Source organism: Triticum aestivum, chromosome 7A (genome assembly GCF_018294505.1).
Source record: "Triticum aestivum cultivar Chinese Spring chromosome 7A, IWGSC CS RefSeq v2.1, whole genome shotgun sequence".
Lineage (NCBI taxonomy): Eukaryota > Viridiplantae > Streptophyta > Magnoliopsida > Poales > Poaceae > Triticum > Triticum aestivum.
The window spans coordinates 743,825,013-743,897,101 of NC_057812.1; the positions used below are offsets into that span (position 1 = coordinate 743,825,013).

Sequence of the window (72,089 nt, forward strand, 5' to 3'; positions counted from 1 at the left end):
CAACGCTTCTTTTGTTGCTTCGTCTAGGGCGGTGTCCATAGTTTCTACAAATATTTACAACATGGCAGTTATTATTCAAACATGACAGATGGATATATTAGTGCCAAACGTAGAACTAGCTACCTAATCATAGTAAGCTATTGGGAGGGGGTATATATCGACAACGACAAAACTACATCTATGTCCCGCGACGACCCTCGTTCCCGATAAAAAAAAGAGGAAGAAGAAGAAAAATAAGAGGAGAAGAAAGAATAGAGGAGAAGATCTCCTCTATTCTTTCTTCTCCTCTTTTTTTCTTCTTCCTCTTCTTTTTTTATCCTCTTCTTCCTCTCATGTTCGATAGGATCGCCGAGGGGTCGGGAGGTTGCCTAGTGTCAAGGGATTCAACAAAACCATGTCTTCATCATTAGGCGAAAGTAACATGTGCATGATGGTACGAAGCTCTTCAAAGTTGTTCTGGAACGGAGTGCTAGATAGGATAATTCGCTTTTTGGTACAAAGTTCAGCAAGAGCCTTCCGAATATCACTATTTGGAAGGCCTTTGCTGAATTCGTACCAAAAGGCGGATTATTCTATCCGGGACTCCATTCCAGAACAACTTTGCAGAACTTCGTACCAACATGCCCTGGTTACTTCTGGCTAATGATGAAGGCATGGATTTCTTCAATACTTTGACACTAGGAAACCTCTCTCGACCCCTCGGCGATCCTCGACCCCTCGAACCCTCGACGACCCTGGAACCCTCGACCCCTAGACGACCCTCTTCTTCCTCTCATGTTCGAGAGGATCGCCGAGGGGTCGGGAAGTTGCCTAGTGTCAAAGGATTCAACAAAACCATGTCTTCATCATTAGGCGAAAGTAACATGTGCATGATGGTACAAAGCTCTTCAAAGTTGTTTTGGAACGGAGTCCCAGATAGGATAATTCGCTTTTTGGTACAAAGTTCAGAAAGAGCCTTTCGAATATCGCTATTTGGAAGGCCTTTGCTGAATTCGTACCAAAAGGCGGATTATTCTATCCGGGACTCCATTCCAAAACAACTTTGCAGAACTTCGTACCAACATCCCCTGGTTTCTTCCGGCTAATGATGAAGGCATGGATTTCTTCAATACTTTGACACTAGGAAACCTCTCTCGACCCCTCGGCGATCCTTGACCCCTCGAACCCTCGACGACCCTGGAACCCTCGACCCCTAGACGACCCTCTTCTTCATCTCATGTTCGAGAGGATCGCCGAGGGGTCGGGAGGTTGCCTAGTGTCAAAGGATTCAACAAAACCATGTCTTCATCATTAGGCGAAAGTAACATGTGCATGATGGTACGAAGCTCTTCAAAGTTGTTCTGGAACGGAGTCCCAGATAGGATAATTCGCTTTTTGGTACAAAGTTCAGAAAGAGCCTTCCGAATATCGCTATTTGGAAGGCCTTTGCTGAATTCGTACCAAAAGGCGGATTATTCTATCCGAGACTCCATTCCAAAACAACTTTGCAGAACTTCGTACCAACATGCCCTGGTTACTTCCGGCTAATGATGAAGGCATGGATTTCTTCAATACTTTGACACTAGGAAACCTCTCTCTACTTCCGGCTAAGAAGAAGAAGAAGAAGAAGAAGAAGAAGAAGAAGAAGAAGAAGAAGAAGAAGAAGAAGAAGAAGAAGAAGAAGAAGAAGAAGAAGAAGAAGAAGAAGAAGAAGAAGAAGAAGAAGAAGAAGAAGAAGAAGAAGAAGAAGAAAAGAAGAAAAAAAAGAGGAGGAGAAGAAAGGAATAGTGGAGAAGAGAAGCCCGCGCCACTTGTGGTATGCGGGTGTAGTGTTCGACACCGACGGTACATGTATCTCACACCGGCGATACTTTCTATTTAGGGTTTCTCCTCTACCGCTCCTAGACCTCTCGACAACCCTCGTTCCCGATAAAATAAAGAGCAAGAAGAAGAAGAAGAAAGAAGAAAAGAAAGAATAGAGGAGAAGACTTCCTCTTCTTCCTCTCCTCTTCTTCTCCCTCTTCTTCCCCTTCTTCCTCGCCTCTCTCATGAATGTCCGACGTTCTCGACCCCCCCCCATGTGTCGAAGAAAAAAAAGAAGAAAAAAAAGAAGAGAAGAAGAAAGGAATAGAGGAGAAAAGAGAAAATAGAATATATATTCTAATTTTCTCTTCTTCTCCTCTATTCCTTTCTTCTTCTCCTCTTCCTTTTCTTCCTCTCCTCGTTTTCTCCTTCTTCTTCTCCTTCTTTCTCTACTTATTTTCCTTTTCCTTATTTTACTTTTTCCTCTCCACTAACATCATCATATATATGAAAAAATGCATATATGAAAAAAAACATCATCATATATATCATCATTATATATATCATCTATCATCTATGAACAAAAATATTCCTAGATACATAAAAAATTTCTACAAATGAAAATAACCTAAAAAATCATATGATCATCTATGAACAAAAAAAACATCATTTGATCATCTATCATCTATGAACAAAAAAATCATCATTTGATCATCTATCATCTATGAACAAAAATATTCATCATTTGATCATCTATTATCTATAAACAAAAATATTCCTAGATACATAAAAAATTCTACAAATGAAAATAACCTAAAAAATCATATGATCATCTATGAACAAAAAAAACATCATTTGATCATCTATCATGCATCTATGAACAAAAAAATCATCATTTGATCTCTATCATCTATGAACAAAAATTTGCAAAGGGATGGCGCCGGCGGTCGGACCAAGCTAAGGAGAGGTCGGCGGCGAGGATGGCGTCGGGGCTTGGCGCGGGCGACGGCGAGGGCGGGCCGAGGCGACGCGCGGGCGACGGCGATGGGGGCGGGCCGGGGCGGCCGCGTCGGGGCAGGGGTTGGCCGGGGCAGGGGCCCGGGCGACGGCGAGGGCGCGGGCGACGACGGGCACGGGCGAGGCGACGGCGACGGCGGGGCAGCGTGACGGCGTCGTCGGGGCGAGCTCGGGCAGCCTGGCGGCGTCGTCGGGGCGGGGAACTGGCGATGAAATCTGAAAAAATGCTAAGTCTTTGCTTATATAGAAAAGGCTTTGGTCCCGGTTCGTGGCACAAACCGGGACCAATGCCCCCCTTTAGTCCCGGTTGGTGCCACCAACCGGGACCAAAGGCCAATTTTCCCGCCGCTTCCCGCCCTTTGGGCTGCTGAAAATTGGCCTTTGGTCCCGGTTGGTGGCACCAACCGGGACTAAAGGGGGGTAATGGTCACGGTTGGTGCCACCAACCGGGACCAATGCCCTTGTGCTGCCCGCGCCCAAAAGTTTAGTCCCACATCGCTAGCTGAAGGGCGCCGGCACTGGTTTATAAGCGCTGTTGTGCCTCTCCATTCGAGCTCCTCTCTAATGCAGGCTTTCGGACCTAAACTTGCTACTGCCTGTGGGTCTATTGGGCCTCTGCGGGCCTGAATCCTGGCCCATGTAGGGTTTCTAGTCGTATTCAGGCCGTGGAGGCCCAGTAGGTGGCATTTGCCTGAATCCTGGCCCATGTAGGGTTTCTAGTCGTATTCAGGCCGTGGAGGCCCAGTAGGTGGCATTTTTTTTGGTTTTTTCTTTTTTATTTCTACATTTTTTTGGTTTTTTATTTTTTTTATTTCTACTTAAAACTAAATACTTACAGTTTTTTAGTGCTTTCCTTTTGCTTTTAGGTCACAAAAATTATAAACTTTCTGTTAGTGCCATTAGTTTTAAATTTTGAATAGTTTAAATTTGAATTTTTAAATATTTGTGTGAATCACTAGTTTATGAATAACTTTACTATAAAAATAGAATTTTTTTTCTATTTATTTTTTATTTATACTTACAACTAAATACTTATAGTTTTTTAGTGATTTCTTTTTGATTTTAGGTCACAAAAATTATAAACTTTCTGTTAGTGCCATTAGTTTTAAAATTTTGAATAGTTTAAATTTGAATTTTATAAAATTTGTGTGAATCACTAGTTTATGAATAACTTTACTATAAAAATAGAAAAAAAATTCTATTTATTTTTTATTTGTACTTACAACTAAATACTTATAGTTTTTTAGTGATTTCTTCTTGATTTTAGGTCACAAAAATTATAAACTTTCTGTTAGTGCCATTAGTTTTAAAATTTTGAATAATTTAAATTGGAATTTTATAAAATTTGTGTGAATCACTAGTTTATGAATAACTTTACTATAAAAATAGAATTTTTTTTCTTCTTTGCTATTTATTTTTTATTTATACTTACAATTAAATACTTATAGTTTGATTTTAGGTCACAAAAATTATATTCTTTTTTCTATTGAAGAATATTATAGTTTTATTTTAGTTGATCATAACATAATATTTTAATTGATTGTTTTTATTTTCATAAAAGTTTTGTAGTTCATTCTGTTTGCTATTAATTCGCTCTTTGAGCTAAATGACTCTGAAATTGCAAAGCATTTCAAAATGAACTCTGAAAAGGTTGAAAGTTGGCATGGTATCATCATTTCACCCACATAGCATGTTCCAAAAAGTAGAGAGGGTTACGACAAAAACTTGATGCACTTCGTGTACAAAATGGACAATCACTTTCGAAGTATCAAAGTTTCGAACCATAAGACATGAAAGCATTTCAAATGAACTCTGAAAAAGTTGAAAGTCGGGATGGTATCATAATTTCACCCACATAGCATTTGCTTATTGCGGGAGAAAGTCTTCACTTTTTCTTCGGTTGTGTCATTTGCTTATTGCGCGGTAACCATGGATAATCTTCATTGTTTATCAGGATGCTTGGGTCAGCCTTGACATTGAAGGGAGGAATTTCATGAAACTTTTCATAATCTTCAGACATGTCTGTCTTGCCGTCCACTCCCAGGATGTCCCTTTTTCCTGAAAGAACTATGTGGCGCTTTGGCTCATCATATGATGTATTCGCTTCCTTATCTTTTCTTTTTCTCGGTTTGGTAGACATGTCCTTCACATAGATAACCTGTGCCACATCATTGGCTAGGATGAACGGTTCGTCAGTGTACCCAAGATTTTTCAGATCCACTGTTGTCATTCCGTACTGTGGGTCTACCTGTACCCCGCCGCCTAACAGATTGACCCATTTGCACTTAAACAAAGGGACCTTAAAATCAGGTCCGTAGTCAAGTTCCCATATGTCCACTATGTAACCATAATATGTGTCCTTTCCGCTCTCGGTTGCTGCATCAAAGCGGACACCGCTGTTTTGGTTGGTGCTCTTTTGATCTTGGGCGATCGTGTAAAATGTATTCCCATTTATCTCGTATCCTTTGTAAGTCAATACAGTCAAAGATGGTCCCCTGGAGAACAAGTACAACTCATCACAAACAGTGTTGTCACCTCTGAGACGTGTTTCCAACCAACTGCTGAAAGTCCTAATGTGTTCACATGTAATCCAGTCGTCGCACTGCTCTGGGTGTTTGGAGCGCAGACTGTTCTTGTGTTCATCGACATACGGGGTCACCAAGGTAGAGTTCTGTAGAACTGTGTAGTGTGCTTGAGACCAAGAATATCCGTCCCTGCATATTATTGAGTCTCTTCCAAGAGTGCCTTTTCCAGTCAGTGTCCCCTCATACCGCGATTTAGGGAGACCTATCTTGTTAAGGCCAGGAATGAAGTCAACACAAAACCCGATAACATCCTCTGTTTGATGGCCCATGGAGATGCTTCCTTCTGGCCTAGCGCGGTTACGGACATATTTCTTTAGGACTCCCATGAACCTCTCAAAGGGGAACATATTGTGTAGAAATACGGGCCCCAGGATGACAATCTCGTCGACTAGATGAACTAGGACGTGCGTCATGATATTGAAGAAGGATGGTGGGAACACCAGCTCGAAACTAACAAGACATTGCGCCACATCACTCCTTAGCCTTGGTACGATTTCTGGATCGATCACCTTCTGAGAGATTGCATTGAGGAATGCACATAGCTTCACAATGGCTAATCGGACGTTTTCCGGTAGAAGCCTCCTCAATGCAACCGGAAGCAGTTGCATCATAATCACGTGGCAGTCATGAGACTTTAGGTTCTGAAACTTTTTCTCTGGCATATTTATTATTCCCTTTATATTTGACGAGAAGCCAGTCGTGACCTTCATACTGAGCAGGCATTCAAAGAAGATTTCTTTCTCTTCTTTCGTAAGAGCGTAGCTGGCAGGACCTTTATACTGCTTCGGAGGCATGCCGTCTTTTTCGTGCAAACGTTGCAGGTCCTCTCGTGCCTTAGGTGTATCTTTTGTCTTCCCATACACGCTCAAGAAGCCTAGCAGGTTCACGCAAAGGTTCTTCGTCACCTGCATCACGTCGATTGAGGAGCGGACCTCTAGGTCTTTCCAGTAGGGTAGGTCCCAAAATATAGATTTCTTCTTCCACATGGGTGCGTGTCCCTCAGCGTCATTCGGAACAGCTAGTCCACCGGGACCCTTTCCAAAGATTACGTAGTGTAAATCATTGACCATAGCAAGCACGTGATCACCGGTGCGCATGGCGGGCTTCTTCCGGTGATCTGCCTCGCCTTTGAAATGCTTGCCTTTCTTTCGACATTGATGGTTGGTCGGAAGAAATCGACGATGGCCCAGGTACACATTCTTCCTGCATTTGTCCACGTATATACTTTCAGTGTCATCTAAACAGTGCGTGCATGCGTGGTATCCTTTGTTTGTCTGTCCTGAAAGGTTACTGAGAGCGGGCCAATCGTTGATGGTCACGAACAGCAACGCCTTAAGGTTAAATTCCTCCTGTATGTGCTCATCCCACGTACGTACACCGTTTCCATTCCACAGCTGTAAAAGTTCTTCAACTAATGGCCTTAGGTGCACATCAATTTCGTTGCCGGGTTGCTTAGGGCCTTGGATGAGAATTGGCATCATAATGAACTTCCGCTTCATGCACATCCAAGGAGGAAGGTTATACATACATAGAGTCACGGGCCAGGTGTTGTGATTGCTGCTCTGCTCCCCGAAAGGATTAATGCCATCCGCGCTTAAAGCAAACCATACATTCCTTGGGTCCTTTGCAAACTCATCCCAGTACTTTCTCTCGATTTTTCTCCACTGCGACCCGTCAGCGGGTGCTCTCAACTTCCCATATTTCTTTCGGTTCTCACTGTGCCATCGCATCAACTTGGCATGCTCTTCGTTTCTAAACAGACGTTTCAACCGTGGTATTATAGGAGCATACCACATCACCTTCGCAGGAACCCTCTTCCTGAGGGGCTCGCCGTCAACATCACCAGGGTCATCTCCTCTGATCTTATACCGCAACGCACCACATACGGGGCATGCGTTCAGATCCTTGTATGCACCGCGGTAGAGGATGCAGTCATTAGGGCATGCATGTATCTTCTCCACCTCCAATCCTAGAGGGCATACGACCTTCTTTGCTGCGTATGTACTGTCGGGCAATTCGTTATCCTTTGGAAGCTTCTTCTTCAATATTTTCAGTAGCTTCTCAAATCCTTTGTCAGCCACAGCATTCTCTGCCTTCCACTGCAGCAATTCCAGTACGGTACCGAGCTTTGTGTTGCCATCTTCGCAATTGGGGTATAACCCTTTTTTGTGATCCTCTAACATGCGATCGAACTTCAGCTTCTCCTTTTGACTAATGCATTGCGTCCTTGCATCGACAATGACCCGGCGGAGATCATCATCATCGGGCACATTGTCTGGTTCCTCTTGATCTTCAGCAGCTTCACCCGTGGCAGCATCATTGGGCACATCGTCTGGTTCCTCTTGATCTTCACCAGCTCCCCCCGTTGCAGCATCACCGTATTCAAGGGGCACATAGTTGTCATCGTACTCTTCTACTTCGCCGTCTTCTATCATAACCCCTATTTCTCCGTGCCTCGTCCAAACATTATAGTGTGGCATGAAACCCTTGTAAAGAAGGTGGGAGTGAAGGATTTTCCGGTTAGAGTAAGACCTCGTATTCCCACATTCAGTGCATGGACAACACATAAAACCATTCTGCTTGTTTGCCTCAGCCGCATCGAGAAACTCATGCACGCCCTTAATGTACTCGCGGTTGTGTCTGTCACCATACATCCATTGCCGGTTCATCTGCGTGCATTATATATAATTAAGTGTCCAAATTAATAGAAGTTCATCATCACATTAAAACCAAAGTGCATACATAGTTCTCATCTAACAACATATAGCTCTCCAGAGCATCTAATTAATTAAATCATACATTGAAACTATATAAAACATTTCAATGCGAAAACAAATGCGATCATAATCGCAACCAAGGTAACAATTGATCCAACGGCATAATGATACCAAGCCTCGGTATGAATGGCATATTTTCTAATCTTTCTAATCTTCAAGCGCATTGCATCCATCTTGCTCTTGTGATCATCGACGACATCCGCAACATGCAACTCCAATATCATCTTCTACTCCTCAATTTTTTTTATTTTTTCCTTCAACAAATTGTTTTCTTCTTCAACTAAATTTAACCTCTCGACAATAGGGTCGGTTGGCATTTCCGATTCACATACATCCTAGATAAATAAAATCTATGTCACGTTGGTCGGCATAATTTTCATAAACAATAAATGAACCAATAGTTATAAAGATAATATACATACCACATCCGAATCATAGATAGGACGAGGGCCGACGGGGGCGGATACCAAAACCATCGCACTATATAAGATGCGATAATAAATGTAAGAAAATGATACAAGTATCTATCTAAACATAAAAGTAAGAATATTTTTCCTTTCAGAAAGAAGATAAGAACAAGAGGCTCACCACGGTGGTGTCGGTGATGAGATCGGCGCGGGTGATCGACGACGGTGAAGACGGGGACGGGGCGTGACGGAACGCTAAATTTAGACAAATCTCGAGGAAAATGGAGCTTGGAGAGGAGAAAGCTTAAGTAGTGTGGCTCGGGCATTCCATCGAACACCTCATGTGCATAGGAGGTGAGCTAGAGCACCACAAAGCCCTCTCCCCCTCGGCCAGAAAAAACAGAGCACTGTGCTCTGCTCTTGCGTGAGGGGGTATATATAGGCACCTCATTGGTCCCGGTTGGTGGCATGAACCGGGACTAAAGGGGAGCCTTTGGTCCCGGTTCAAGCCACCAACCGGGACCTATGGTGGTGGGCCAGGAGCGAGGCCCATTGGTCCCGGTTCATCCCACCAACCAGGACCAAAAGGTCCAGATGAACCGGGACCAATGGCCCACGTGGCCCGGCCGGCCCCCTGGGCTCACGAACCGGGACCAATGCCCACATTGGTCCTGGTTCTACACTGAACCGGGACTAATGGGCTGAGCCGGCCTGGACCATAGCCCTATTTTCTACTAGTGACCGAAGGTTGTTCGGAGTCCCGGATGTGATCATGGACATAACGAGGAGTCTCGAAATGGTCGAGACATAAAGATCGATATATTGGAAGCCTATATTTGGACATCAAAATCGTTCCAGGTGAAATCGGCATTTTACCGGAGTACCGGGGGGTTACCGGAACCCCCCCGGGGGTTATTGGACCTTCATGGGCCATAAGGGAGAAGAGGAGGGCTGGCCAGGGCAGGCCGCGCGCCCCCTCCCCGCTAGTCCGAATAGGACAAGGAGGGGGGGCGGCGCCCCCCTTTCCTCTTCCCCTTCCCCCTTTCCTTCTCCAACAAGGCAAGAGGGGGGAGTCCTACTCCCGGTGGGAGTAGGACTCCTCCAGGCGCACCCCAAAGGGGCCGGCCGCACCTCCCCCTCCCTCCTTTATATACGGGGGCAGGGGGGCACCCTAGAACACACAAGTTGATCTTCGTGATCGTTCCTTAGCCGTGTGCGGTGCCCCCCTCCACGATATTACAGCTCGGTCATATTGTAGCAGTGCTTAGGCGAAGCCCTGCGACAGTTGAACATCAAGATCGTCACCACGCCGTCGTGCTGACGGAACTCCTCCCCGAAGCTTTGCTGGATCGGAGCCCGGGGTGCGTCATCGAGTTGTACGTGTGTCAAGAACTCGGAGGTGCCGGAGTAACGGTGCTTGGATCGGTTGGACCGGGAAGACGTACGACTACTTCCTCTACGTTGCGTCAACGCTTCCGCTTCGGTCTACGAGGGTCCGTAGACAACACTCTCCCCTCTCGTTGCTATGCATCACCATGATCCTGCGTGTGCGTAGGAATTTTTTTTGAAATTACTACGTTCCCCAACACTGTACACGCGCGCTCCTCCTCCTCCGCCGCCCGCCTCGCCTCGCCTCGTCACAACGCGCGCCGCGGGTTGCGGGAATGAGCCGAGCCGAAGCTTATTTTTGCCGCTCAGGAATGGTTAATTAATCTCGTATTAATTAACGAGTCGCTTGCGGAAGCCACTATCCGAGACGTTGGACCGTGGGCTGTTCGCGGACTCGGTCGCGGGCCAGGCCTAGGCCCATCTACCTGACGGCCTATATAAGAAGGCGCTGGCCAGTGGAAGTGAACCCTAACTCAGTTCACTCACTCCCTCTTGTACAACCCTAGTCGTCATCTACTGTTCCTCTCTCTGTGTTGCTTCCGGCGATCCCATCCCGATGACCGCGTGCACGGTTGGTCGGGAGAGCAGGTGCCTCCGGAACCCTGTCGTTCGAGATCCTGCCCGGGAGAACGGCAATAAGGTTTTTGGGGAGCATCTCGACGCGACTGCTCCCGATCCGTCCGCAACTCCGTTCGCCTCTGCTTCCACTACTTCCTCTGCATCGACACCATGGCCGACGACACTGCCGCTAAGAAGAAGGCCACGGACGACGCCGAGGCTGCTGCTGCCGCCGCCGCGTTGGCCTGGCCAACCGGAGGGTATGATATGTTCATCCGTCGTTTACTCGTACTTATGCTAGCCGTATATGTGCTGCTCATAGAAGGTTCGATTATATGTTCTGTACGTGCTAGTATGCTTAGGTATTGCTATGAGATGCATACCTTTTATGCCATGCTTACTGTTTACTCATGGATTAGATTAGTCGGAAAAGTGCTAATATTTCCAACATAAAGATGATGGTATCATGCCTCCAATCTGATTATTTGCAAGCAACAACTCTTCTAGAAATGGAGCTTTCAGGTCTGAAGACAATGCCCCTGAGAAAGAGTTTGATGATAGGTTCCAGCGGACTATATTTATTGGGAGCAAAGGGACTTGACCTGTAAGGTTGTTCGACCCGAGATATATATGGTCAGCTGCCATGTGTTGTAAATTTTCCGGTAATGAGCCATGCAACTTGTTTCCCGATGCATGCAAGAATGAAGCTCGGGAAAATGTCAACCAGAACCAATCAGGAATAACATCATCCAGGTTTGAATTTCCAAGAACAAGAACATCAATGCCAGTCTGCCATTTGAGCCACTCTGGAAAATGAGGTCCAAGATGGCATGAACGAAAACCTGCGACCTTCAATCTAAATGGAGGAACCCATTTTTGGTTGATAGCTAATTTCAAAGAGTTGTATGACAAGTCTAGATACTCTAAATTCAATAGTCCTGCAAAATTTCTAAATGCTTCAAATTACCCAAACTTCATCACTGGTAGACATTTGGAGTCCATTGAGCTCTTTCAAGGAAACATTACTATTCATTCGAGAAAGCATAGTTTCATACACCGCAGAATGTTCCGGATTTTTTTTACGTGTAGATAGAGATGTACAGTGAACGAATTTTCATCAATATAGGTAGTTACTTGTGTTTTATAAAAGGATAAATACATAAACCAAAATGGGCATGTATTTTTGTTTCACGTACATAAATGCAGTGGGTCCCTCCAGAATACAAAAAGTCATTTGTTTCAGGTACAAAAATACAGAATACAGTGGGTTATGAAGCATGTTATGGAGTATGAATGTACTGTTGCTCATTCAACAGAGCCAAACAGGGTAGTATATAAAGGGAAAACTAAACATACTCTGCTACAGAAGGACCATGAGCATAATTAAGGGGTAAAGGAGAACACCCGCCAACACTTCATTTGGGTTTAATACCAAGTTCCAAATCATGCACCCTGTTGAGAACAGATTGAGTGTCCAAATCATGCATGCTAGCTAGTGGAAGCAATGCAAATATTTAACCATGCTGCTGTCCTGAAGGCTTGGTTCTGTTCTGATATTGGACTCAAGGGCTAAAGGGAGTGATAGGCACCAACAAAATTCAGCCAACTTCAGACAAATTAAGAGACGATAACACGTTGAGTGCCATAGCATGAACCGATGGCAAGTTGCAGTCTGAGCCATTAGAAATGTCGATTTCTTTGGAAGTTTCAGCTCCTGACCCTGTGCACCTCCGCAATCACTACTCTGCAGTTGGCAAGGTACAAAACGGAACCCTGGCTTCTCTTCCACAGATGAGTGCCATCTGTCTGTGGCACCATTACACAGTTGAGGCTTGAGGGACGAGCATTCTTTTCTTCTGAATCTACTAGTTCCATTGATGTAACCTGAACATACATTCAGTGCACATCCGTATGATGCAACCATCATGTATATACAACCGTTAAAACTTGCAAACAAGAAAGCAACATGCAAACCCAACACAAATAGTCTTTAGCCTCTGTGCACCTACATTATTAATTGTTCTCTCAACACATCGAAGCTTATTGCCAATGATACACAATACACGATACTTGTCTTGCCAAAGAATGTGACGAATCCTACACGACACTTGTCTTTTTCGCGATCCACCTTTTCATTCATGTGGCAGCACCAATTTGGCTGCATAGTCAGGGCCTGCGCAGAAAGGGAATACATGAGAGCCGGTCCTAATACGTAATGTTCTGCTTAGCAAATTGCTAGTATTTTCGAAATAAAAGAAAATTGCTAATGAAATAGGTTCAAGTATAGATCAGATTAGTTTCTTTCCATGTCAATTCAACATATATCGCCAAGGGATATAATAATTGTTCCAACCGACATTAATTAATTAGTGTGATGTGTAGTTTATTTGCCACTAGTGGAAGATGAATACCAGGTTAATCAGTTTAATATAGTATAGTTTATTTGCAGGGGAAGTACTACTCAACATTTGTTAAACTCGAGCCTCGGGGTAAAACTAGCAAAACAAGTAAAAAGACAAATACTTAGCAACATATGTGAGGAAGTGCAACCAAATCAGAAAGTAGCCATTAAACAACCCACAGGTACAGCTAGTGTTGTGGCTAATACTTAAGTTGCATCTCTAGAACAACTGAGCAACCATTGTTTATGCTTACTCATGTGAAACAAGAAAACATACGAAATATATTCAGTCATCATGCAGTATATGTGGACAAATGTCAGGAGATAAAATCAAATAAATTTATAAACTGGAAGAGTGAGAGGAGAGTGCTCAAATTAAGACAAAAGCTCCTATGTTTGATTTTCTTTACCTTCAAATATGGTAGAGTCACTAATATTTGAATCCAACTTGTAGTTTTCTCCTCTTGTGTACAACATGTACCATTTTCTTTGGTTGCCTCCATCAGGTGCATATGCCTTGACATGCTCCACATGGCTGAACTTATGCCACTCAGGACCACACTGTCCCGTGGCTAATGAAGATAGCAACCATCTCCTGCAGAGTAGCTGTAGATGCCTTGGCTTTATATCTCGCATGTATTTTGGGAGTTCTTCCATGACGTAATCCTCCAGTACCAACCTATCGAGTGCAGGGATACTCTCCAGCACCTTCAAATTTGGGCAATTGGTGATGGTAAGCTTCTGCAGATTGGGGAGATTGGTGACCCTCTCTAGGTCGGGGATTCCATCCACTGTAAGCTCAACAACTGAAGGAAAGCTCCCAATGTAGCTGAGATGCTGGACATGTTCTAGAGTTAATTGCTTCAAAGCCCTTGTGTTAGAGGCAAGGCCTGGTGGAACATCCCTCAGTCTGCAATTTATAAGCCGAAGCTTCTCCAAACGGGGCATGGCTTGTACTTTTTCCTCCCATTCCCATTCCTCCCATCCCACCATTCCTGCCAAGTTCATCTCTTTTAAATTCGGAAATGGAGCTGATGCAGCCTTCAAGAATCCAGTCCCAATCCGCCTGATGCATGGAGCACGATTAACCTGAAGTAATTGCAGGTAGGGGAGCTGACACAACCCATTAGGAAGTTGTGTGCAACATGCTAGGTCAGAAAAAAATAGAGTCGTCAAGGTGTTGAGGTGCACGTTTGATGTAGACATCATCCAACTCGGGAGTTGCTGGCCAAAATACCCTTTGATATTAATAATCTCTACACTGGATGGAGGGCACAACTCATCAAACACATTCTCGATTCGTCGCTGCTCTTCCTCAGAGACACCTTCGTTCTCTTTAATCAGCCCATCATCTCCTAGTCTGCTGGTGCACCATAAGAATAGTTCGATAAGATTCATCTTCTCACCAAGCCTAGCATTAGCAGCAAATGAGGCAGCAGAAACATTTTCTAGTTCATTTAAGAAAAGATTTTTGAGATGGTAAAGAGGCCCCAATTCGTCCAAACTGCAGCAATCACCATCCATGTGGGCTGGAAACCCAATTAGTTTCCTTATTCCTTTCAGAACACGGAACCCTCTAGGTATGATATGTATGTTGGGAATGTAAAGAAATTGCAGCTGGCTGAGCATCACGATGCTATCGGGGAGATTCACCAATTTTGTACATCCACGAAGGTCAAGGAATTGCAATAGTTTCATCTTGCCAATGCTCCCAGGAAGTACAGAAATATTAGTATCTAATAGTGCCAGATACCTCAGGTGCTTGAGTTGATGCAACGATTCAACCAATGCAGCCACATCCGCAGCTTGTATATATAAGACTCGCAGACTTGAAAAGGTAACCAATGAATTACCAGGCTTCATCTTGATCTGAATAGTTGAGATTAATGTTCTCACTGATTGTTGCGCCTGCAGACATGTCCAATCAAGATCATCTGATTGTGATCGGTTAGTTTCTATGGATAACCGAAGAAACTTTTGTGAACTAAGTTTTGTAAGAATATCATTGTCTCCGTCTTGAGCTATGAGTGCTTCATCTTTAGTCATATATTGAGCAAATGCGCGAACAACATCATGCATGCTGCAAACCCATATATGAGGATATGATTTATCTAGCTCTATAAGGTTCCTAGATATCAACTCCTTGTAGTAGTTCTTTCCCAATTCTTCTAAATCAATAGAGTTTCCATGAATAAATCCTTCGCTCATCCACATTGCAACGACTTCATCCATATGAAAAACTTTACTCTTAGGAAGCAGTGAGTAGTATAGAAAGCACTGCTTCAAATAAGGCGGCATATAGTCATAGCCTATATATACTGTGTGGTTGATCTCTTGGGGCATTTTAGTTATTGACCAATTAGAATCATCCAAAACCTGCTCCCAGTCACGACGGAGCCCCCCTCTTTCACGCAAGAGTCCTCCCATTACTTTAACGGCAAGAGGTAAACAACCACATTTTTGTATAATTTTCAATCCAATATCCATTAGCGTATTGATGTGCTCTTCATCTATCTCACTTGAGAGTACCTGCAACATACAGTACAAGGTATGATTGACTGTCAATACTTAAAGTATAGAAAGTACATGTCCAAACGAAATGTTATTAAATGTATTTAATCTTGCTCCTACATACCAAAGATTTGTGCAATGGCTTCCATATATAGCATATGTACTTTATACCTAAAAAAACAGTTCTTCTTTCCTTCTATTTTTACAAAATGGAGTGTATTGCTAGAAAATATACTTTTGCACTACTTTGCGATCGTCATTATAGAAAGTTGTACTCCAAATTTAGCAGAATTTGTATATTATTTATTAGTTCTCAGATTTTACGGTCATGTGAAATTATCTTATCCCTCAATCACCTGAAATGCATAATACTAGGGCAAACATTAATGAATAAATTTGCATGCAAATTTTCTAGCAAAATTACTACCAACTTCTATTCTAGTATTATTTTGTTGTATTGGCAGCGGCTCACCGAAATTGTTAATTTTCCCATCTTCAAATAAATTTTCATTTATATTATATCCTATGACACTTTTGAGTACCTGAGTTCTTAGAACTTTCTTCCGTAAGTGGGAAAATGAAACTAGATATTCGCAAAAAGCTAGTCACTACCTGAAAATAGGACCCATATGTCCTCACTGGTAGAAACGACACATGTATAATTATCTGAATGTCTAATTATTACTGAAGCTTGGCAAAAAAAAACATGTGTCATGTTGGCATAAATAAATGCGGAAAGCCCAATAGGCGATGTGGCATATTTCCTAGTATAGCACCATGCTTTGCTGACACTTATAAAGTAATACTTAGCCTTACAAAATTATCAACAAACTCTTACCTTCCAAGAGGTAATAGGACATACAAGTCACTGAACTACACGTAATTAATGGCTCATATTAATTTGGGAGCATACTAATATTTCTCTTAATTAACTACACGGTACTATTTAATTAAGAGTGAATTCCGGTATTTACCCCTTATTTTAACATTTTTTACATGGATTACCCCATTTAGCGAGATTTCATCCATTTTACCCCATTTAGCAAAAAAAAAATACCACAATTTACCCAGTTTAAAATTTTGTGAGCGTTCTGACCGATGTTTCACAATTGTCAGGTCCAGTTGCCATGCCACGTCTGTGGTTTTTCCTGGCTATTTTTTCCCTGCTGAATCGGGTCGCACATCTTCTCCTGACCGGCCCGGCGTCTAACACACAACGCGCCCATGCGCGGCACACTGGTCTCCAATCGCTTATTGCTTGCGTTGGTCGCCCCCATTCGATTGCATCGCCTGCGTAGGCTTCCGACCGCACGCACCCGTCAGTCTTGCTCGAACCTAGGGTTAGGGATTGTCAGGCAGTGGCAGCGACACTGGGGGTAGCAGCGACATCGGCTAGTTGTGAGGGGCCGGCTGTGCAATTTCATACCTCCAACATGGTCCGAGCAATGCGTGCCAATATTGGAGGACAGTATGGTGCGGCCCGACTCGGGAGATGTGTGTTGGACGTGAGCGACAGGCTCTAGTGCAATCATATCAGGCTGGGCCGGTCGGGAGAAGATGTAAGGACCGGTTCAGCAGGGAGAAAAATAGGCAGGAAAAAACCGTTGATGTGGCAATGCCATCTGGACCCGACAATTGGGACCCGCCAGTCAGAACGCTCACAAAAATTTAAACAGGGTAAAATTGTGGCAAAACTTTTGCTAAATGGGGTAAAATGGATGAAATCTCGCTAAATTGGGTAATTATTGTCAAAAATGTTAAAATAGAGGGTAAAAACCGAAATTTACTCCTTAATTAACTTGAGGCAGAGATTAGTATTTAATTAAGTACATACCTGTTTCTTGAGCAATGACCAAGCATCTTCAGGCAATAATGTGTCGACTTGGTGATAGGGCCATCTGGCCATCATCCCTCGAGCAACACCTTCATCCCTAGTGGTGACGAGGACTTGGCTACCTGAAGCAGCAACATTGGCTAAGGGTATTTTGAGCACACTTTCCCATGCTCCATGGTCCCAAACATCATCCATTACCAGCAAGGTCTTGTGGCCAATCAATGCATCCTTGAGGCTTCGGTGGAGCGTGGCCTTTGCATTTCCAGCTAGCTGGGCATCTCCTCCGGCTTCGATGATCGCTCTTTTGAGCAGCTCGACCTCACTGAAGTTTTGGTTGACGCTCAACCATATCTTTTTACTGAACTCACCTTGGATTGCCTCATCATTGAAGATCTTCTGAGCGAGTGTGGTCTTGCCAACCCCGCCGACACCTACAATGGCGACCACCATGATGTCATTGTTGACCTCCTTTCCTGTCTGGATGATATGGGCAACCAATGCTCTTGTGTCGTCTTCAATCTTGTCTCCAACCACAACCGACCTGTCAAAGTCTCCTATCGTTTCCCGAATTGGATTACCATAGCCAGAGGAAAGGGCATTGCCGCTACGATCTTCATAAAACCCGAGATTGATGAAACCGAAAGTGTCGCTTCGCTGCTTGATGGCTTCGAGCCTCTGGTTGAGTGCCTTGATGCGGATGCTGATCTCGCGAGCATGGAAGGGGTTTCGCATGCAGAAGAGCAAGGGATTGCAATACCCTGCATCTATGGAGGATGATCCATGCTCCATGGCCTTGAGCTGGCAGAGGTCAAGGATATCAATAGCTTCATACATGGCACGCTTGAGCTGCCCCGCCCACTCTTGGACGATCTTGTCGGTGATGTTCCTCCTATCGGCGTCATCCAGGAAGTTTTTGAGGTCTCGGAGCTTGTCACCCATCTTGTTGATCTCACCCGAGACTCCGAGCATAGCCCCTACCTCATCTGTTGCCACCTGCTTGACCATGTCCACCAGGTAGGACGCAAATGCGTCCAACACCATCGCCATTGTTGCTGTCAATTTTTACTGTAATAATAAAGGTATTATTAAATCTAAGCAGGAAACTTGGCTACATAGTTGTAAAGAGAGACAAATAACACTTGAACTGCCTCACCAATCTCTGAGACGGATAGATGATTGACGACGATGGAGAAGACGCGGGGGTCAGCGGAGAAAATGCGTTGTCGATCCGATGGGTTGTCGCCTTGGGAGCAGAAGCTCAGCTCCTCTCCAGCGCGTCGCCTCCGGGAGCAGCAGTGAGCAGCAGTTTAGCTCCTCCTTCGGCGTGTCGCCTCCGTGTGGAGCTACACAGCCACAGGTGTAGCAGCAGGTGTTCTCTGGCAAAGGCAAAGGCGACGGCGCAGGTGGGTGGAAAAGGACGGGAAGGAGCAAGGCGTGAGACTGCGGGGGCCATTGAATGGAGTAATAAGAGCTGCCGACAGCTACACTGGGCGGGGCTTATTATAATTAACTAATTACATAACATGGTCTGATGTCATGTTGCTGATCTTGTTTAGTAATTTTAGCCATTAGTTTAACTTTCCATCCACATCGCTAATTGATCCATCCACATGAAGTTTGGAACAAAAGGAGAGCTGGCTAGAGGGACCATGTACAACTCAACAAGCAAACTGAACTGAAACTTTAAACCGATGCAGTATAAACGTAACCCAACTCATGTTTCGCAGTCATCCATGGGAACCAAAAATTCACATAAACAATAGTTCAAAACCAACAACTTAAATTACAAATTCATGAGCCATCAAGTGCATACTCTTGTCTACAAACAGAGTTCAAAGTCAACACATAGTGAATCGTAGCAGATTTCAAAATATAGGTGCTAGACTCGCTGGAAAAACGAACTAATGAATAGGTTCGAAATCAACATGACATCCGGTATGAGCTGCGGGTACGGGTGCTCAGTTGTTCCATCCGGTAAGTTACTTGGCAAACTTTCAGTTGTAGGTCTACGATTTAGCTAATTCCAGAATTGGTCCACATTTGGTTAGCGTGAACAGAGCTCTCCATAGATTGGCTGAGAAAATAAATGAGTTTTCTTATGTAGGACGTCGATTGATGTCAAGACTTCTTATGGCTACTTCTTGTACAGTATATAGATTGTGTGGAGAGGTATGCACGCAAAACAAAGTCTACTTTGATGATGCATGATGGCTTAATTTTAGAATTCGCCATCACAGTCAGATCGAGCTGGATGATAGCTAGCAACTCAACCCCCAAGTTTCTTAAATCAACAAAGTCTACTTTGATGATGCATGTTGGCTAAATTTTGGTATTCGCCATCACACTCGGATCGAGCTGGATAATAGGAGCGACCCATCTCGAAACAACTCATATGAGTATTGGGCCAATGCGTTTTGAGTTGTTTAATTATGCCGGCCAGCCTGCCCGCGACTAGTCGTGCACCTCGCTCTTATATCCATCTAATTAATCACATGAACCGTGGTGCAGATTCAATGAACTGGCAAGGATTGATTAAGGGCCTGTTTGGTTCGTGTCCTGAAGAAAACTTGCCTGGCCTGACTGCTCCCTGAAATCTGCCTAGATCGTGTTTGGTTCGTGACCTGAAAAATGTGGCGCTAGCCTGGCCTGGAAAGGTGACGGGGTCATTAGCCTGGGCTGGAAACCCGAGACACTAGAATGACGGGGTCATTCTAGTGCCCAACTCAGGCACTAGAATTTGCCAGGCATCCTTCCCAGGGAGGCGTCGATATGTGGCGTGTTGTCTAGCTAGCTCTTAGGCTATATGACAAATCAATTAATATTTGATGCAACTGCTGCCTTGTTAACAAGAATGACTTGCGCTCGTCTAGCCTGCAAGTCTTGTTTGAATACATGACGATTGATTTACATCATAATTAGGTAGGCAACTAGTTGATGAGAGATGCGGGGTACTTTCCTTGAGATTAGATAAGTCTAGTTTATTACTCTACCTTTGGGGCAGGCAGGAAGTAACATTATCTTGTTTGAATACATAACAATTTACATCATAATTAGGTAGGCACCTGTAGTAATGTCAAAAAATGTCTTACATTATGGGACGGAAGGAGTAATTAGGTAAGGCACATATTCGGTGAGAGATGCAGTGAAATTTCCCTGAGATCTTCGGGCTAGGTCTAGTTTATTACCTCGGGGCAGGCAGGAACTGATCTCCTCCGTCTGTCGGCATGAACTGATCAATGGCTGGTGCAAGGAAGGCACTAGCGTCTGCAGTTTTTGTTTTAGAGCACTACCCTACTCTTTGCGTCGCTTCCATCAAAAATAAGATAACAAAATAATTCTGTATCGAATCGATAGAATGCCACCAAAATCAAGAAAAAGTAATTGTTGCATGTAATTTAGGGTAAAAAAGGTAAATAATTTAAGAACCGTCGGTGGAAAGGGGAAATCGCAACTAACCATGCGTGCTTCGCCGCCGTCGTCGCAATCCCCCGTGGTCTCCTCCGCTGTGGGGAATGGGGGCCTCGGTCGCCATCACTGGACGCATTTGGGTTTGGCCGGCGGCGAGGAAGCTGATAAGGTCGGGGAGGCGACGACACTGTGCATCTGTAATCTGGGGGAGGATATCCCACGAGGAAGTAACACTTCATTTTCACAACCCCGGCCCATAACGCCGACCATCACTATGGGGAAGGGGGGACGAGACCAGTAGTTCTCTCTTTTATTCTCTCTTCTTTTATTCTGAAAAAAAGATTTTCCTTTTTAGAAAAAAGAGGATATTACTCCGGCCTCTGCATCTGGGTGATGCATGCAGCCATTTTATTTTATTCACAAAGACCTTATAAAGTAATACATTAGTAAGCCTGAAGCCACCATCTTGGCAACACCTGTCGCTACTCATATCCCCTTGATGAAAGGGGGCCGAATGTCCTAGCCGGATACCAAACAGACATGGCACCAAAGTCTAACATCTAAAGCCGGATGCCCCAGCTAAGCCACAATGTCGGGACAAGGTCACACACCGGTCCAGCGCAATCTTAGAGGTCTTCCACCGATCCATCTCTCGAGCAGGCACTGACGCACCGACCTTACCAGACCTGCCGTCGAGGCCACCATAGCGCCAGACAACGCCGCCATCCTGCGCATATCCATCCACACGTGCCCGCTGCCGAAACTCCGCAACGCCATGCCGTTGGGATCCGCCGTCGGCCTTGCCGTAGATGTAACACCGCCCTCCTCTTGTCCCCTCCAGCCTGCACTTGCTCAAAATCGATACCCCGGGAGGGAGAATGACGCCGAAGGCGTCGTTATCGTCCGGTTTGGTAGACCCAGATCTAGGGTTTCCACTAGAACATCCTGGTCGAGTTGATATGACCTGCAACAACGATGCCTCGAGAAGGAAATGACGTCGGAGACGCCGCCATCGTCCGTCAAGACCGCAGTTAGGCGGGGCTTTCATGGGAAGCCGCGTTGCGATCTCGCGGCTAGCTGGAATCATGCGGAGCTTCGCCATGAGGACGTATGTCATCCACGTGCAGAATCAACGACGGATCTGGGTGGGATCCAAATCCACGGCCGCCGCCATGCCCACCATCACCAGCACCACCAGCCATGGGGTCGTCGGTTGCCGCCGCACGGCTAGGGAGCCTCCCTGGCCGTGGTGGGAAGCCCCCAGCCGCCTTGAGTGGTTGCCGCCGTCTCCTCTTGCCTCAGTGCCTTGGAACCGGGCGTCGTCGCCACCGCCAGCGGCGGCAAAATCTTTCTAAATCCAGTTCCATGGCTGTAAACTGGGCATACAAATACAGTCACGTTGTCAGCCAAAGTTGTACGTATCAACTTGCCTGCACATAAACCAGATTCATTAGCTCCGAAATCATTGCCAACCAAGCAGGAGTCATGACCAAAAAAAGCTTAATCCCTCCCGTAAAAAAAAGGCATAATCGTGCACCTGGGATTACCTTATCAAGAATTTTTATTTTTTACTTCCCATGCAATACAGCACAGCAGCTCAATTGGTTGTCCAAACACATGCATGCATGATAGTGGAAGCATTACGCCGTGAGGACGATCCGCCTCCTAGCTCTGCTTCGTGTTCATTGACTTCATCCCGTGAGCCAGACGGAAGATGGAATCTACTCCACATGATAAAATTTATAAAGCAAACCAAGTGAAGAGAGCAACCTGGTGGCTAGAAAAAAATAATTAAAATGCTGGAGCACTTACCTGCAGGAAATGTTATGCAGCATGCAGCACACCTTCATCATCTCAACTTTCACAGGCTCAGATAATCGGAACGGATCAAAATGTAGGAAGGAGCACTTGAGCCAACATACCAGGCTTGAACAATCTGCAGGCCAACAAGCCCTGACGCCCTTCTCATCTGCTAATTCTCTTCCTGAGCCTACTCCTCCATGACAGTCACATCGGTCATTTCAACTGTCACAGCCACATTACCATGACATATCCTCAACGCACTTGACAATTGAATTGATTGCTGCCCAAACACGGCACCTGTCAAAACCATACAACTTGTATGATGCAGATCATGCATGTTTGCAAATCTTTCCTTGAGGTTACAGCAGCCAACTCAATGTCAAGGATAGACATCACAAATAGTCCTCTCCTCATACAGCTATGGTATTGTGTACTCATCAACCCATGAAAGCTTCAGGTTACAGAAAAGCAACTGAAAGAATACAAATCACAAACACCCCGTCTCCATGAAGCTACATTATTAATCGTTTTCTCAATCAAAAAAGCTTACTGTCACAAAAGCTTATTAAAAATTGTCTTGGCCACATATATGGCACCGAAAACAATTTGTCAGTCCAACTTTTAATTAATTCATGTTTTTGCAGCATCGCTTCACTTTAGCCGTCGTACACATCTCTGAATTGCTGTACTATACCCACTTGCCAAGGTACACAATTCTGAATTCCTGGTGCCAAATCAATTCTTACAAACACCCTAGACGTACTGTCATCTCCCCACTCTGTTACGCTCTGCTCTTCTCTTCTCTTCCTTTCTCCAAGCAGAGCAACCAACACAATAGCTACCATGACCAAACACCCGTGTCATGTATAAAAGGTCCCTGCCTTTTTATTTTTTGCAGATTCTCCAGGTTACTGAAATCAACTGAAAATATATAAATCACAAATAGCTTTGGCCTTTGGTGCAGTTCTCTTTTTTTTGAAAGGAACACAGGAATGCATTGCAGAAAAGTATACTTTTTTGAAAGGTACGCAGGTTTGAAAAAAATACACAAAATTTTAGAAAGTTCACGTATTTGAAAAGAGTACCCGAATTTGAAGTCATTAAGCGGACTTGGGAAAAAGTGCGCGAATTTGAGTCGACACGGTCAAAACCCGGGTGAGACGGCACCAAAACCGGTCAAAACTGTGACCGGGGATGAATCTTGTCCGGTTTCAATAGTTAAGGGTGCAAGTTGTCCGGTTTTAAAGTTGAGGGACCAAATCTAGACTTCACCAAGAATTAAGGGACAAAAAGTATACTTTTCTCAAAAATATTAGGCAAATCGCCCATTACATAATTCGCCTTTGGTGCAGTTCTTACAAGCACTCTAGTTGTCTTTCTCAAATACATGTGACAATGACACATAATTTGGTGCAGTTTTGCTGCAGCATCACTTCAGCCTTTGGATCCATTATCATGTGTCTTCTCATTTCCTCGGTCTGATGTTTGTTCCTTGTTTTCATCTCCTGGACCTGATGCACATGCAACTACTACTGCGGCTTCTTTTTCCTCCTCCGCAGCCGTTGTGTGGACTAAGCAAGCATAAGAAAGATGTAATTAATACTACATGTGAATTACAAATAAATTTAATAGACAAAGCTAGCGCTCAAACGAACACATTAAGAGATGTGTGGATTTACCTCCAGATCCGGTCAAGTGCTGGGACAGTATATCCCTCACCCTGACAGCATCACTCTGCCTCCATTACCAGAAGCCTACACAGACATAGAGGGCAAAAATACATAAGAACCAGTCGTAAACACGTACAACGTAATGTTCTGCCTAGCACATTGCTAATATAACAGGTGCAAGTATCGATCAGCTTAGTTTATTTCCAAGTATATTTGTACATATCACGGAGGGATTTGATGGTTCCAACTGATATTAATTAAGTAGCGCCATATATAGCCACTTGATGCACAGTTAATAATAGCAGAAACAGTTGGATTAATACCAAATTGATCCACTGGACAGGACCATCTCCCTAGCTAGCTAGCTCTCATCCACCTTCTCCTTTCCTTGATCTGATGTTTGTGGTTCCTTGTTTTCCTCTCCCGAACCGGATGCAGCTGCTACCCCTTCTCGTTCCTCCTCTGCTGCCATTGGATGTACTGACCAACAACAGAGGAAAGATGGAAACAATAAAATGAATAGGTAAAGCAGAAATTCATACAAATATATTATTAAGAGCTGTGTTATTTTACCTCCAGAATTGATCATGTACTGGGACAGTGCATCCCTCACCCTGACGGCGTCCTCTTCTGCTAACTGCCGTACTTGCTCCATGTATTTCTCCTCCTGATTGCTCAGCATGCCTCCACCTTCCTCCATGTCTATCACTATGTTATGCAATATGCAGCACGCGCCGATTGTCCGGTTCATCTCACGTTGATTATTTGGATGCCACCCTTCTCCCTGTAGGCACTTCCACGTGTCTTTCAACCTTGTTAGTGCCCTCAGCGTAGCAGCTGTAGAAGCAGAGTGTCTTCTGTTGAACTCAACTTTGGCGTCTGAGACTGAGAGGCCATTCTCCAACTCGTAAGGTGTGAGGAGCCAGGGACGAAGAGGGTATCCTGCGTCACCAATGATGTATTCTCCAACCTCCAAGCCATCTGATAACTTCAGGCTACTGCCATTCAACCGATGAATACCATTGAGCAAAGCACCCTCCTCAAAGAACTTCAAGAGATCACAGTCCAACCAAATATCTACGAACCTCATATCCAGATCAATGACAAATTTCGTTAGCACACTACCATTCTCCCCATGGCCACGGTTTTGTGATCCAAAGGTGATCAGAGCTGTGTGTGCAACACCACAGCAGTTTGGCAGGCCGTGGATCTTCTCAAACTTGTGCTTGATCTTCTCCATTCTAGTGGAGCCAGGCCAGCTGCAATGGTGAAACGCACTTGACAATTTAATTGAATGCTGCCCAATCACGGCACCTGTCAAAAATCATACAACTTGTATGATACAGATCATGCATGTTTGCAAATCTTTCCTTGAGGTTACAGCAGCCAACTCAATGTCAAGGATAGACATCACAAATAGTCCTCTCCTCATACAGCTATGGTATTGTGTACTCATCAACCCATGAAAGCTTCAGGTTACAGAAAAGCAACTGAAAGAATACAAATCACAAACACCCCGTCTCCATGAAGCTACATTATTAATCGTTTTCTCAATCAAAAAAGCTTACTGTCACAAAAGCTTATTAAAAATTGTCTTGGCCACATATATGGCACCGAAAACAATTTGTCAGTCCAACTTTTAATTAATTCATGTTTTTGCAGCATCGCTTCACTTTAGCCGTCGTACACATCTCTGAATTGCTGTACTATACCCACTTGCCAAGGTACACAATTCTGAATTCCTGGTGCCAAATCAATTCTTACAAACACCCTAGACGTACTGTCATCTCCCCACTCTGTTACGCTCTGCTCTTCTCTTCTCTTCCTTTCTCCAAGCAGAGCAACCAACACAATAGCTACCATGACCAAACACCCGTGTCATGTATAAAAGGTCCCTGCCTTTTTATTTTTTGCAGATTCTCCAGGTTACTGAAATCAACTGAAAATATATAAATCACAAATAGCTTTGGCCTTTGGTGCAGTTCTCTTTTTTTTTGAAAGGAACACAGGAATGCATTGCAGAAAAGTATACTTTTTTGAAAGGTACGCAGGTTTGAAAAAAATACACAAAATTTTAGAAAGTTCACGTATTTGAAAAGAGTACCCGAATTTGAAGTCATTAAGCGGACTTGGGAAAAAGTGCGCGAATTTGAGTCGACACGGTCAAAACCCGGGTGAGACGGCACCAAAACCGGTCAAAACTGTGACCGGGGATGAATCTTGTCCGGTTTCAATAGTTAAGGGTGCAAGTTGTCCGGTTTTAAAGTTGAGGGACCAAATCTAGACTTCACCAAGAATTAAGGGACAAAAAGTATACTTTTCTCAAAAATATTAGGCAAATCGCCCATTACATAATTCGCCTTTGGTGCAGTTCTTACAAGCACTCTAGTTGTCTTTCTCAAATACATGTGACAATGACACATAATTTGGTGCAGTTTTGCTGCAGCATCACTTCAGCCTTTGGATCCATTATCATGTGTCTTCTCATTTCCTCGGTCTGATGTTTGTTCCTTGTTTTCATCTCCTGGACCTGATGCACATGCAACTACTACTGCGGCTTCTTTTTCCTCCTCCGCAGCCGTTGTGTGGACTAAGCAAGCATAAGAAAGATGTAATTAATACTACATGTGAATTACAAATAAATTTAATAGACAAAGCTAGCGCTCAAACGAACACATTAAGAGATGTGTGGATTTACCTCCAGATCCGGTCAAGTGCTGGGACAGTATATCCCTCACCCTGACAGCATCACTCTGCCTCCATTACCAGAAGCCTACACAGACATAGAGGGCAAAAATACATAAGAACCAGTCGTAAACACGTACAACGTAATGTTCTGCCTAGCTCATTGCTAATATAACAGGTGCAAGTATCGATCAGCTTAGTTTATTTCCAAGTATATTTGTACATATCACGGAGGGATTTGATGGTTCCAACTGATATTAATTAAGTAGCGCCATATATAGCCACTTGATGCACAGTTAATAATAGCAGAAACAGTTGGATTAATACCAAATTGATCCACTGGACAGGACCATCTCCCTAGCTAGCTAGCTCTCATCCACCTTCTCCTTTCCTTGATCTGATGTTTGTGGTTCCTTGTTTTCCTCTCCCGAACCGGATGCAGCTGCTACCCCTTCTCGTTCCTCCTCTGCTGCCATTGGATGTACTGACCAACAACAGAGGAAAGATGGAAACAATAAAATGAATAGGTAAAGCAGAAATTCATACAAATATATTATTAAGAGCTGTGTTATTTTACCTCCAGAATTGATCATGTACTGGGACAGTGCATCCCTCACCCTGACGGCGTCCTCTTCTGCTAACTGCCGTACTTGCTCCATGTATTTCTCCTCCTGATTGCTCAGCATGCCTCCACCTTCCTCCATGTCTATCACTATGTTATGCAATATGCAGCACGCGCCGATTGTCCGGTTCATCTCACGTTGATTATTTGGATGCCACCCTTCTCCCTGTAGGCACTTCCACGTGTCTTTCAACCTTGTTAGTGCCCTCAGCGTAGCAGCTGTAGAAGCAGAGTGTCTTCTGTTGAACTCAACTTTGGCGTCTGAGACTGAGAGGCCATTCTCCAACTCGTAAGGTGTGAGGAGCCAGGGACGAAGAGGGTATCCTGCGTCACCAATGATGTATTCTCCAACCTCCAAGCCATCTGATAACTTCAGGCTACTGCCATTCAACCGATGAATACCATTGAGCAAAGCACCCTCCTCAAAGAACTTCAAGAGATCACAGTCCAACCAAATATCTACGAACCTCATATCCAGATCAATGACAAATTTCGTTAGCACACTACCATTCTCCCCATGGCCACGGTTTTGTGATCCAAAGGTGATCAGAGCTGTGTGTGCAACACCACAGCAGTTTGGCAGGCCGTGGATCTTCTCAAACTTGTGCTTGATCTTCTCCATTCTAGTGGAGCCAGGCCAGCTGCAATGGTGAAACGCACTTGACAATTTAATTGAATGCTGCCCAATCACGGCACCTGTCAAAAATCATACAACTTGTATGATACAGATCATGCATGTTTGCAAATCTTTCCTTGAGGTTACAGCAGCCAACTCAATGTCAAGGATAGACATCACAAATAGTCCTCTCCTCATACAGCTATGGTATTGTGTACTCATCAACCCATGAAAGCTTCAGGTTACAGAAAAGCAACTGAAAGAATACAAATCACAAACACCCCGTCTCCATGAAGCTACATTATTAATCGTTTTCTCAATCAAAAAAGCTTACTGTCACAAAAGCTTATTAAAAATTGTCTTGGCCACATATATGGCACCGAAAACAATTTGTCAGTCCAACTTTTCATTAATTCATGTTTTTGCAGCATCGCTTCACTTTAGCCGTCGTACACATCTCTGAATTGCTGTACTATACCCACTTGCCAAGGTACACAATTCTGAATTCCTGGTGCCAAATCAATTCTTACAAACACCCTAGACGTACTGTCATCTCCCCACTCTGTTACGCTCTGCTCTTCTCTTCTCTTCCTTTCTCCAAGCAGAGCAACCAACACAATAGCTACCATGACCAAACACCCGTGTCATGTATAAAAGGTCCCTGCCTTTTTATTTTTTGCAGATTCTCCAGGTTACTGAAATCAACTGAAAATATATAAATCACAAATAGCTTTGGCCTTTGGTGCAGTTCTCTTTTTTTTTGAAAGGAACACAGGAATGCATTGCAGAAAAGTATACTTTTTTGAAAGGTACGCAGGTTTGAAAAAAATACACAAAATTTTAGAAAGTTCACGTATTTGAAAAGAGTACCCGAATTTGAAGTCATTAAGCGGACTTGGGAAAAAGTGCGCGAATTTGAGTCGACACGGTCAAAACCCGGGTGAGACGGCACCAAAACCGGTCAAAACTGTGACCGGGGATGAATCTTGTCCGGTTTCAATAGTTAAGGGTGCAAGTTGTCCGGTTTTAAAGTTGAGGGACCAAATCTAGACTTCACCAAGAATTAAGGGACAAAAAGTATACTTTTCTCAAAAATATTAGGCAAATCGCCCATTACATAATTCGCCTTTGGTGCAGTTCTTACAAGCACTCTAGTTGTCTTTCTCAAATACATGTGACAATGACACATAATTTGGTGCAGTTTTGCTGCAGCATCACTTCAGCCTTTGGATCCATTATCATGTGTCTTCTCATTTCCTCGGTCTGATGTTTGTTCCTTGTTTTCATCTCCTGGACCTGATGCACATGCAACTACTACTGCGGCTTCTTTTTCCTCCTCCGCAGCCGTTGTGTGGACTAAGCAAGCATAAGAAAGATGTAATTAATACTACATGTGAATTACAAATAAATTTAATAGACAAAGCTAGCGCTCAAACGAACACATTAAGAGATGTGTGGATTTACCTCCAGATCCGGTCAAGTGCTGGGACAGTATATCCCTCACCCTGACAGCATCACTCTGCCTCCATTACCAGAAGCCTACACAGACATAGAGGGCAAAAATACATAAGAACCAGTCGTAAACACGTACAACGTAATGTTCTGCCTAGCACATTGCTAATATAACAGGTGCAAGTATCGATCAGCTTAGTTTATTTCCAAGTATATTTGTACATATCACGGAGGGATTTGATGGTTCCAACTGATATTAATTAAGTAGCGCCATATATAGCCACTTGATGCACAGTTAATAATAGCAGAAACAGTTGGATTAATACCAAATTGATCCACTGGACAGGACCATCTCCCTAGCTAGCTAGCTCTCATCCACCTTCTCCTTTCCTTGATCTGATGTTTGTGGTTCCTTGTTTTCCTCTCCCGAACCGGATGCAGCTGCTACCCCTTCTCGTTCCTCCTCTGCTGCCATTGGATGTACTGACCAACAACAGAGGAAAGATGGAAACAATAAAATGAATAGGTAAAGCAGAAATTCATACAAATATATTATTAAGAGCTGTGTTATTTTACCTCCAGAATTGATCATGTACTGGGACAGTGCATCCCTCACCCTGACGGCGTCCTCTTCTGCTAACTGCCGTACTTGCTCCATGTATTTCTCCTCCTGATTGCTCAGCATGCCTCCACCTTCCTCCATGTCTATCACTATGTTATGCAATATGCAGCACGCGCCGATTGTCCGGTTCATCTCACGTTGATTATTTGGATGCCACCCTTCTCCCTGTAGGCACTTCCACGTGTCTTTCAACCTTGTTAGTGCCCTCAGCGTAGCAGCTGTAGAAGCAGAGTGTCTTCTGTTGAACTCAACTTTGGCGTCTGAGACTGAGAGGCCATTCTCCAACTCGTAAGGTGTGAGGAGCCAGGGACGAAGAGGGTATCCTGCGTCACCAATGATGTATTCTCCAACCTCCAAGCCATCTGATAACTTCAGGCTACTGCCATTCAACCGATGAATACCATTGAGCAAAGCACCCTCCTCAAAGAACTTCAAGAGATCACAGTCCAACCAAATATCTACGAACCTCATATCCAGATCAATGACAAATTTCGTTAGCACACTACCATTCTCCCCATGGCCACGGTTTTGTGATCCAAAGGTGATCAGAGCTGTGTGTGCAACACCACAGCAGTTTGGCAGGCCGTGGATCTTCTCAAACTTGTGCTTGATCTTCTCCATTCTAGTGGAGCCAGGCCAGCTGCAATGGTGAAACGCACTTGACAATTTAATTGAATGCTGCCCAATCACGGCACCTGTCAAAAATCATACAACTTGTATGATACAGATCATGCATGTTTGCAAATCTTTCCTTGAGGTTACAGCAGCCAACTCAATGTCAAGGATAGACATCACAAATAGTCCTCTCCTCATACAGCTATGGTATTGTGTACTCATCAACCCATGAAAGCTTCAGGTTACAGAAAAGCAACTGAAAGAATACAAATCACAAACACCCCGTCTCCATGAAGCTACATTATTAATCGTTTTCTCAATCAAAAAAGCTTACTGTCACAAAAGCTTATTAAAAATTGTCTTGGCCACATATATGGCACCGAAAACAATTTGTCAGTCCAACTTTTAATTAATTCATGTTTTTGCAGCATCGCTTCACTTTAGCCGTCGTACACATCTCTGAATTGCTGTACTATACCCACTTGCCAAGGTACACAATTCTGAATTCCTGGTGCCAAATCAATTCTTACAAACACCCTAGACGTACTGTCATCTCCCCACTCTGTTACGCTCTGCTCTTCTCTTCTCTTCCTTTCTCCAAGCAGAGCAACCAACACAATAGCTACCATGACCAAACACCCGTGTCATGTATAAAAGGTCCCTGCCTTTTTATTTTTTGCAGATTCTCCAGGTTACTGAAATCAACTGAAAATATATAAATCACAAATAGCTTTGGCCTTTGGTGCAGTTCTCTTTTTTTTTGAAAGGAACACAGGAATGCATTGCAGAAAAGTATACTTTTTTGAAAGGTACGCAGGTTTGAAAAAAATACACAAAATTTTAGAAAGTTCACGTATTTGAAAAGAGTACCCGAATTTGAAGTCATTAAGCGGACTTGGGAAAAAGTGCGCGAATTTGAGTCGACACGGTCAAAACCCGGGTGAGACGGCACCAAAACCGGTCAAAACTGTGACCGGGGATGAATCTTGTCCGGTTTCAATAGTTAAGGGTGCAAGTTGTCCGGTTTTAAAGTTGAGGGACCAAATCTAGACTTCACCAAGAATTAAGGGACAAAAAGTATACTTTTCTCAAAAATATTAGGCAAATCGCCCATTACATAATTCGCCTTTGGTGCAGTTCTTACAAGCACTCTAGTTGTCTTTCTCAAATACATGTGACAATGACACATAATTTGGTGCAGTTTTGCTGCAGCATCACTTCAGCCTTTGGATCCATTATCATGTGTCTTCTCATTTCCTCGGTCTGATGTTTGTTCCTTGTTTTCATCTCCTGGACCTGATGCACATGCAACTACTACTGCGGCTTCTTTTTCCTCCTCCGCAGCCGTTGTGTGGACTAAGCAAGCATAAGAAAGATGTAATTAATACTACATGTGAATTACAAATAAATTTAATAGACAAAGCTAGCGCTCAAACGAACACATTAAGAGATGTGTGGATTTACCTCCAGATCCGGTCAAGTGCTGGGACAGTATATCCCTCACCCTGACAGCATCACTCTGCCTCCATTACCAGAAGCCTACACAGACATAGAGGGCAAAAATACATAAGAACCAGTCGTAAACACGTACAACGTAATGTTCTGCCTAGCTCATTGCTAATATAACAGGTGCAAGTATCGATCAGCTTAGTTTATTTCCAAGTATATTTGTACATATCACGGAGGGATTTGATGGTTCCAACTGATATTAATTAAGTAGCGCCATATATAGCCACTTGATGCACAGTTAATAATAGCAGAAACAGTTGGATTAATACCAAATTGATCCACTGGACAGGACCATCTCCCTAGCTAGCTAGCTCTCATCCACCTTCTCCTTTCCTTGATCTGATGTTTGTGGTTCCTTGTTTTCCTCTCCCGAACCGGATGCAGCTGCTACCCCTTCTCGTTCCTCCTCTGCTGCCATTGGATGTACTGACCAACAACAGAGGAAAGATGGAAACAATAAAATGAATAGGTAAAGCAGAAATTCATACAAATATATTATTAAGAGCTGTGTTATTTTACCTCCAGAATTGATCATGTACTGGGACAGTGCATCCCTCACCCTGACGGCGTCCTCTTCTGCTAACTGCCGTACTTGCTCCATGTATTTCTCCTCCTGATTGCTCAGCATGCCTCCACCTTCCTCCATGTCTATCACTATGTTATGCAATATGCAGCACGCGCCGATTGTCCGGTTCATCTCACGTTGATTATTTGGATGCCACCCTTCTCCCTGTAGGCACTTCCACGTGTCTTTCAACCTTGTTAGTGCCCTCAGCGTAGCAGCTGTAGAAGCAGAGTGTCTTCTGTTGAACTCAACTTTGGCGTCTGAGACTGAGAGGCCATTCTCCAACTCGTAAGGTGTGAGGAGCCAGGGACGAAGAGGGTATCCTGCGTCACCAATGATGTATTCTCCAACCTCCAAGCCATCTGATAACTTCAGGCTACTGCCATTCAACCGATGAATACCATTGAGCAAAGCACCCTCCTCAAAGAACTTCAAGAGATCACAGTCCAACCAAATATCTACGAACCTCATATCCAGATCAATGACAAATTTCGTTAGCACACTACCATTCTCCCCATGGCCACGGTTTTGTGATCCAAAGGTGATCAGAGCTGTGTGTGCAACACCACAGCAGTTTGGCAGGCCGTGGATCTTCTCAAACTTGTGCTTGATCTTCTCCATTCTAGTGGAGCCAGGCCAGCTGCAATGGTGAAACGCACTTGACAATTTAATTGAATGCTGCCCAATCACGGCACCTGTCAAAAATCATACAACTTGTATGATACAGATCATGCATGTTTGCAAATCTTTCCTTGAGGTTACAGCAGCCAACTCAATGTCAAGGATAGACATCACAAATAGTCCTCTCCTCATACAGCTATGGTATTGTGTACTCATCAACCCATGAAAGCTTCAGGTTACAGAAAAGCAACTGAAAGAATACAAATCACAAACACCCCGTCTCCATGAAGCTACATTATTAATCGTTTTCTCAATCAAAAAAGCTTACTGTCACAAAAGCTTATTAAAAATTGTCTTGGCCACATATATGGCACCGAAAACAATTTGTCAGTCCAACTTTTAATTAATTCATGTTTTTGCAGCATCGCTTCACTTTAGCCGTCGTACACATCTCTGAATTGCTGTACTATACCCACTTGCCAAGGTACACAATTCTGAATTCCTGGTGCCAAATCAATTCTTACAAACACCCTAGACGTACTGTCATCTCCCCACTCTGTTACGCTCTGCTCTTCTCTTCTCTTCCTTTCTCCAAGCAGAGCAACCAACACAATAGCTACCATGACCAAACACCCGTGTCATGTATAAAAGGTCCCTGCCTTTTTATTTTTTGCAGATTCTCCAGGTTACTGAAATCAACTGAAAATATATAAATCACAAATAGCTTTGGCCTTTGGTGCAGTTCTCTTTTTTTTTGAAAGGAACACAGGAATGCATTGCAGAAAAGTATACTTTTTTGAAAGGTACGCAGGTTTGAAAAAAATACACAAAATTTTAGAAAGTTCACGTATTTGAAAAGAGTACCCGAATTTGAAGTCATTAAGCGGACTTGGGAAAAAGTGCGCGAATTTGAGTCGACACGGTCAAAACCCGGGTGAGACGGCACCAAAACCGGTCAAAACTGTGACCGGGGATGAATCTTGTCCGGTTTCAATAGTTAAGGGTGCAAGTTGTCCGGTTTTAAAGTTGAGGGACCAAATCTAGACTTCACCAAGAATTAAGGGACAAAAAGTATACTTTTCTCAAAAATATTAGGCAAATCGCCCATTACATAATTCGCCTTTGGTGCAGTTCTTACAAGCACTCTAGTTGTCTTTCTCAAATACATGTGACAATGACACATAATTTGGTGCAGTTTTGCTGCAGCATCACTTCAGCCTTTGGATCCATTATCATGTGTCTTCTCATTTCCTCGGTCTGATGTTTGTTCCTTGTTTTCATCTCCTGGACCTGATGCACATGCAACTACTACTGCGGCTTCTTTTTCCTCCTCCGCAGCCGTTGTGTGGACTAAGCAAGCATAAGAAAGATGTAATTAATACTACATGTGAATTACAAATAAATTTAATAGACAAAGCTAGCGCTCAAACGAACACATTAAGAGATGTGTGGATTTACCTCCAGATCCGGTCAAGTGCTGGGACAGTATATCCCTCACCCTGACAGCATCACTCTGCCTCCATTACCAGAAGCCTACACAGACATAGAGGGCAAAAATACATAAGAACCAGTCGTAAACACGTACAACGTAATGTTCTGCCTAGCACATTGCTAATATAACAGGTGCAAGTATCGATCAGCTTAGTTTATTTCCAAGTATATTTGTACATATCACGGAGGGATTTGATGGTTCCAACTGATATTAATTAAGTAGCGCCATATATAGCCACTTGATGCACAGTTAATAATAGCAGAAACAGTTGGATTAATACCAAATTGATCCACTGGACAGGACCATCTCCCTAGCTAGCTAGCTCTCATCCACCTTCTCCTTTCCTTGATCTGATGTTTGTGGTTCCTTGTTTTCCTCTCCCGAACCGGATGCAGCTGCTACCCCTTCTCGTTCCTCCTCTGCTGCCATTGGATGTACTGACCAACAACAGAGGAAAGATGGAAACAATAAAATGAATAGGTAAAGCAGAAATTCATACAAATATATTATTAAGAGCTGTGTTATTTTACCTCCAGAATTGATCATGTACTGGGACAGTGCATCCCTCACCCTGACGGCGTCCTCTTCTGCTAACTGCCGTACTTGCTCCATGTATTTCTCCTCCTGATTGCTCAGCATGCCTCCACCTTCCTCCATGTCTATCACTATGTTATGCAATATGCAGCACGCGCCGATTGTCCGGTTCATCTCACGTTGATTATTTGGATGCCACCCTTCTCCCTGTAGGCACTTCCACGTGTCTTTCAACCTTGTTAGTGCCCTCAGCGTAGCAGCTGTAGAAGCAGAGTGTCTTCTGTTGAACTCAACTTTGGCGTATGAGACTGAGAGGCCATTCTCCAACTCGTAAGGTGTGAGGAGCCAGGGACGAAGAGGGTATCCTGCGTCACCAATGATGTATTCTCCAACCTCCAAGCCATCTGATAACTTCAGGCTACTGCCATTCAACCGATGAATACCATTGAGCAAAGCACCCTCCTCAAAGAACTTCAAGAGATCACAGTCCAACCAAATATCTACGAACCTCATATCCAGATCAATGACAAATTTCGTTAGCACACTACCATTCTCCCCATGGCCACGGTTTTGTGATCCAAAGGTGATCAGAGCTGTGTGTGCAACACCACAGCAGTTTGGCAGGCCGTGGATCTTCTCAAACTTGTGCTTGATCTTCTCCATTCTAGTGGAGCCAGGCCAGCTGCAATGGTGAAACGCACTTGACAATTTAATTGAATGCTGCCCAATCACGGCACCTGTCAAAAATCATACAACTTGTATGATACAGATCATGCATGTTTGCAAATCTTTCCTTGAGGTTACAGCAGCCAACTCAATGTCAAGGATAGACATCACAAATAGTCCTCATACAGCTATGGTATTGTGTACTCATCAACACATGAAAGCTTCAGGTTACAGAAAAGCAACTGAAAGAATACAAATCACAAACACTCCGTCTCGATGAAGCTACATTATTAATCATTTTCTCAATCAAAAAAGCTTACTGTTGAAGATATATAAGATACACAAGCAAATGTCTTGGCCACATATATGCCAGCGAAAACAAATTGTCAGTCCAACTTTTAATTCATGTTTTTGCAGCATCGCTTCACTTCAGCTGTCGTGCACATTTCTGAATTGCTGTACCATACCCACTTGCCAAGGTACACAATTCTGAGTTCCTGGTGCCAAATCAATTCTTATAAACACTCTCCACACTCTGTTACGCTCTTCTTTTCTCCAAAGCAGAGCAGAGCAGAGTATAGCAACCAACACAATAGCTACCATGACTTATCCCAACAGCTGCTACAACTAAATCAACCATGACCAAACACCCGTGTCATGTATAAAAAGTCCCTGTAATTCTGTTTGCAGATACTTCAGGTTGGACAAATCAACTGCAAGATACAAATCACAAATAGCTTTTACATGCACCCCATGCAGCTACATTATTACTAGTTGTTTTCTCAACCGCATAAAAGCGTTGCTGCCAGTAATACGAAGCACAGAGCACTTGTCTTTTTTTTTTATCTTGCAGTTGATTTGTCCAACCTGAAATACATATGACAACAACACAAAGTTTGGTGCAGTTTTGCTGCAGCATCACTTCAGCCTTTGGATCCATTATCATGCGCCTTCTCCTTTCCTCGATCTGATGTTTGTCGCCGCTGTGCTTGCTGTTCCTTGTTTTCATCTCCTGGACCTGACGAAACTACTGCTGCAGCTTCTTTTTTCTCCTCAACAGCCGTTGTATGGACTAAGCAAGCATAAGAAAAATCTAATTAATACATGTGAATTACAGAATAAAAATAAAAATAGACAAAGCTAGCGCTGAAACAAACACATCAAGCGTTGTGTCAATTTACCTCCAGATCCGGTCAAGTGTTGGGACAGTATATCTCTTACCCTGACAGCATCCTCATCTGCTACCTGCCGCACTTGCTCGATGTAATTCTCCTCCTCCATGCCCGCAACTTCCTCCTCCTCCTCCTCTACCTCCTCCATGTCTATCACTATATTATGCAAGATGCAACACACATCGATTGTTTCCATAACTGGGAATGAACCAACAGCTCTGTCTAGGATCTTCCAATTCTCTTTCAACCTCGCCAATGCAGCCAGCGTGAGGGTCGATGCTGAAGAGTGTCTCCTGTTGAACTCGGCTTGATAAGGAGGAAACTCTGCAGAGTGGTCCTTGTCTTCCAGGTGATAAGGTGTGAGAAGCCAGGGGAGAAGAGGGTATCCTGCATCACCAATGATGTATTCCCCAACTTCCAAGCCATCTGAAAACTTGAGCTTACTACCATTCAGCAACGTACCCTGCTGGCAGGACTCAAAGAACCAAGAATCATGCAAAACGCTCAATTGGTTTTGTGATCCCAACTGAGTGTCCGTGAATTTCAGATCTGGATCAACGACTAGCATAAGCCTATCGTCATTCTGCTGATCACCAGGTTCATGGTTTTGTGATCCAAACGTGATGTGCGTTGTATGTACAACGCCGCAGCAGTTTGGCAGGCCGTGAATCTTGTCAAACTTGCGCTTGACCTTTTCCATTTTAGCATCTGCCCAACGCATGTGATTGAATGCTGGCTCCCACATAGCCTCAACAAACCTTTGAGTTACCAGCGAGACAATTGACTCGTTGACACCAAGAGAGGATCCTACGATCTTTGGTGGCTCGCCTGAGTTCAGTACCCTCGGAGCAATGGCTACTCCATCATGTAAAGACAACACTCTCCCATCGACAAAGGTGGGCTCCCTTGCTATCATATCTTCAAAAAATGGGATCCTCACCAAGCTGCAGACATAACTGAAGGTGCTTCTTCTCATTCTGTACAGAGACTCAAATCCTTGTTGGTCCACCATACAAGATGATAAGGTTTCTGCAGGGCAACAAAAATACAAAATCGTTACATGATACTCTAGATATGTTAAACTCAAGAAAACCTAGAAGGTACAGAATATATCCGGTCATCATGCAGTATATATGGACGAAAAGCAGGAGATAAAATCAAACTACCATATAAACAGGCAGAATCAGATTGCTCAAACAAATTAAGACAAAGCTTGTATGTTTGATTTCTGTACCTTCAAATATGGTAGAGCTGCTAATATTTGAATCCAACTTGCAGTTGTCTCCTCTCGTGTACAAAACATACCATTTTCTTTGGTTGTCTACATCACCTGAATATGCCTTGACATGCTCCATGTGGCTGAACTTGTCCCACTCAATGCCGGATTGTCCCGCGGCTACTGCAGAGAGCAACCATAGCCTGCAGAATAACTGCAGATGCCTTGCCTTTATGTCTCGCATGTATTCTGGGAGTTTTTCCATGTTGTAATCCCGCAGGAGCAGCCTCTCGAGTGAAGCGATACGCTCCAGCACCTTCAACTTTGGGCAGTTGACGATGGTAAGCTTCTGCACATTGGGGAGATTGGTGATACTCTCCAGGTCAGGGCATCCATTCACTGTAAGCTCAACAACAGAAGGAAATCTCTCAATGTAGCTGAGGTGCTTGACATGTTCTAGAGCTAATATTTTCAAAGAGGTTGCATTGGAGGCAAGGCCTGGAGGAACATGCCTCAGTCTGCATCTATTGAGCACAAGTTTCTCCAAACGGGACATGGCTTGTACTTGCTCCTCCCACTCCCACTCCTCCCATTCCACCATTCCGTCCAAGATCATTTCATTTAACCTTGGAAATGAAGTTGCTGCCGCCTGCAAGAATCCAGTCCCAACATGCTTGATGCATGGAGCACGAGAGACCTGTAGAAACTGCAGACTGGGGAGCTGGCACAACCCATTGGGAAGTTGTGTGCAACAAGCCAGATCATCAAACAATATAGTCTTCAAGTTGTTGCGGGGCACCATTGATGTGGACATCATCCAGCTCGGGAGTTGCCGGCCAAAATACCCATTGATTTCAAGATATTCTACACCAGGTGGAGGACAGAGCTTATTGAAAACCTTCTCAATTCGTTGCTGCTCTTCATCAGAGACACCTTCCTTCTTTTTGACCAACCCATCATATCTCATTTTACTTGTGCAGTACAGGAGTAGCCTGATAAGATGCATCTTCTCGCCGAGCCTAGCATTAGCAGCAAATGAGGCAGTAGATACATTCTCCAATTGATGTAATTCAAGAAACCTGAGTTGGGAAAGAGGCCCCAACTCATCCAAACTGCACCAATCACCATCCATGTGGGCTCGAAACATAGTTAGTCTCCTCATATTTGTCAGACCACTAAACCCTCTAGGTACCATACTTGCTTCGGGAAGTGAAAGAAGCCTCAGCTGGCCAAGCTTCACAATGCTGTCAGGAAGATTCACCAATTCTGTACATCCAACAAGGACAAGGAATTGCAACAGTTTCATCTTGCCAATGTTTCCTGGAAGAATAGATATATCAGCATTTACTAGTGCTAGATACCTCAGGTGCTTAAGTTTATGCAATGATTCAAGCAATACAGCCATATCTGCAGTTTCCATATGCAGAGTCTGCAAACGCAAAGCAGCTCAGAGGGGTAGAAAATTGGATCTTGACTGAATTTTTTTATTTGAATGACAGCGGCGCTACGCTCACCCTCTCTGCTTACCAGACTGTCTGGCCGGTGGCCGGAGCATCCCTCCTTCCTCCTCCCGGCCCAGTCGCCGGCGCTGGGCTCCGGCGCCACCACAGACCTCCCCCGTCCGCCCACTCCGCGGTGGCCTCTGTGACGTAGCCGACCGGGACTAAACCAAATTAACCATGTACTAGATCTGTACGACTTTAAGACGACCAGGTAGGCACCATGTTGTAAGCAACCTTTTTTTTTCCTTAGTTCTGAAAAAAAAACTATACAACCGCATAGAGAGCTACAACGGCCGGAAGAAGCAGAGTAGCTGGGTGCTCTCCGGTGGCGAAGGCATGTCGTTGTGTCGTTGTTTCGCACAAACGAGCGAGAGCTAGCGAGACTAAACCGAATTAGACATGTTGATCTGAATGACTTTAAGAAAACACATCTTTTACTATACTAGTGTCAAAAACGCTCTTATATTATGAGATGGGGGGAGTATTTCTCAAAAAATCACATCTTTCTGATATTAAAAATATATTTCTATATCAACTTGGTAGGCGCCGTGTAAAACTTTTTCTTTTGCCTCTCGCAAGGCGTCTGGGATAAGCCTTTCTCCCCTTGATCTCCACTAGTGTACCGGTCGATTCGCCTCGCCTCTGCCTGCCGCTCCGGCGCCCAGTGGCGAGGAGGGGATTTGTGGTGCATCGGCTCCGGCTAGTAGATAGGTAGGGTTTTAGTCCTCACAAGGGCGGCGTTTGAATGGATGGCGGTGCTTCTTCTTCGAGTTAGTCTTCTAGGCTCCGATCCTCCTCAAGTTCATCCATTGGGATGGATTACGCGGAACTCCAGCGTAGATTCCTGCCAGCTCCTCGGGGCGGCGAGGTTAGAGTTTCTCGTCGTGCCTACGCAATGGCAATATTTGGTGTTAGGTTCTTCAGATCGATTCAAGGATTCGAGGATTTGGTGTTAGGTCCTTAGGGGCACGTGCACGAAGACTTCCCAGCTGTCATCAACAACGTTAAGCAGGCTTCGGTATGGGAGCGGCGACAACAGCACGTCGGCGGCTCGTTCTGGCGGCGACAATGGTTGTTCGGTGGTCCATGGACCTCGATATAAATTTTATTATATTTGAGGTCCTTTGTACTTTTGATGAATCTTTATAAAAATCTGACTATTTTCGCAAAAAAAAAAGGGCACAGTGCAAAACTTAGACAATTTTATCAATGATATACAGAGGCCCGAGCGTGTAGTTAAAAATCTTCATCCTGTTAGACATCACAACCCAATTATCGATCACAACAAATATATACGTGTCAACTTAATTTTTATCACGGCTCGGTTTCTACATGAAATCCTACCTTACTAGGCTAGCTAACTAGGAGAAAACTTTCATTGTTTGTAGGCGAGATGGTAGGTCGATCTCCATCAACAAGGACCTCCCAGTATGGGTATGCATCTCCTTCGTCTCCAAATTCAGAACTATGCCACCTCGCATATGTTGTACCTCTAGCAGCACCACATCGCCGTTCCTCTTCCCAGATCTCTGGAACTCAACTAGTACATTAGGGCGAGTGCGAGCAGGGATGCGTGGGCACAATGACCATAGTCCATCCTCTATGTCGATCATAGTTTCTAGCGCCCAACCACCACTATCTGTTTGTAGCCACACGCATATCATGAACCCGTCTATAGCCAGCAGTTTCAGCAGGTTCTCGTCCGGTGACCTCGCCAAGTGGAGTTGTGTTATCTGTTAGAATAAACGTTGCAAGTTCAGTTAGTTCAGTTAGCGTTAGCTGCATTTTCTTCTTCAGTTTCGTCAGGTTCGTCAGTTTCGTCAGTAGTGAGATTAGCACGAGGTTCCAACAACTTAGACCGAGTCCTGCGCCCTACTGATTCGTTCGTGGGATGGCACGAACAATGTGGATCGTAGTGGCGCAAAGTCTGGAGGCCACGAGCCCCATTTTCTTCATTGTACTGAATAAATACAGAAAGAAATAGATCAGAAAACTGCGGCAAGTTTGCGCAGGCAAAACCTCGTCTTGCACCTCGGTCTAGCTAGTTCGTCGTCTCAACTCCGACAATTGGTATCAGAGCCGGTTCCTGACCTTGGGAATGGCAGGCCCTGACGATTCCAGTGGTAGCAAGTCGCCGGCCACTCCGCGGGCACGGGTCTCCGACGGCAACGAGCTTGCTGTGGCTGAGAGACCCACGGCGCGGATGGCGCGCGACATCGGCAGTGCAGCGTGGCCGCAGCTAACCCGAACCAACTACACCGACTGGGCCGTCCTTATGCAGGTCATGATGGAGGGCCGCTTTCTCTGGGACGCCGTGCAGACGGGCACGGCGGAGCGCAGCGACGATCGGCTGGCGCTCGAGGCAATCTTGCGCGGGGTGCCACCGGAGATGGCGCCTACACTCGCTGGCAAGGCCACGGCGAAGGAGGCTTGGGACACAATCAAGACGATGCGCCTCGGCGTGGCGCGCGTCCGCGAGGCCAAGCTCGCGACCATCTCCAAGCAGTACAGCGACATCCGCTTCACCGACGGCGAGACCGTTGATGATTTTGCCATGAGGATCTCGAACATGGTGGCCCAGATGGCACAGCTCAGAGAAGTTGTGCCCGAGAAGCGGGTTGTGCGAAAATTTCTCTCCGTCGTCCCCAAGAGGTATTCTCAGATCGCACTCTCCATTGAAACTCTCGTCGATCTGGACAATTTATCGGTGGAGGAGCTCACCGGGCGGCTCAAGGCCGCTGAGGAGAGATACGATCTCGAGCAGGCCGAGGCCGGCGTCGGCCGGCTCCTGTTGACGGAGGAGGAGTGGGATGCACGCCTCAAGGGGCGGGACGGCTCAAGCAGCAACTCGCCGCGAGGCGGCGGTCGGCGCGGCAGAGGCCGTGGACGCGGCCGCGGTGGGCGCGGCAACGGAAAGGCCGATGACGACAAGTGTAGATACTGCGGTATCCCCGGGCACTGGGCTCGGGACTGCCGCAAAAAGAAGAGGGAGGAGGCGAATCAGGCAAACCTCGCACAGGCCGAGGTGGCCGAAGACGAGGACCCAACCTTCCTCATGGCGCAGGTGTGCACGATCACCGACGCCGGCGACATCTCCGACGCCTACGTCGACCTCGTCGAGGAGCACGCCGAGGTCCACCTCGGGCGCACGGAGGAGGAGTACGACTCCAAGTGGTACCTCGACACGGGCGCCTCAAACCACATGTCGGGCAGCGCGGCGTGCTTCAACGAGCTCGACCGCCGCGTCGGCGGCACTGTGAAGTTTGGGGATGGCTCGGTCGTGGCGATCTGCGGTCGCGGGTCCGTGCTCTTCACCGACTGCAACGGTGGGCACCGCGTGCTCACAGGAGTCTACTTCTTCCCGCGCCTCCGGAGCAGCATCATCAGCATCGGGCAGCTCGACGAGAGCGGCTGCAAGTCAGTGATCACCGATGGTGTGTTCACTCTCAGCGACCGCCGCGGACAGGTGTTCGCGCGCGCCACCAGAGCTCGCAACCGCCTCTACCCCTACGACATGCAGCTGGCCCGACCGGTGTGCTTGGCCATGCGCACCACCACCGACGAAGCGTGGCGTTGGCACGCGAGGTACGGGCATATGAATTTCAGTTCACTCCAGATGCTAGCCCGGCAAGAGATGGTGCGCGGCCTGCCCGCGATCGACCACGTCGACCAACTCTGCGACAGCTGCCTGGCCGGCAAGCAGCGCCGAGCACCGTTCCCGGACGCGGCGAACTACCGGGCCGAGCATGTCCTCGAGCTGGTCCACGGCGATCTCTGCGGGCCCATAACCCCGGCAACTCCGTCAGGCCGGCGCTACTTTCTGCTCCTGGTGGACGACCTCTCCAGGTACATGTGGCTGACCCTGTTGAGCAGCAAGGACGAGGTGCCGGACGCAATCCGCCGCTTCCAGGAGCGCGTCGAGGTGGAGACCGGGCGCAAGCTGCGTGCTCTCCGCACCGACCGTGGCGGGGAGTTCACTTCCGTCGAGTTCGGCGAGTACTGCGCCGACCGTGGCGTTCAACGTCAGCTCACGGCGCCATACTCCCCTCAACAGAACGGGGTGGTTGAGCGCCGCAACCAGACGGTGGTGGCCATGGCGCGGAGCATGATGAAAGCGACGGTGATGCCCGGCAAGTTCTGGGGCGAGGCGGTGACCACTGCCGTATTCATTCTCAATCGAGCACCGACCAAGAGCGTGTGCGGCATGACCCCGTATGAGGCGTGGCACGGCGGGTGACCAGCGGTGCACTTCCTCCGCACCTTTGGGTGCGTGGCGCGCGTCAAGAATGTGCGCCCACACCTGAAGAAGCTCGACGACAGATCAACGCCGATGGTCTTCATCGGCTACGAGGAAGGGGGCAAAGCGTATCGCGTCTTCGACCCTGTTGGTGGGCGCGTCCATGTGACGCGCGACGCTGTCTTCGACGAGGCGGCGCACTGGAACTGGGACGCCGAGGACCGCGCCGCGGGCACTAATGCCTTCACCGTCGACTATGAGGGACGCCGCGTCCCTGCTATGGTAGAGAGGATCATACGCAGCTCGCCGCCACGCCAGCCTCCCAGCAGGGCTGCACCGTCTTCAGAACCGCAGAGTCCTGACATGACTGTTGCTCACGAGGCAGCAACACCGGTGGCGGCGGCAACTCCAACTCGCGTCGAGCCCGCAACGCCACGCTCGGCGGCGACATCCGGCACGGTGGCGACACCTAGTACGGCGGCGACACCCAGCACGGCAGCGATGCCCGACACGGCAGGGAGCTCTGCATCTTCGTCGAGCAGTGTGCCGATCAACTTCGCCACGCCAACGCCGTGTTCGGAGAGACTTGACGCCCGCGTCGACGCCCACGGTCCTCTTCGTTTCCGCCGCGTGACAGACCTGTTCGGTCCACGCCCGGACACGACTCGCGATCAGGAGGAAGAACTGCTTCTCACCTCTGCAGAAGAGCCGTCCACTTTCTCTGAAGCTGAACACGAGCCGTGCTGGAGAAGAGCAATGCTGGAGGAGATCGCATCGATTGAAGATAATCAGACCTGGGAGCTCACTGATCTTCCCCCAGGACATGAATCCATCGGCTTGAAGTGGGTGTTCAAGGTCAAACGCGACGAGAGCAGTGCGGTGACCAAGCACAAGGCGCAGCTGGTTGCAAAGGGCTTCGTTCAGCAGCAGGGCATCGACTTCGACGAGGCATTCACGCCTGTTGCCCGCATGGACTCTGTGCGCCTCATGCTCGCTCTCGCTACACAGGAGGGCTGGGGAGTTCACCACATGGACGTGAAGTCCGCATTCCTCAACGGCGAGCTCACTGAGGAGGTGTACGTTCGGCAACCGCCGGGTTTCGTCGTCGCCACTGAAGAACACAAGGTGCTGCACCTCAAGAAGGCGCTGTATGGTCTGCGTCAAGCTCCACGCGCCTGGAACGCCAAGCTCGACGCAACGCTCGGCGCTCTGGGCTTCACCAGAAGCAGGTCAGAGCATGGCGTCTACGTGCGCCGCGGACTCCTGGTGGGCGTATACGTGGACGACCTACTCATCACCGGGCCGAACGACGACGACATCCGCAGCTTCAAGGGGGAGATGATGGCTGAATTTCGCATGAGCGATCTCGGCCTGCTCACCTACTACCTGGGCATTGAAGTTCACCAGAGCGCGCACGGGATCACGCTCGGGCAGGCTACGTACGCACGCAAGATACTAGAGAAGGCAGACATGGTGGACTGGAACCCCTGCCACGCACCGATGGAGCCCAGGCTCAAACTCAGCAAGGACAGCCAGGCTCCTCCAACGAACGCCAGCGACTACAGAAGTCTCGTCGGCAGCCTCAGGTACTTGGTTCACACTCGACGGGACATCTCTTTTGCCATCGGGTATGTGAGCAGGTTCATGGAGGCGCCAACGACGGAGCATCTCGCGGCGGTCAAGCACATCCTACGCTACGTTGCGGGCACGATCGATTACGGCTGCAGCTACCGGAGGAGCGGCGGCGCAATACTGTCCGGGTTCAGCGACAGCGACATGGGCGGTGACCCGGACACCCGCAAGAGCACCACCGGCCTCCTCTGGTACCTTGGCGATAGCCCAGTCTCCTGGCAGTCGCAGAAGCAGAAGGTGGTGGCGCTCTCATCTTGTGAAGCAGAATACATGGCCGCCACGGCGGCGGCATGCTACGGCGTGTGGCTGACCCGTCTGCTCAAGGACCTGGCGGGAAGAGATGCTGATGCGCCAGTACTGAAGATGGACAACAAGTCGGCAATTGCACTTGCCAAGAATCCTGTTCACCATGATCGCAGCAAGCATAGACCTGCGATATCATTTCATCAGGGACTGTGTGGAAGAGAAGAAGATCACAGTGGACTACATCAGCACGGATCTTCAGCTCGCGGACATTCTGACGAAGCCACTGGGCAGAGTCAAATTTCAGGAGCTGAGGAACAAGATCGGCATCACCAAAATAAAGTAGGAACTGCAAGGCTTAGGAGGAGATTGTTAGAATAAACCTTGCAAGTTCAGTTAGTTCAGTTAGCGTTAGCTGCATTTTCTTCTTCAGTTTCGTCAGGTTCGTCAGTTTCGTCAGTAGTGAGATTAGCACGAGGTTCCAACAACTTAGACCGAGTCCTGCGCCCTACTGATTCGTTCGTGGGATGGCACGAACAATGTGGATCGTAGTGGCGCAAAGTCTGGAGGCCACGAGCCCCATTTTCTTCATTGTACTGAATAAATACAGAAAGAAATAGATCAGAAAACTGCGGCAAGTTTGCGCAGGCAAAACCTCGTCTTGCACCTCGGTCTAGCTAGTTCGTCGTCTCAACTCCGACATTATCCTACGACCGGTGACCGGGAGATTAACAACTCCCGGTGTCCTTGTGCGCACCTCGTATGTGATGATTTGGTCGCCGGTACATCTTAGCCAGTGGATGATGCAGCCACGGAGGACGACGGGGTCGTTTTGGTGGCTGATCGACCAGCATGTGAAGTGGCTCGCACAAGTGATAGGCCCCCATGTACTAGAGGAGGATGTAACGGCGTGTACTTTGATGCTTGATCCGTTGAAAACGATGGAGAGCAACATGAAGGAGCAGTCGATGCCATCCGCCGCAGTGAGCAAGACGTATTCGTGAACATTGGAAATGCTAATCTGGACATCAGGTGGTTTTGAGAGAAAGGTGAGGTCGCCCGTCATAGGGTTGAACACGCACAGGTCATAAGAGTCCCCAACATGGTGGCGAAGGACGGCGAGGCCGCCGCGGGACGTCTCATAATAGTATTCGCCAACGAGGTTGGCAGCACGGCGTGAAATGAAGGGCGAGAGTGGTCGTGCCATAAAGACATAGCGGCGGGCGTGAGCGGGTGCACCAAACTGACAGACCAATCATCATAGGTGGAGAAGTAGGCGAGGATGTAGGGGGGCGCCTTCTGGGTGACTCGTTGGATGAACGGCGGGCTTAGGATGTCACAGACGGAGGTGCTTGCAGACGATGGTGCAGCGGATGAGGGTAAAAAAGTCAGTGTGCGCCATGATCGCGAGCAGGAGATCGTCCGGGAGCGTCGGTGGTGTCGCTGTCTCGGGAACCGATGTGTTGTTTCGTCGGCGTTTGCGTGGCGCCATCGGTCGCATTGTGTGTATGTGTTTGAGCTGGGCGCCCTCGCTAGGTGTAGCTAGCTAGCTATATATTGGAACTCTATGCTGTCTTGGGCTGCAAACCCCGTAAAAACTTGCATCATCAAACCGAATTGAATTCGTGTGGAGAAGGGGATCCGCTGCCATACCATAAAATATCCGGCAGGAGGGCGTACAAAATCAGGCTGCCTTTGATCGCGCCATACAAGCAATCAAGGAAAGGCAGAGTTTGAGTTTGACTGGGAAACACGCGTACGAAATCGACTCGGTTTCATGCATGCATCGGTCCTTGATTTTCAATTAATATGATATGAGGGTCTAGTAAGCTGAAGCAATGCTGGAGCGTTAACCAACACTGCCGAATAACACATTTCAATCGTGGATTTGATCACCTAGATTTTTTCCCTTGCTTATGCATAGCTTTGGTCGTATGTGACTTTGCTATTTGCCGACATGCTTTTGTATTCGTAAGTTGATGTTACTTATGTGCGTCTTAATTATGCAGAGACCGGGTGTTGTTCATTATGTTTGTATCCTTTGTATACTCCATTTTAAACCAATGAATCCACCTTTTGTCGAAAACAAGATAACACATGCAACCACTACTATCAGGATTTACGGCTAGGTATGAGCGATTGGCTGTCTCACAAAAGAATCAACAAAGTATCAGGATTTTTCACTTCCCACGTATACGTCACAGCCGCTGGTAACTTAGTTGTCTAAATCATGCTTGATAACTAAAGCACTAACTCCAAACAACGAATGTTTTGATTAGCACATAGCTAAAAATTCAAGAATGAAAGAATGAACTTGTTATATGTGGGATGCAAGGTACTTGAGAATAGTCTATTTAGGAATGAAGCCCAGAGCCCTATATTTTGCAGATTCTTCCTTCAAGTTACAACAACCAACTCAAAGAACATGTAGAAATCACTAATAGTCTTTAGTCTGATAACTCATAACAGCTTACAACCAACAAAATACAATAAAAACACATTTATTCGGCAAAGTTAAAGCTTATAGAGCCACTGGACTTGGTATGTCGCAATTAACATGGACCGTCTGAAAATAATTTGTTTTGTATAGACTACAGACAAGAGCCGACATAGTTGTGAACTTGCTAATCTCACATCGCTTAATCTCTACTCTTATAAAAAGCAGAGTTGGTGATGATGGTGTGCCTGCCATCCTGCAATATAGGCCGTCCGATCTATATCTAACGGATAGGAAGGAAACTATGACAATTTACTCGCAGTCCTCTCCACATTTGCAGATAAGGCCTTCCCTCATTCATCATTTTCTCCCACAAGATAAACTACTCATACAAATGCATCTTCATGTTCCGTGCAACACACGGGCATCTTGCTAGTTAATTAAAAGTTGTGGTTGCAGGAATGACGTATCGTTAGATTAATGGACACTTGTCTTCGCTCTCAATGAGTGTAAGTGTAGCTGCAAGTAAACATGCAACGCGAACTTTGTGCTCCTCTTTCTTGTGAGATCGTGGCATTGCCAAAAAAATTCTTCTTAATCAAGTGTTTTGATATGAATTCGATACAAGACTCTTGGCAAAACTCTGCATTCCCTTCCTTCCGTCAGTTGGTGCATCATATCAGTTGAACTCATGAATTCAACATGGGGGGATTCATAAAAAAAATACTAACTTGAACAGAGTAACCCAAATTGAACAAACTAAAATGTATATAGGAGCACCTGGTCCAACTACTTTGGGGACACTTTCACAATCATTTGAACTACTGTCACAAATACACTAGACTTACTGTCATATCTCAATCTACTGCTTCTCTCAATCACGAAACCTTACAACTGCACACAGATTTAACCAACAACACAGATTTAGCCTTTGGCTGGCTCCATTGCCATCAAGGGCCTTCCACCTGCACACATCAAGGTTTAAAGTGGATGAGATAACATGTAGGATCATGCATGCACACAAGAGCTATACAGTATACAACTATCATCAAGTATACAGTAGCGAATAGCTGCTAACTTATTTGACTAAATCATGCATATGATATCTGATGAATGGACAACCAAAGCAATAATTACATAAGAGCCAGTCAATCAATAGCTAATATCAGCACATTGCTAATAGATGTATCGATCAGCTCAGTTTCTTTACAACTAATTTTTCACACACAACCAAGGAATTAAATGATTTCCAACGATCAACATTAGATGTACCAGATGGTAGAATATAACTAGCTTGGAGGTTCCAAACAAGCCTAATGAGGTAACCATTTGACATTTGATTTTCCACAATTACTCATTTGAAATTTGATGTGAATGATAACATATACTAAACATTACGGCTATAATCGTCTATCTTGCAAAGGTATTTAAGCATCCACGAACGGAACATGACAAAATTAGGTCACTCCTAGAATATGATGACTAGGTAGAGCAATCACCTGGCGCATAGAAACTCTTGAAAGAATGATAATATGTATCATTACAAGTTTCGAAAAGTTTCCTAGCTTGCATCGACTTAAGTTGAACCAGATAGACACTGCGCTTCACGTATAAAAATATCCCATCGGTGCCCATATCCTAGTATCAGTTTCGCCCATGCCTTCTCTCCTACAATCCGAGGAGGGAGCCCCAGAATGTGATCCGTTCCAACGGCCATCCTTAGCACCCATGTGGGAACACCAGGGTGATTGACCTTCCTTTCCCACATTTGAATGGAATGGTAATGGTGAGACAACGTAACAAGACCAACTGCGCCATCTTCTGCCTGGATGATCTGATGGCTGTTACAACGATTTATACCTGGAGGCCCCTTGAGCACATCAAGGCTCTGCCTGTCCAAATCAAATTCAAGTATACCGTCTTCCGCACGCATAAGGGCCCAGTAAAGGACATTACCAACAAGGGTGCTAAGATAACCACTAGAACAGTTCCGACATGGAACCTTCGTTGAGATGAGCTCGCCCCATGTGTCTGTCTCGGAAGAATAAACAGAGGCAAGGGGTCGATGATCCTTAGCGCTCAGAAGTAGCAAGACTACTTTAAAGGGAGTGGAGTGGCAACTGCCGTTCACGTGGCCCTTGTGATGTGCAGCACAGAGGACCGTCCCGATGATGTAGCCAATCTTGAACTCAGGCGGAATTGGCACATGACGCATGCACCCAGTGATGGGGTCACACACAAGGACCTCTGCATGCACCTGGTGTAAGACGAGAACGTGGCCGTGGCGGCACCCGAGAAGTTGGGTTTGGGGCCCAAAGTAGGTGTGGCTGTCAACATCATGGATTGGCAGGTCAAAGCGCCGAGGAGGGATGCGGTCCGGAGCCGGTAGGACGGGAGTGAACTCGACCTGATTGCCGTCATGCAAGAAGACACCAACAAGGGGCGGCTCCCGGTGGTGTGCACCGAAGCGGCGAAGGAATCCAGGGTCGGTGAGGAGGCCTCGCCAGCGCTTGCAGACGGCGGACGCGCGAGGGAGGGAGGACGTCCATGGCGGGAGACGGAGGAGGATCTCCTCGAGCATGTCGTCGTCTTCCAGCGCCGCCGCCGGGGAACAGCTGATCATGGCGGCGCCCTAATCACTGAGTTGGATCTGGTCTTGGGACGGGGAGTCGGTCGATCTGGCGTTGGAGTTTGCAGATTCTTCCTTCAGGCTGCAGAGACTCAAGGATCTAGAAACCACAATTAGTCTTCAGTCTCCATACACAGTTCATCTTGGCAGGAGCTATCCTCCTCTGCAACCACTTGGCAAGGTACAAAACTAAGCTCTGCATTCCCTCCCTTGCATCCAGGTCAATGCCAAATCAGTTGATCTTCAACTCCATCGATATCTCACAAAATCATCTCTGTACTTCTTCACCAGATATAAGGTAATATCACCGGCGGTGCTTAAACTTGCCACCGGTGTTCACTTTAGTGCTTGTTTTATATATATATGACTCTATGACCAGCGGGTCCCAGATGTCAGCACAAAGAGAAAATCCTAGTTAAAGCGCTAGTGAACCAGCTGTGCTAGCCACTGCACAAATTATGATTTCTTGTTTTTTAGGATAAAGTCCCTATCTACTGTTAAAAAAAAGCATGCTCGTTTGGTTTAATGGGCTGCAGTCAGTGCGGCCCATGTTAGCTTTCTTTTATTTTTCTGGAATTTGTAAAATGTATGTAAATTATAATTGTAGTTATAAAAATAAATTTTAAAAATTAGCGTGTTATAAATATTATAAAAACAAACAATAACTTATTTGGCAAAATGTTCAATAATTTTAAATAGTATTGACGTATTATTTTTGAAAAAATAATATAAACTCAATTTTATTTCTTATATTTGTATAATTTAGAGTAAGACAAATATTTGTTACATTATAATTCATAAATATTACTTAACTTATACAAACATTCAAATATTTATATACGCATTATAATAATTCATAAGTTTGTTGTTTAAGAATTATTTGCATAATTAAAAAATATTTATAGTTATGCAAAATGTAAAATTTAAAATGTTTATATAAATATTTACATCTGAGTAAAATTCAATTATATAGAAATTATGAATATGTGCCATGCGTGAAAGTTATCACAAGTGCATATTAACAAAAATGATAATATTTGAAAAAATCACATGAATATTTTAAAATAAGTCATTTTATTTCTACCTATAATATTTAGAGCACATGAATGTGTGAGATCATAATATTACTATGATTATAGTCGATAAACTTTTTACCAACTCTAAAAAGAAGGTAATGTGCGCAGAATGGGCTGCACTAATTGCAAGAGCATCTACAACCAGACTTGACAAATCCGGTCCCGCAGACGCGACCGAGCGCATTAGCGGACAGTGACCGGACACGCCTCAAATTAGCTACTTTGCATTCGAGTTTCTCATATTTGAACCCCCAGATCCATACAAAGCATGCAGAAAAAATTCTATGTACTACATACTACGTACTACCCTAGCTAACCTTTGTCGTCAGATATGTCCACGACGTCGGTGCCGGGCGCCGGGTGGATGGGCGCGTAGGAGGGCTCCGGCTCCTGCTCCTCCTGCTCCACCTCATCCATGTAGGGGAATATCTCGTCCTCCTCCACGGTGTGCTGCGCCTCCACATCTCCTGCCGGCAACGGCGTCTCGCCTCCGCATCCGACTCCGAGTGGAGGGAATCAAGGATGGCCTACTACTCCACCTACAGATCCGTGTCCCCAACGTCCCCCCCCCCCCCCACATCCCCCTCCAGCCCCCCCCCCCCTCCTCCTCCTCAACCTCCTCCAATTCCTCCTCTGAATCCACTGCATCCGTAGGTAACCCCGCAGAAATACGGGTTTCCCGCCATACCCAGATCTGCTCAAGGAGATGCAGCCGGCGCTCCGACGTTTGAAATGGGAGCCCCCTTATCCGACGGCATGGGGGTATGGCTACTAGTTGTGGCGGGTGGGGAGTGGAAAGTGGCGGCGGCGGCAGACGGGCGGAGGAAAATGTGGAGGGGTAGGGTTTTGGTGCCGACAGTCGGCATAAGTAGCCGGGCTAGGCACTACGCGGCCCGCCAGAGCCGCGCCACGCGGTGACATCGGTCTGACAGAGGAGACGAGCTTTGGACCGCCGGGTTTCCGGGCGATTCTGCGTGGGACCCTGACATCCGTCCGTCGTGGCGGGCGCGCCGGGGCGCCCCGTATCTACCCCCTATATGGGCTTGATATGAGGCGTGCCGGTCAATTCGGGCGTTTGAGGCCCGTTTGAGGCACTTTGCTGGGTTGAAATTTCGTGACCGGTCAGTGACCAGGCAGCCCGCCTGGGCGTTTGAGGCGGGTTTGGGGTGCCCGACTGTAGATGCTCTAAGTGGGCCCCATGCCACATGTGTATATTGATCAGATTACCGTGCCACATCAGCGCATTATATGACTTTGTTTTTTTTTGTTTTTTCATCGCCTACACATAGCTTTAGTCTTATATGACTTTGCTTGTTGCCGGCGAGCTTTCGGGTAGGTGTGTGTTGATGTTGGTTGTGTGCATCATAACTAAGGAGAGGTCGGATGTGTGCTCATGTGTTATGTATATATTCTTGATGCTTCATTTTGAGTCAATAAAATCCATCCCAAAAAATCTATTGTCAGAGCATTCATCTCTGAAGCGCACGATAATATTGATGGATGTTGATATTTCTCATCTTCAAATCATTGAAAGTGCTCTAGAAAAAGAGGGGGATGAAGTATTGGTAAAAGCGGATATCATCAATGCATGGATGTGTTGCCAATTGCCATGAGGAGAGGATACGACTCGTTTGTATAAGGAACATGGGCCTGCCACTAGTTCCACTATCAGGGCTTTCTCGGCTTGAGCTTTCTTCCTACATTGTTAATTAGCTCAAGTTCCTGTGACATGGGCCTGTCAAGTTCCTAACATTTTTTGATTGTGAGATCAGTTCCTTTCCAGGAAATCTGAAGTGCTTTTCATGTCTGGCTGTCTGAGGGCACTCCAAATTTTCGCCACTTTTTGATCTTTCAAGTATCTTATGTATTCAAAAGTTCCCTTCATAAAAATTCAAAAAAAAAAGTTCCCTTCATTTATTTTAGAAGTTTTACTACTTATTCATTATTTCAAACAGCAGCGCGTCTCTGAAGCTCGTCATGCAGTTCAGCTCTCCCATGTGTCATCTAACGACCTGTCAGTTCACTTTCATCACCGATTTATGCGACCGTCGCCCTCGACAGCTCCCCCTCCGTCGACCTGTCAGTTCAGGTCGGCGTGCCGCTGCAGATGTTCTCGCCTCCTGATGCACCTGGCTTTAAATGAACAATCTGCCTGCGTGCATGACAAAGCCGTATGACGAGCTCATGCAACAGGGTTCAGATTACAGAGCAGATCCGAGTTAGTCATGAGCTTGCTAATCTCACCTCGCTGAGTTAACTAACCGTTAGATTAATCAACACTTTTCTTCCCTCTAAACTTCATCCCTCACTGATTTTACGAAGAAGAACTACATGGATGGTGGGTGTAGCTGCAAGTAAACATGCAACTTCAACTCTGTTATCTTCTTTCTTGTTAGTTCATGACATGGCAGCTCTTTTTCCTGAATGAAGGAATGAAGTGTTTCGATGCGAATTCGATAGAAGATCGGCAGCAACAACGAGGCCAATGTCGACGCCGTCGTCTGTGGCACCATAACATAGTTGAGGCCTGAGGGACGAGAATTCTTTTATCACTTGTGAAGCCACCAGATCCGTCGGTGTAAACTGAACATACATTCAGCCCAAACATATATACCTTCTTCTGAATCCAGTTCCATGTGATGGGTGTAAACTGAACCATAGCTAGCTAATACCACTGTTTCAAATAGCCCGCTATAGCTCCGCTATAGCACGCTATAGCGTTTAAAAAAGGTCTTGCGCTAAGAGACTTTGGTCCAAACAAATGAACAAACAGTTTAAATAGCGCGCTATAGCTCCGCTATAGCACGATATAGCATTTGAAAGAGGTCTGGCGCTAAGATGCTTAGCGCGCTATTTAAAACTTTGGCTAATACTACTAACCCAATAGAATAGAGCAAGATGCAGGGAATCGTCCCCTGAACAGGAAGATGGAATGAGCATGAGGAAATTTATAAGAACATACTGCTAACTGAACAGATTAAAAAGTAGGAGTACTTGCCCCAACTTTAACTCCCGCTCCAGGCAAGGCAACCCCAAATTTGACTGTCACGGAACACTCTGCGCTGTTCGCCGAGAACAATTTAGAGAAGAACTAGACAGGTGACAGTACGTCCAGGTGCCAGATCAGTTGATCCGCTGCAACAAAACACTCTGCGCCACAAGTGAAGGTCAAATCGGCCGATCATCTCTGTTCTACTGTAAATTGTGATAGCAGATATACACTACTATCACATATCCACGATGCGTTTAACACTAGCAGCTGAAAGAATCATGGTCAAACAGCTGCCATAAATATAGTATGTTCCCATGCAGCTACATGACTGGTTCTTCTCTCGACGCAGGAAAGCGTACTGTCGATAATATAAGATACAAAACCCTTGCCTTTGCCAAAGACATGCCAACCAAAATAAAAGCAGAATAGTTTGTCGATCCAACTTTAGATTCATGTCGCAGCATCAGTTCGGCTTTTGGCTCCATTACCCCATTCTTCATGCATACAGTAAGTTGTAACCAAGCAGCAGGATGAATATCTCCAAGGCTAGCTAGTTTCCTCTTCCACCTGCTCCTACCAAGATTTAAAGTAGATGCCATCAGCTTAGTTTCTTTGAACCACGTTTAACCTGTCACCAAGGAATATCGTAGTGCTTCCAACAGACATTGCTTGATTCAGTGGAGAAGGCGGTCTGATCTCATCTCCTTAGCTAGCTACCATGCACTTTCTCCTTTCCTCGATCCGCTGGTTGTGGTCGGTGCACTTCCTGTTCCGTGTTTTTATCTCCTGAACTTGATGCAGCTACAACTGCTTCTTCCTTGTTTTTGTCTCCTAAGCCAGATGCAACTACTACTACTTCTTGTTCCTCCTCTGCAGCCATTGTGTGGGCTAACCAAACAGATGAAATTAAGATGGAATCATGGAATCAACCACAGGGAATTACAAAAAACAAATAGACAAAGCTAGCATACGAACAAACACATTGAGAGTTGTCTTAATTTACCTCCAGATTCAACCAAGTGCTGGGACAGTATATCCCTCACCCTGACACCCTCTTCCTCATCTGCTACATGCCACACTTGCTTGATGCGATTATACTCCTGATCGCTCGGCATGCCTGCACCGTCCTCCTCCATGTCTATAACTATGTTATGCAACATGCAGCACGTGCCGACTGTCCAGTACGCCTCAAGTTGATTATTTGGACGCCACCCTTCTCCCTGCAGGCACTTCCATGTGTCCTTTAACCTTGCTAGTGCCCTCAGTGCGATGGCTGCAGCTTCAGAATGTCTCCTGTTGAACTCAACTTTGGCACCTGAGAGTGAGAGGCCATTCTCCAACTAGTAAGGTGTGAGGAGCCAAGGTCGAAGAGGGTATGCTGCACTACCAATTATGTATTCCCTGACTGCCGATCCACCACCTGATGATATCTTCAGCTTGCTACCATTCAGCCAAGTACCCTTTACACACCGATTGAAGATATCAGAGTTGCGCAAAGCCGCCATGCTTGACAAATGGCATTGTGACGGCCACATGCAAATGTCTCTGAACCTCATATCAGGATCAAGGACGGCTTGGATGAGCATGCCTTCATTCTCCTCATTGTCATGGTTTTGTGATCCAAATTTGATGCGAGTTGTATGTACAACACCACAGCAGTTTGGCATGCCATGGACCTTGTGAAACTTGCGCTTGATACTCTCCATCTTTTGAGAAGAGTATGACCAGCACAAATGGTGTACTGCTCGCTCACACATAGCCTCAACAAACACCTAAGTTACCAGCAAGATAGTTGACTCGTTCACACCAAGAGAGGATCCTACGGTAACAGGTGATTCACCAGAGTTCAGCATTCTCAGGACGATGGCTACTCCATCCTGCAAAGACAGCACTCTTCCGTCAACAAAGGTGTGATTCCTTGCCATCATATCTTCTAAAAATGGGGTCTTCACCAAGCTGCAGATATAACTGAAGGTGCTTCTTCTCATTTTGTACACAGATTCAAACCCTTGTGCATCCACAATAGAGGATGATAAGGTTCCTGCATTGAAAGAACATTGGTTACATAATCTCTAATTTACAAGGCAAGAGGTAACATAATACTCTTTATACTCAGGGTAAAAGTAGCAGAATACGTAAATCACTTTGCAGCTATATAGAAATGGGGAAATTAAAGTGACGGTGCGTGTTACTGTACCTCCACATTCGATCAAGTGTTGGGACAGTGCATCCCTCACCCTGATGGCGTCCTCATCTGCTAACTGCCGCACTTGCTTGCTGTAATTCTTCCCCTCTTCCTCCTCCTCTTGATCCTCCTCCATGTCTATCACTATGTTGTGCAATACGCAGCACGTGTCGACTGTCCAGTACGCTTCAAGTTGGTTATTTGGATGCCACCCTTCTCCCTGCAGGCACTTCCATGTGTCCTCTAACCTTGCTATCGCCCTCTCAGCGACGGCTGTAGCTGCAGAATGTCTCCTGTTGAACTCAGCTTTGGTGGCTGAGAGTGAGACGCCATTCTCCAACTGGTAAGGAGTGAGGAGCCAAGGACGAAGAGGGTATCCTGCATCACCGATGATGTATTCCTTGACTTCCGATCCTCCACCTGATGATACCTTCAGCTTTCTACCATTCAGCCAAGCACCCTTCTCGCAGCACTCGAAGAGATAAGAGTCGTTCAACATGCTTGACTGGTTCAGGTTTACTTGCGGTCGCAGGAAAATGAATGCCAACCTCATATCTGGATCAATCACGGCTTGCATTAGCATGCCATCATTTTCCTCATTTTCATGGTTTTGCGACCCAAATTTGATGTGAGTTGTATGTACAACACTGCAGCAGTTTGGGAGGCCATGGATCTTGTCAAACTTGCGCTTGATCTTCTCCACCTGAGCGAAGCCAAGCAAGCTGATGTGGTGCCTTGCTCGTCCTTCCATAGCACTAACAAACCTCTGAGTTAACAGCGAAACCGTTGACCCGTCCACACCAAATGATGATCCCACAACCTCCGGTGTCTCACAGGAGCTCAACATTCTCAGAGCAATCGCTACTCCATCATGGAAAGATATCACTCGCCCATCAACAAAGGTGTGTCCTCCTATCATCATATCTTCAGAAAGGGGCACCTTTACCAAGCGGCAGATGTAACTAAAGGTACTTCTTCTCATTTTGTACAGAGATTCAAATCCTTGCGTGCCCACCATAGAAGATGATAAAGTTTCTGCATGGCAAGAGAAGTACAAAACTGGTTATACAGTCTCCAATTTACAATGCAAGAGGTAACACATTAATCTAAATTTTTCATACTCGGGGTAACCTAGCATAACAAGAAAGGCGAGGGGGTGCAACCAAATCAGAATGTAGCTATGCATAAAACAACCCACAAAATTATAAATGGATAAAATTTATGTCATCTGAAACAACTACTCGTAATCGTGTGAAACAAAAAATTTATGGAATATATTCGGTCATCAAGCAGCACAATGGATGGAAGGTAGGAGAAAATGAAACAAAAGTATAATAAGACAGTGGCTAGTATTTGAATCTAACTTGCAGTTGCCACTTCTTGTGTATAACACGTACCATTTTCTTGGGCTGTCAATTTGTTGTTTGTGTATAATTTCCCGCGGTCCGTTGTTTGTAGTTGGAGAGCTTCTTTTTCCTTGTTTTCATCTCTTCGACCGGATGCTTCTTGTTCCTCCTCTGCAGCGAATGTGTGGACTAACCAAGTAGGTGAAAGATGGAATCAATGGGAGGGGAAGAAAAATAAAATGAACAGACAAGAGCTGTGTTATTTTACCTCTAGAATCGACCAAGTGCTGGGACAGTACATCCCTCACCTTGACAGCGTCCTCCTCTAATAACTGGCTCACTTGCTCCATGCAATTCTTCTCCTGATTGCTCAGCATGACTGCACCCTCCTCCTCCATGTCTATCACTATGTTATGCAACCTACAACACGTGTTGATTGTCCACCGCAAATCACGTTGATTATTTGGATGCCAGCCTTCTCCCTGTAGACACTTCCACGTGTCTTTCAACCTTTCCAGTGCCCTCAGTGCCATGGCTGTAGCTGCAGAGTGTCTCTTGTTGAACTCCACTTTCGAGTCTGAGATGTCATCCTCCAACCGATAAGGTGTGAGGAGCCATGGACGAAGAGGGTATCCTGCATCACCAATGATGTATTCCCCAATGTCCGAGCCATCTGATACCTTCAGCTTGCTACCATCCAACAAAGTACCTTTCTCGCAGGACTTGAAGAGCCAAGAGTCGTGCAAAAGACTTGACTGGTTCATGCTACTTGATGCTCCAAACCAAATATTTGTGAACCTCATATCTGGATCAACAACGGCTAGCATTAGTGTGTCAGCGTTCTCTTCATGGTCAAGGTTTGGTGATCCAAATTTAAAGTAATCTCTATGTACAACACCGCAACAATTTGGCAAGCCGTGGATCTTGTCAAACCTGCACTTGATCTTCTCCATTGCACTGAAATTGTATGGCCAGTTCAAATGGTGCAACGCTCGCTCCTGAATAGCCTCAATAAACCTCTGAGTTACCAGCGAGACAGTCGGCTCGTTGACACCAAGAGAGGATCCTACGACCACCGGTGGCTCACCAGAGATCAACATTCTCAGAGCAGTGGCTACTCGATCTTGCAAAGACATCACTCTCCCATCAACAAAGGTGTGATCCTTCGCCATCATATCTTCCAAAAATGGCAACCTCACCAAGCTGCAAATGTAACTGAAGGTGCTTCTTCTCATTTTGTACATAGACTCAAATCCTTGTGTGTCCACCATACAAGATGATAAGGTTTCTGCATGGAAGGAAAAATACAAAACTGGTTATACAAATCTCTAATTTGCAAAGAAAGATCTGTGCTCTAACAACCATGATGTGATTTGTATAATAATAAAACTTGAGGTAACCTAGCAGAAGAAATAAAAAGGACAAATACTTAGCAACATGGGGGAGTGCAACCAAATCAGAAACTAGACATTAAACGACCCAAATGTACAGCCAAAACTTAAATTGCATGATGACCAAAATATGTCGAAGAAAAAACAAAGTATGGAATATATTCAGTCATCATTCATCAGATATGGATGAAATCCAGGAGATAAAATAAAACAACTTATAAACCAAAGTGCCCACAGATGTTAAGATTAAGCTCTTATGTTTTATTTTATCTACCTTCAAATACGGTGGAGTGCCTGATATTTGTATCCAACTTGTCGTTGCCTCTTGTGTACAAAACATACCATTTACCTCCGTTATTTCCACCATGTGCATATGCCTTCACGTGGTTCACATGCCTGAACTTATCCCACTCAACACCAAGTTGTCCCGCAGCTACCGAAGCGAGCAGCCATGGTCTGCACAATAATATGAAAAGCTTTGGATTTACATCTCGGGTGTAATCTGGGAGTGTTTCCATGGGGTAATCACACAAGACCAGCCTCTCGAGTGCAGGGATACTCTTCACCACCTTCAACTTTGGGCAATTGTTGATGTAAAGCTTCTGCAGATTAGGGAGATTGGAGATCCTCTCTAGGTGGGGGCTTCCAAGCACTGTAATCTCGACAACAGAAGGAAAGTTCTCAATGTACCTGAGGTGCTGGACACGTTCTAGGCTTAACTGTTTCAAAGCCCTTGCATTGGAGGCAAGCCCAGGAGGAAAACGACTCAGTTTGCAATTATTGAGTTCAATCGTCTCCAAACGGCGCATGGCTTGTACTTGCTCCTCCCACTCCCACTCCTCCCATTCCACCATTCCGGATAAGGACAGCCTGTTTAACCTCGGAAATGGAGCTCCTACAGCCTGCAAGAATTCAGTTCCAATACGCCTGATGCATGGAGCACCGACAACATGGAGGTGCTGCAGGTAGGGGAGCTGACACAACCCACTGGGAAGTTGGGTGCAACAAGCCAGGTTACGAAGTAATAGAAACTTCAAGTTATTGAGGGGCGCCCTTGACCTGGACATCATCCAACTCGGGAGTTGCTGACCAAAATAACCATCAATGTCGATTTTCTCCACATTGGGCGGAGGGCAGAGTGCATCAAACACCTTCTTGATTCGGTGTTGCTCTTCCTCAGAGACACTTCCTTTTTCTTTGGCCAACCCGTCAGGTCCTAGTATGCTGGTGCAGTACAAAAACAGTTCATTAAGATGAATCTTCTCAGCAAGCCTAGCATTAGCAGCAAACGAGGCAGCAGATACATTCTCCAATTGATATAAACCGAGAAGTCTGAGTTGGGAAAGAGGACCCAACTCATCCAAACTGCACCAATCACCATCCATGTGGGCTTGAAACCCAAGGAGTTTCCTCATATTTGTGAGACCGGAGAACCCTCTAGGTATCATACTGCTTTTGGGAAGACTAAGTAACCTCAGCTGGCCAAGCTTCACAATGCTATCAGGAAGATTCACCAGCTTTTCACATCCATGAAGTTGAAAGAATTGCAGTAGTTTCATCTTGCCAATATTCGCTGGAAGTACAGATATATCACTATTTACTAGTGTCAAATACCGCAGATGCTTGAGTTGATGCAATGTTTTAACCAATGTAGCCACGTCGGCAGATTCTATATGTAGACTCCGGAGACTAGAAAAAGTAACCAATGAATCATCAGGCTCCATCTTTATCGTCACAGTTGAGAGTAATGTCCTCACTGATTTCTGCTCCTGTAAAGATTTCCAGTCAAGTGCGCCTGATTGCAACTGGTTGGTATCAATAGACAACCGAAGAAACTTTTGCGAATTAAGCTTCTTCAGAATATCAATGCCTTCGTCATGAGCCACAAGTGCTTCATCTTTACTCATATATTGAGCAAATGAGCGAACAACATCATGCATGCTGCAAATGAGCTGATTGCTATACCCTTGATCTGGCTCTATAAGGTTCCGAGATATTAACTCATCATAGCACTTTCTTCCACATTCTTCTAAATCATTTGAGCTTCCATGAACAATTCCTTCACTAATCCACAAGGCAATGACTTGATGTACACTAAACGCAGTTCTTTTAGGAAGAAGAGAAAAGTAAATAAAGCACTGCTTCAAATAAGGAGGCATATCTTCATAGCTCAAGTATACTGCATAGTTGAGCTCTTGGGGCATTTTAGTTATGGACCATTTAGAATCATCCAAAACCTGCTGCCAGTGAGAACGTAGGCCCCCTCTTTGACGCAAGAGGCCCCCCATTACTTTGATGGCAAGTGGTAGACCACCACATTTTTCTATAATTCTAAATCCAATATCCTTCAGCATACTGATGTGGTCTTCATCTATCTCAGTTGAAAGTACCTGTGGACATGTAATTGAAGGGACAGATAGTATTAATTAACTACATAAAAAGCTCCTTTAAGGCACTCAAATTTACTTCTTAAGATACAATAGACTATTTGTAAGCGAATATTTGCCAAGGTAGATAACTATGTAAATATTCAAAGTACATAAAGCACTCGTCAAAATGGATATTTACTTATCTATCTCCAATATACCGAAGATTTGTGCAATGACTGCAACATATACATACGTACTTTATACCAAGAGAAAAACAGTAATCTCCTTTTCTTTTAGAAACATATTCTGACAAAATATAGTTTTGCACTAATCTCTCATCGCTGTTATATAAATTATACTCCAAATTCAGCAGACAGAGCACAAGAACCCATATACTATTTTATTAGTTTCGTTATTTTAAATGTACATACAGTTTTATTAGCAAAATTACTACAACATTTACTCTAGTTAACTTTAGTTCAGTATTAGTTTTATTGGTAAGGGAACAACATTTACTGAATTTTTTCCATCTTAAAATAACATTTCACTATTAGTGCTTGGATCTTCATCCAAAGGTTGGCAAAAGGGACTGAAAATTAGCAAACATTTAATATAAGACCCCTATTTATTCTATGGTAAAAATTATACATATGTTAATTATCAAAATATTATAATTATTACTCCTGACAAATCAAAGTCAGCTAAACAGATAACCTGATTTCTCGGCCAAACAGATTTGCGGTTTCTCAAATTTGTGTCATGTAGGCAAAATAAAAAGAACCGAAATTCCAGTTGGCAGTGTGATGTTTTCCTTGTTTAGCACCATGCTTTGATGACATTATTAGTTACTTCTTTATTTGTAAAAGAGCAAAGTTAATATTAGCCCTACAAAATTATCACCGGTATCTTACCTTCCAAGAGGTCAAAAATTCTATTAATTAACTACATAGTATTGTTAACAAGTAGATGAAGATAGATTATACTCCCTCCGTTCTGAATTACTTGTCGCTTATATGGATGTATCTAAATGTATTTTAGTTCTAGATACATCTATTTCTGCGACGAGTAATTTGGAACGGAGGGAGTACAAACATACATTAGTGCTTAATTGCAAACAGACCTGCTTCTTGAGCAATGACCAAGCATCACCAGGAGCTAATATGTTGACATGGTGGTAGGGCCATGCGGCTGTCATCCCTCGGGCAACAGCTACGTCTCTTGTTGTGATGAGGACTCGGCTGCCTGCGGCCACAACATTGACTAAGGGTATTTTGAGCACACCCTCCCATGCTTCATGGTTCCACACATCGTCCATTACCAATAAGGTCTTGTGGCCCCTCAAGGCGTCCTTGAGGGTTCGGTTAAGCGTGGCTTTTGCATTTCCAGCAGGTTGGGCATCTCCTCCGGCTTCAATAATGGTTCTTTTCAACAACTCAACCTCACTGAAGTTTTGGTTGACGCTCAACCATATCTTTTTGCTGAACTCACCTTGGATTGCCTCATCATTGAAGACCTTCTGTGCGAGAGTGGTGTTGCCAATACCGCCAACACCTACTATGGCGAGCACCATGATGTTGTTGCTGACGTCCTCACTTGTCTGCATGATCTGGGCCACCAGTGCTCTTGTATCTTCTTCAATCTTCTCCCCGACCACAGCCAACCGGTCAAAGTCCCCTGTCGTCTCCCGGCTTGGATTACCATGCTGGGAGGCATGGGCATTGCTTCTATGACGATCCTCATAGGAAGTTGAAAGCAGCACTTCGCTCCTTGATGGAGTCAAGCCTCTGATTGAGCTTATTGATGCGGGTGCCGATCTCATGAGCATGGGAGGGATTCCGCATGCAGAAGAGAAAGGGGTTGAAACACCCTACGTCTAGAGTAGTAGATGATCCACGCTCCATGGCCTTGAGCTGACAGAAGTCGAGGATGTCGGTTGCTTCATACATGGCACGCTTGAGCTGCCCCACCCACTCTTGAACGGTCTCATCGGTGATGTTCCTCCTGTCAGCATCAGCCAAGAAGTTTTTGAGGTCCCGGAGCTTGTCGCCCATCTTGCCGATCTCACCGGAGACGCCCAGCATCGTCCCCACACCATCTGCTGCTAGGTGCGCGAGCATGTGTCCCACGTAGGATGCAAACGCATCCAGCACCATCGCCATTGCACTTGCTGGCTGTTGCTGCAGTAGTAAAAGTGAGGTGAAATTCAAGTGGTAGCAGGAGAGAACAAGGGAACGAGCAAGAAGCTTAATTAATCTTGAACTGCCTCAGCAACCAAAGAAATATATAGCAGTTTAATGAATCGACAGTTAAATTTTAGAATTGGACACTTTACCCTGACGCTTTAGCCTTTAACGGTTTAACCTTATCTACCGAAGACAGACCCTCACGCTTTAACGGTTTAATCTTGTCTACCGAAGACAGACCCTCACGCTTTAATCTTAACACTCCCCTGAATTGCCCATCTACAAGTCTGCATTTATAGCTTAACTGTCTAAGCAATCAGATAAAGAAACAGGCTTCTGAATTGATAAAAGCAATTTTCAAACGGGATGCGCACCAATAACAATACAACAAAAAGAATCAGCTAGCAGTCAATAACCCCCTTTTCAATTACTGAAGGGGGGACAAGAAAAAGGTTTTAAAAAAACAAATAAGAAGCTTAATTAGCTACTAGTACAAAATAAACCAAGCTTTGAGATGGGTGGATGCCCTGTTTCATTCAGATCTGGAGAGAGAGAGAGAGCAGCTGAATCATGGTGAAGAAATGTAGAGCAAAAAGCGAGGTGAGATTCAAGTTATTGGTGCCTCACCAACTGAAGAAAAATACAGCAGTTGAGTTTCCAGTTACATTTACTATTGACATATTGGGAAATTACCCTGACGCTTTTATTAATCTTCTTATAATGTACTCCTTCCATAAACTAATATAAGAGCGTTTAGAATACTAAAATAGTGATCTAAACGCTCTTATATTAGTTTACAGAGGGAGTACTGAACACTGACCCTGGCGCTTTGATCTTAGTAGAATCCCCTTTCCAAGTAGTGAAGGAAGGAGGAACAACAATATACAGTCAACAATATAATCAGCTAGTAGGAGTACTTTTCATTCCGATCCAGCGAAAACACACCTTTGAGATGGACGTTCATTCAGATGTGGCGAGAGAGCAAGTCAATCATGGTGAAGACGTGGGGGTACCCAATGCACGCAGCAGCTTGCCTCGGAAGACGGGCGACGGCGACGGCGGGGAAGATGCGTCGTCGATCCAGCGCGTCGCCTCAGGGATCCTCCTCCTGGAGCGCGGCAGCTCAGCTCCTTGTCCGGCGCTTCGGCTCCTGGAGCAGCATTTCAGCTCCTAAGTATGATTTACTATTGAATTATTGGAAACTTGCCCTGACGCGTTAATCTTATTATTATCTACGGAACACTGACCCTCACTTGTTAATCTTGTTCAGATGTTGATACAGCTTCAGAATTGAGACAAACAAACAGGCTTCTGACGGCCAAACAGCAATTTTCATCAATCAGATTTACATGCCACATTTTTTTTTCAGCAGTTAGCTGCATAGCTACAAGAGTTTCTACATATAATAAATAAACCTTTGAGATGGCTGGATGCCCTGTTCATTCAGATCTGGAGAGAGAGCAGCTGAACCATGGTGAAGAACACTTTGGTCTTAGTAGAATGAGCTAGCAGTGAAGAAATATAGAGCAAAAAGCAAGATGAAATTCAAGCAGTAGTAGGAGGAGGAGGAGGAGACAGCAAAAAGGAGGCAACGCAGATTGATGTTGAACTGCCTCACCAACTGAAGAAATAAATATACAGCAGTTTAATTTCCAGTTACATTTACTATTGACTGATTAGGAAATTACCCTGACGCTTTAATCTTATTATTATCAACTGAACACTGATCCTAACGCTTAGTAGATCTGTAATCCCCTTCCCAAGTAGTGAAGGAGGAGGAACAAGAAAGAACAACTTTTTTTTTTGCGAGGAACGAGAAAAAACAACTTGATTAGCTAGTACAGTAGTACAAAACTAACCTTTGAGATGGATGGATGGATGGATATTGTGCGCATTCAGATCTGGCGAGAGAGCAGCTCAGTCATGTCATGGGGTGCCCAATGCAGATGCACCCAGCAGCTTGCCGCGGACGACGGCGATGGTGGAGAAGGAGCAGAGCGCGGCAGCTCAGCTCCTTGCCCGGCGCTTCGGCTCCTGGAGCAGCATTTGAGCTCCTCGTCCGGCCACAACAGCTCAGGTCCACCTCTGGCGCTCCGCCGCCGAAAATGGCAGATCCTCCTCGGGCGCGCGCAGCGGATCCGCGTGGATCTACAGCAGCCACAGGAAGCGGAGTGGCTTGGTGCTCTCCGGCGGCGTAGGTGAAAAGCGGCGCATCGGACGGAGCTGGGGAGTGAGGACTGAGAGTGAGACCTAGCTCTTGTGGTCTTTGGATATTCCTCTCTCTTTCTCTTTCTCTTTCTCAGGTTGTCGCCTCCTCCCCGTTCTTCCTTTCTTCTTTTAATTTAACTAGATGACCCGTTGCGCCAATGGCGCAAAGGCCGAGTGTAAGCCAAGTAGTGAAAGAGTGAGCATATATCTTTTTTATCATGACTGCCTCAAAAGCATACTACACAGCAGTCTAAACAGCAAATTACCGATAGTTAAATGCACAGTATGGTCTTAGGGGATTACATAAGATACAAAAGTATGATAAACACAGAAGTCTTGGTCTAATATTGAGTTATATAACAAGGAGCTCTTGCAACTTTCTTATATTAAGTAGACGATCAGGCGCAGTCCCTTGGGAGTGCATTTGAAGCCGAAAGCATATGCTTCCCTTTGTTCATCTGTGCCTGATGGAAGAAGTCGCTCCGGCCTTTAGTGATGGTGGCCCTTTTGTCAACACCCTTGATAAAGCGTGTTGTGACAGCGGTAGTTCCATCTCCAGTAGTGATTGGCAGTTCACCACGATCAACATCCATGGGTGGGAAAAGGGAAGCGGTAGAAAAAGGAATGCTAAAGTACTGAAAATAACAATAAATGTTAGTTATTGTGTGAAATAGGACAGAGCAACTGCAAAGGATTACCATTCTCTTGCCGTGTGTTGCAAATGTTTCTGTCATGTGGCACACATAGTAGCGATCAGGCGTGGTGGTGCTGCAGATGATCTTTCGCAGCCTATGAACATTATGGTTGTAGAGCTTAACTGTGTTGCCCCACACAATGTGGTGACTAAACTCATCTAAGTAGTGGATGCAAGTCTCACCTATGTTAAATTATATAAAGTTATATCGTTTAGCAGTTGTTGCGAGAGTTGTTGGAATGAGAAGAGTAATGTAGCCCTTACCACAGAGAATGTACTTTCCAGGCTTTAGATGGATTTTCTTGCCTTTGAACTTTCGGATTGAGCTTTCTTTTCATGGGCAATGAATATACTCGAAAGCTGACATCACTCGTTGCGCCAATGGCGCAAAAAGCATCAGATAGACGAGTCTTCAAACCATGTGTATGTGCTAGTTTAAGATATATACTTTTATCTCATTGTATTGTATCATGACAGATGAAAAGGAAGTAATGACATTACTGATAATAGCATACATTGGTTTGACAAAGCAAGTTGTAGTAGGATCAATATAAAGACATAAAAAATTGAACACTGATTAGATCATAAGCAAATAGAAACTTAGTGCTGATACATAGTGTTTTAAGAGAACCTAGTGTTGATCTGCACTAAGTTTACGAACATTATGTCTGTAGAGTTTAACTATGTTGCCCCACACAACGTGGCGACTAAACTCATCTAGGTGGTGGATGTCAGGCTTACCTATGTTAAATTATACAAAGTTATACCATTTAGAAGTTGTTGTGAGAGTACGTAGTTGGAATGAGAAGAGTAATGTAGCTCTTACCGCGTAGAATGCATTTTCCTTATTTTCTTGCCTTTGAACTTTTGGATTGAGCTTCCTTTGCGTGGGCGAGGAATATACTCGAATGGTTTGTTGTGCTTGCGACACAGTGGTTCCCCTGGAACAGCGGGTTTGATGTAGCGCGAGCTCCGCCCGGTCGTGCACTGAACCACATGTGAGCTCTGCCAACACCCTTCACCCATGGTGGACCCGTGAGACACCTTCACTGCCACCACACGCTGCTTCATCCCCTCATGGCCTCGTGCTCGCCGTTGTAGTGTCGCATGTGTCCCATGTTGGCCGTTGCCATGGCCGCAAAGTGGGTCAAGATCTGTGGAGCTGCGCATGGGACGATCATATCGGCCCACGCTGCTCAATCCTGTCTGGGCGTCTTTTGGATTGGGCGGCGGAGATGGCGAAATTTTGGCGCCTCAGGTTCGGTTCCTTTGCTTCACGTTTCTGGTTGTCATGTGTTTCATCGCTAGAGACGAATGAGTTCACGGGTGGATGCTAAGGAAGTATAGACGTGGGCTTGGGTATAACTCGAGACGACTTGACATTGTTTCAATATTGTTGTGTAGGTTGATGGTTTGGCGCTTTTGTGTATCCTTGATGTAAAAACAGAGAAATTCTAATTTTGATAGTTTGGCCGATACATCATCCTTTTCTTTCTGTGGCTGATACATCAGAGTAGGATAGTTTGGCTGATAGTTTGGACGAAAGTATAGGCTTGCTAAATGGGATATAATCTGTAGGCCGAAGGACCAAGGGGGTCTAGGTATTGAAAATCTGCAAGTCAAAAACAGATGTCTCCTTAGCAAGTGGCTGTTTAAACTTTCGTCCGAAACGAAGGCTACTTGGGCTCAGATTTTGCGAAATAAGTATCTTCAGTCTAAAACCTTGGCCCAGGTGACAGTGAGGCCGACTGACTCACCATTTTGGAAAGGCTTGATGAGAGTCAAACCACTCTTTTTCAACAGGACAAGGTTCTTAGTCGGAAATGGAGCTAATACGAGGTTCTGGGAGGATACGTGGCTTGGGGAGACTCCCCTTGCACTTCAATATCCTACTCTGTATAACGTTGTTCAACGTAGAGAAGCTTACGTTGCAACCGTGCTACAATCCACTCCCCTCAATATTAGTTTTCGGAGGACGCTAGTTGGAAATCGTTGGGAGGCCTGGCTTCATCTTGTAAGACGTTTGATGGATGTCCAGCTGTCTCAGCAGCCAGATCAGTTGTATTGGAAACTAACTAAGAACAGCGTGTTCTCGGTCAAATCCATGTATCTGGATGTCATAAACTCTAGCATCATTCCTTCCTCGAAGCACGTTTGGAAAGTTAAGGTACCTTTGCGAATCTAAGTGTTTATGTGGTTTGTGCATAAACAAGTTATTTTGACTAAGGATAATCTGGCAAAATGCAACTGGATGGGTTCTGCAAGATGTACATTTTGTGACCATAACGAAACTATCAAACACCTCTTTCTTGATTGTCCGCTGGCTAAGATTCTGTGGCGGTCGATTCATATTGCTTTTAATATTAATCCGCCTACTTCCATCAACACGTTATTTGGAACGTGGCTTGATGGGGTTGACTCAGATACAGCGAGGCACATTCGTGTTGGCATTTGTGCTTTATTATGGGCAGTCTGGAACTGCAGAAATGATTTGGTTTTTAACAGATCAACGAACGTTCACTTTTTGCAGGTTATCTTCAGGGCCACGGTGTTGATCCGTATGTGGTCGCTACTCACTCCGACGGAGGCCAGTGAGCGTTTGATTACTGCGTCTACCCGATGGGAGATGGTAGCTCGGGATATTTTCAACCGGTTTGGATGACGGTCATGTAATAGGATAGGCATGTAGTGCTCCTATTTTATTTGCGAGCCGGTTGTGGCTTTTTGTTTTGCTCTTATGAGCTTTTGTTTATTTCTTACTTCGAGACTTAGAGACTTGTTGATGGATATTTTTTTAATAATATGAGCCGTATGCATCTTTCTGATGCAGAGGCTAGGGTAAAACCCCTTTTCAAAAAAAAATCATCCTTTTCTTTTCTTTTGGATGTCTGTGAATTCCGACCTGCTCAATGGGGAAACAAATGCTCAATTTAGTGACCTCACCTCAAATTCTCAAATTCGGTGTTAGTTTCTCAAATTCGGTGTTAAACTAACACAATGTATTTTTTATCTTCCTCATAGTTATGTACACTCTGACATCTTACATGTTGTAAAAGTCGTGTTTCATTGATGAAATAGAACAGGGTGGCGAGGCTCCTATATTTCAAGAAATAAAATCTTATGGTTATATTGTAAATTGATGCTACCACGCAAGTGGTGGATCCCTGTATGCAATACCAGTCTATGTAGTAATACTGGTTAAATTAACTCCCGAACGTCTGGTACCTAGCTCCTCCTCCCAAACGCTTTATCTACCACTGGTCGTGTACCATGTACTCCTGCCACGTCACGGAGTATCTTGGCGCACTGGTCCCCTGCCATGCCACGTTTCTCGTACGCTCGGTACGTGTCGCCCCGAACGAGTGGAGACTGCATCGGCACCTTATCCTTTCCCTGCAGGCTCGTCTGCTTCTTCCCAATCCTTCATTTCTAATCACTTAATCAGAGGAGAGTGAGGCGAGCTGGCCGGGCTGCTCTTCGTCGGGGACGTCGCCATTTACTTGCCCGCGCCAACGGCCAACTACTCGCCGGGATTCGCCGTGTGCCCATGTACAGCCGCCTTCCAGAAGCCATTCGAGGGGCGGCCCGCAACGCTCGCGTGGAGGTCCCGACCTAGGAGGTGGACGAGGCTGTGTGGCTCGCGGCTGAGCTGCTCTTAGCCTGGGTTGCCATCGTCTCCGTGCGCCACGCTGACAGGAAGCTGGTCGCCGAGTCCCCGGGCATTCGCCACGCACCCAGGTACTCCGACGCCTCCCCAATAGCTGTCCGAGCGGCGGACCGCGACGCTCGCGCGAGTGTCCAATGGCTCCGGTGTCCGATGAGCGTGGCTGCCGGCCATGGCCGTGGTCGTGTGCCACTGCCTCTCCCGCTGCCGCTAGAATGACGGAGGCTCGCGGCCAAGATCCGGGGAGAAGGAGCTCCGTGACGGCGAGCTCCTCTAGGAGCAGGGCGACCACGTACTCCAAGAGCACGACGACGACAAGCTTGAGGCTCCTTCGGGCGACCTTAACAAGGAAGAGGGTGGCAGCTGGATGAGGGTTAAAATCACGCCGGAGTCACCGTGTTGTCCTCTGACGACACAGCCGGCGTCCCATGATTTTCAGGACGACGGCGGCGCGACAGCTGGACCTCCCTGCCAGCCTGCCCGGCCAAACTCCACAAGCTGCAGCTCACGGATCCAATCCAAGAAACGTCCTGCCAGCTAGTGCCATGGTTCCCCCACGGAAGGAGCAGGTGAATTACTTGCTATTACTTAGAACTTCTTTCTCCTTTCTTCATTCTCCTATTACAGAAGCTACACCATATGGTTGTTTGATGATCTGTTAATTCTTCATAGCAATGTGGTTCGTCAATAGCCATTAGTGGTACATGCACGTGTGTTGAGTTTAATTTCAGTTATAGTTTGACTTAGTGGTCACTTGCTTTGTCGGTCTTTG

General features: G+C 45.5%; 2 protein-coding genes and 1 pseudogene across 2 annotated transcripts; all 3 read right to left on the reverse strand.

Moving 5' to 3' along the window:
* Positions 1 to 11,787: 11,787 nt before the first annotated feature.
* Positions 11,788 to 18,308, reverse strand: LOC123147357 (disease resistance RPP13-like protein 4). The gene is made up of 3 exons (XM_044566587.1): positions 17,262 to 18,308; positions 13,327 to 15,445; positions 11,788 to 12,688 (listed from the first exon to the last, which is right to left on the reverse strand). The coding sequence occupies exons 1-3, from the start codon at positions 18,306 to 18,308 to the stop codon at positions 12,648 to 12,650; spliced, it is 3,207 nt and encodes a 1,068-aa protein (XP_044422522.1). The 3' UTR covers positions 11,788 to 12,647.
* Positions 18,309 to 26,595: 8,287 nt separating this feature from the next.
* LOC123153993 (uncharacterized) lies at positions 26,596 to 41,987 on the reverse strand. Its single transcript, XM_044572820.1, has 13 exons — positions 41,934 to 41,987; positions 41,522 to 41,764; positions 38,548 to 39,958; positions 37,729 to 38,342; positions 35,472 to 35,886; positions 35,275 to 35,378; positions 34,948 to 34,982; positions 32,783 to 33,468; positions 32,586 to 32,689; positions 32,259 to 32,293; positions 30,094 to 30,779; positions 27,405 to 28,145; positions 26,596 to 26,732 (listed from the first exon to the last, which is right to left on the reverse strand). The coding sequence occupies exons 1-13, from the start codon at positions 41,985 to 41,987 to the stop codon at positions 26,596 to 26,598; spliced, it is 5,265 nt and encodes a 1,754-aa protein (XP_044428755.1).
* A 13,460-nt stretch (positions 41,988 to 55,447) lies between these two features.
* LOC123149941 (uncharacterized) lies at positions 55,448 to 67,045 on the reverse strand (annotated as a pseudogene).
* Between the last annotated feature and the right edge of the window lie 5,044 nt (positions 67,046 to 72,089).

Bases quoted from the DNA above. Each gene is read 5' to 3' on its own strand.
- LOC123147357 (XM_044566587.1), bottom strand. From the start codon at position 18,308: ATGGCGATGGTGTTGGACGCATTTGCGTCCTACCTGGTGGACATGGTC. The intron at 15,446-17,261 runs GTATGTACTTAA...TGTATGTTGCAG, and splicing joins GGTCATTGCTCAAGAAACAG to GTACTCTCAAGTGAGATAGA. The intron at 12,689-13,326 runs GTAAAGAAAATC...CTTTCTGCGCAG, and splicing joins TGACTCTACCATATTTGAAG to GCCCTGACTATGCAGCCAAA.
- LOC123153993 (XM_044572820.1), bottom strand. From the start codon at position 41,987: ATGAAGAAAATGGGGCTCGTGGCCTCCAGACTTTGCGCCACTACGATC. The intron at 38,343-38,547 runs GTACAGAAATCA...GTTGCCCTGCAG, and splicing joins CAGCTCTACCATATTTGAAG to AAACCTTATCATCTTGTATG. The intron at 35,887-37,728 runs GTTGGGGAATAC...AGTAGCCTGAAG, and splicing joins AGTTTTCAGATGGCTTGGAA to TTATCAGATGGCTTGGAGGT.